The sequence below is a fragment of the Spinacia oleracea genome, chromosome 2 (genome assembly GCF_020520425.1).
Source record: "Spinacia oleracea cultivar Varoflay chromosome 2, BTI_SOV_V1, whole genome shotgun sequence".
Classification (NCBI taxonomy): domain Eukaryota; kingdom Viridiplantae; phylum Streptophyta; class Magnoliopsida; order Caryophyllales; family Amaranthaceae; genus Spinacia; species Spinacia oleracea.
In genome coordinates this window covers 78,248,312-78,320,400 of record NC_079488.1, presented here as the reverse complement: position 1 = coordinate 78,320,400, position 72,089 = coordinate 78,248,312, and the positions used below count along the sequence as shown (strand labels likewise).

Genomic DNA, 72,089 nt, shown 5'->3' with positions numbered 1-72,089 from the left:
TGCATACGCCGCGCATGTTGCCCACTCGGTAGTTGTGCAGGTAGTACACCTATCCCGAACCCAATCGCTCGCTCATTAGGTCCCTCTCGCCTGCATGCCCCCTTGGCTTGCACTTGCGGGTTGTCCTCTTGGGCAAAATTCGTCTGTTGAAGACACTACCTCGATCGGGGCATGTGTTGGATCTACGATAGAAGCGGTACCAAGCCAGGCGCAAATACTACCCATAGAAGCCTATCATAAACTACATGACATATTATTATTTTGCCTCATGATGCAATGTTAGTTATGTGTAGCGAATTATGTGATTGTGTGTTAGAAATAATGCTAGAAAACCAACGACCTTAAAAATTGCCCAAACATTCATAAACCAATTGGCCAAAGAGTTATACCAAAATACGTGTTTCGCAAACCCGAACGATCGCCACAAAAATAAGCGACGCCCGGGATGGCCGTAACGAATCCCACAAACGCTGCACAACGCGTAAATGACGTTATAAGGCAAGCACGCAAAATTAAAGTCACAAAAACAAAAGTAGACGAAAACTGAAAACGAGAACCAGTCAGGGACGCATTTTCAACGCCCCTGGCTGGGCGCCTATATTTCTCACGCCCATCGCTGGGCGCTGAAGTTGTTGCCTGGCCTTTTGGTCAGGCACAGCAGCCTCGGTGCCCACGCATGAAGAAAATACGTAGCAAAAAAAAACTTTTCGTGAAAAAAATTGCTACGAGGGCGTATGAAAAAGCACTCGATTCTAAAAGCGACTTATAAAAAAATAAATAACTCTTTGTGTCGTTGTTAGGCCTCCTACGACGACAATGCTCGGCATCAAAATCGAACATGCTAGTAATTATGAATGTCACATGGGCAAAGTATTCAAAAATAATGTTCAAATGAAGTTTTTAAGAAGAAAAAAATATATAATAATGTTCAAATGAAAAATAAGTAAATCCGAGTCTAGACTAGGCTATGCCAAAGTACAATCAAAATCCTAAGTCTTAGTTGTCTTATCCATAGAATCGGTCCTAATGCTTGGTGTCGTTCTGCAAGTCAAAAGGTTAAACCATATTGAGTCTCCCTTCCTAACATTTAAATCAATAAGCACCCATATGTAATTGTCATTCCTTGCTAAGAGTCTACGGCCTCAATACTCTCTCACCCATAAAAAGAATATGTTATGTATTTGCAAAATGGAAACGGTCACATTCTGAAAATCATTCCCCCACAGTCGCACAACCCCCAAAGTGAACCTAAGGTGTCAATACCATTGGCAAAGAAAAAATTAATGGCCTCAAGGCTTATAATCACATTGGGTCACGACTATCATAGTCCTCTCGAGTCACTCGCTCCTTGAAATACTACTAAGTACGGACTAAAAGATTTTCCATGAATGCAACATGACCAACCATGAAAATACCCAAATCGGCATACCATAAGGCTACCATTGGGGTAAAGCAATACACACTAAGAGAGAAGCCGCACTAATGATTCTAGTCTTGCAAAAATAAAAAATTCGATCTCCCCAACTAACTACCTTGCCAACATTAAGCAAAATGGCGCATGACAAATGAACACCCAAGGGTTAAAATCTAAAGTGTCAACCAACGAAAGCTATGGTCCAATTAGCCTAAGTCTGAGAGTCGCTTGGTCAAGTATTATAGGCTTACGCCACATCGTTATTTTGAGTCTAGGCCACCTCCTTGTATTCATACACGGGTTATAATCAGAAAGATTAATGAAAGTCCGAGTCTAAATCACAACTTCCAATTAAATCCCAGAAACTGGAATCTAAGAAGAAGCAAAAAAGTTATTTTCGATGTAATTCTTTCTTTAAATTTCAATAAGGTAAAAGTAACATTTTGAATCTACGCTATTTGCACATTTTAAACGACTAAATACGCTTGCAAAGTAAAGACAATTAAAAGGTCCACCCTAGGCCTACTAAAATTAAAGGTCCACTATTGGCCTACCAAACGAGGCTCACTCAGTCTCGCCTCGTGACTCAAAAACCACAACCATCCACCCTTTTAGCCCAAATAAAAAATTTGAAGGATTTATGTTGGGGAGAAATCCCAAGCAAAAGAAAAAATAGAAAGAGAAAAGGGAGAGCGAAAAGAGCAAGCCATGAAATACTTAAAAAGAAAGAGAAAAGGGAGAGCGAAAAGAGCCATGAAATACTTAGCCCGTACCTCCCAAAGTGCGAAATCTACCCAAGTAAACGAAGGAAAAGAATTGAGTCAACCAATCCAAATCATAAAATTCTACGATGTCTACCCTTTCCAATCCTTATGCTCTTAGACGCCTTCGCTCTGGGGTCCCCGTTCAGCTCATTTAACCCATCCATGTTCTCATTGCCATAACCCGAGAAACCATTACCTCAACTCTTGTTTTTGAACTTGTTATCAACCGCAAACCACGCACGGCCATTGACACGTGCGTTATGCCCATCATTTCCAAAGTCCAAACCTGCTCTTACACCACCATTAGCATAACGACCATATAACTTGTTTGGATACATCCTGTTGATATACATGTGAGCCGTCCCCATGCTACTCATTGGCCTTGGTTGATGTAAACTCATGACCCTAGCTTGAGGCTGCAAATTGTGAGTCCTAGAGGATGTAATCCTCATGCTTGACCAATACCTATACAAGTTATCCTATCTCATTCAACTCATCCTTCAAACCGTCTTGAGTCACGAATAAAAAAGGAAAACAAATAAAAAGTACAAAAAAGTAATAAATAATAAAAAAAGGGGAACTTTGCAAAGCGCCTCTAAAGTTAGTCTAATAAGAAAAAGAAGCATTTAGCGCACCAAAAAAAAAAGATCCGCCCAGAAGTCATTTTCAGCGCCCAGGGCTGGGCGCCGAAATCTTTAGCGCCCTTGCCTGGGCGCCGAATCTCTCTGCTTGCCAAATTTTGTCCAGAAGTGCTCGTCATTTTATCCGCACATGCACGGAAAAATAACGAACACTTGGAGGGGTACAACACGTATTCAGATATACGTACCACCAAAAAATACATGTACTCAAAAAAAAAAATATATAACAAATTTTTGGCAGCAGATTTAAATAATAATAAACTTCACTTATTCTACCATTTCAAATAATATGTTTCCACCTCAGAACGTACTTGTTTAAAATCGGCATTCTAAGAAACCATTTTCTAGGCTAAGAACTACACAAGACCTGATTCCAAATTAAATCTATTTAAGGCGGATACGTAGGAAATCCATGATTCGGTCCAACCAATTTGTAAAAATATTAAAGCCTATAGAAAAACAAGAATAAGAAATAAAGTCCCTTATTGAAATTTAATTACTTGCAATCCAAGTCGAAAGAAAAATTTAAGTCAAAGGAAGAATCCAAGTCATCAAAATGCCAAAATTAATGAGCACACATCGAAAAATAATAAGGGCACGTACCCTTGCCAGAAGGAGCACTCACACTCCTAGGCACTTAGCCAAGACTCAAAAGATCGCTTTGCCTCAATTGAATGGGGGCTAGCGCAAGCATCCATGACCTCTAAAATACTCGACTTGACCCTCCCTAAAGCGAACTAACTCACTTAAAGACTTTCTTTCACCAATAGACATAGTCATTCGCTTAAAGACCTTCTTTCACCACTAGACACAGTCATAATCGCCAACGAGTAGTAAAGGCAGTAAGCTTGCAATAAAGAGGATTGTTCTACGGCATTGCCCCATCGTTCCTTCGAACTCAGGGTATCCGTTCGTGGTAATTCAAACGCTTGCGAATCCCCTTTGAAAAAAAAACAGACATTGTCAATAGGACTTGGCACTTAACCAAGGCTCACCGTACTCAGACATATGACACGGGCATCTAAAATCGAAATCTGAAAGCATCATTAATGGGAAGACATAATAGCAACTGGGGGCTAAAAAATTGAAATGAAAGAGCTAGGGAAATAACTAAGTATACCTTGACCTTTTGTGCAGACATACACCAAGTAAATCTAAGTCAATTTGAAAACGGTTTATATTCCCGCAGTTCTGGAAAAGATGGCCTTAAAAGCCTAAAGCATATGCCAAACGGGCACAAGTATATCTTGACGCCCGCACCCTGGCTTCCAGCAAATCCTTAGACAGCATTCCAAAAATCGTAACAGTATTTTGATTCATTCATGTAATCCTATACGAACCCTTTTATAAGCCAACCTACTTAGGACACCTCGCATCGTACACAGTAGGACTCGGATTTTAAATAATTTCCAAATAATTTTCAAAGACTTCTTCGAACATAATAAAGAGTCATTGGTTTAATCTAAGTATACGTTTATCCCGATGTTGCAAGTGAGTCAAAAAGATTTCTAAATATGATTATGGGTAAAGAAAGGCACCTAACTTTTGGTCAAGGCACACTTCCACATGTTACTACCTTGACCATGGCGATGTCGCACAATACGACATTTACAAGAGAAGTAGCAGATCACTACTCGAACGCACCTCGCACTAAACGAGTCTGGTTCAAACTATTCATGATCCATGTCACCATGAATGCACAAAAACGTATGCAAGGCATTATAGCACCAAGCCAATCCCGTAGCTACAATTGGGGGCTTGAGAAAAACACTCTAAAAATGCTCGAAATGACGATTTTATCGCAAATTTTTGACGCTAATGCTATACATACATCATAGGGGCACAATTCTAAGCTTTAATCGTGTAAAACGAACCTTAGAATGGCTACAACCCCTCCCAAACTCTAAAGCACTACTTAGAATATATAAAGTCACCCCACTAACAAAGGGTGACTGAAAATCGCGAGTCACCAAAACTCCGATCAAACTACTGCACATAACGCTCGCCCTATAAAGCGCCCGTTACACAGTCTACCTCGTTCCAAAGCAAAAGCGAAAGAAAAAATCAAGGATAAGAACTGTCAAAATATACTCAGAAATCATTTTCAACGCCGAGAGCTGGGCGCCGATATCTTTAACGCCCCAGCCTGGGCGCTGATTCTTTCTGCTAGCCAAAGTTTTGCCCAGATAAAAAAAAAAGAGAAAGAAACACCTATGAATCCTCGCATCGAACGAAGTAATAAGCCGTGCAAACCCACGCAGAAGGTGCTACACTTGTTCGAACACCTGAACGAGGCATGATCAAGTACTCCAATGCAAAAATAATAATGATATCCCAACGCCTGGAGGAATGATCTAAGACACGCTGTTAGGCCACATAAGCCTACGTCGCACCATAAGTTCAACCATCCCACGGTACAAGTCTAAAAAAGGAGAGTAAGGCATATTGCACTAATGTAGGCACGACCAAGAGCATATGTAAAAGAGGCAAAAAACTACTTATCGCCCAAATTCAAAACGCAAGCCACATGACTTCTACATTAAATATTAAAAGTAGCAAAACATTGCCTACCACGGAAGGGATAGCTCGCACCTACACGAGCGGAACCCCAAGGCATCTTTCTCGAAAGAACCTAAAAAATCGTACGCCAAAAGAAAGCATCCCAACATGCATACTTGGGAGCTCCAAGCTACGAAACAACCATAGCAAAATAAAAAAAAATCTCGAAGCAAATGTTTGAACAATCGAAAGGGCATGATGTTTAAGCCCACCTCATGAATGGGCCTGAACCCTATCAAGCGTCTAAGCAAACTATTCAAAATCAGTCATTGCTCAAAAAAAAAATGATTCAAGCAAACTGATTAATGGACCGCACACAACGGCCATTCTATGAACGCTCGTACGCACATACATATCATCATTCTAAGTATCGAACATTCACGAACGCGTTCAAAAGGAAAAATATACAACAACAAGAGCGGTCAAAGTCTTACGCCTCAAGGTATGTTCCTCGGGCCATATAGACTCGCCCAACTATCGCAATAACTGTACGCCTTAAGAACAACAGTTCCTTAAAATAATCGCCCCAAAGCGACAAGCACCGTAGTCCACCAATCGGCTACGGCTTCGCAAAAAATCATCACGTTCTAAAAATAAAGAAAAAACAAAAGAGAAGAGAATACATAGAACTTCCAAGTGAAATAAACGAATGAACAAGAGGCCAACTGTGTCATCAAAAGACCAGCCCAAACAACACTTCCAACGCCCCACCTGGGCGTGAATTATTTCAACGCCCAGGCCTGGGCGCCGGAAATGAAACCAGGCTCAAAAAAGGCCCTAACTTCTATTGGGCCCTGCCGCATCCATTCGACTCGAAAATTGCTGATTTCCTTACTGAAAGTCGCACCTCACGACTTTGTCAAGAGTAGCACACCACTACAAAGATCGCTCGCATTTACGAGTACAATCCCAAACATGATCAAGGACGTCACAAATTGCGTATCCCCAAGGAACCCCTTTGACAAGAAATGACCGTCAAGCACGAATGCTTGGGGGCTCAAAAGAAAATATATATTTCAAAAGAGAGTATGCAAAGTTAAAACAACATTCCTAGACTACGCTGTACGAGGTCCCGTGTTTGGATGTCTCAAAAAAAATAAAACCAGTTTACGACCTCAAGACAAAGGTCGCCGTTGATACTTATACATAGTCCCCTAATCAAGGACCCAGGTAGTGGCAAAATTGAGCCGAAAAGACTAGCTCAAAACCATGAAAAGGTAATGACCACGAGACTATGGTCCATCTAAACACATTGTCAACCCACATTCAGGTTGCAACTAAATCCGAGCATCCCTCGGAAGAATTCGCTCCTATAAGAATGAATAAAAAGAAATTCTCAAAAGAAATCACAAGAAAAAAATGAAATAGGGACTTGCCCACCTCAATCGGGCAAGATCGCGACACGCAAATCCCAAATCGAAAAGACGAATTCAGGTTCGCTCACCTCCATCGAGCGAGGCGTCCACCCTTAGCGGACAGGGCTCGCCCACCTTCAGCGGGCGGGGTCTGCGTCACTAGCCGCGCAGGTCCTCAGTTTTCGAAAAATAAAGTCTTCAAATTCAAAACAGGCTCGCCATCTTCAGCCGGCGGGGTCTACGTCACAAACCACATAGGTCCTTATTTAAAAAAAAATAAACACAAAACAAATTTCAAAATAGATTCGTCCATTTCTATCGGACGGGGTGTCCACCCTTAGCGGACAGGTTCGCCATCTTTAGCCGGCGGGGTATACGTCACAAGCCGTGTAGGTCCTTATTTTCAAATTTCAAAATAGATTCGTCCACTTCTATCGGACGGGGTGTCCACCCTTAGCGGACAGGTTCGCCATCTTTAGCCGGTGGGGTCTACGTCACAAAACCGCGTAGGTCCTTATTTTCAAATATTCAAAAAACAAGATTCGTCCACCTCTATCGGACAGGGCGTCCACCCTTAGCGGACAGGCTCGCCATCTTTAGCCGGCGGGGTCTGCGTCACTAACCGCGCAGGTCCTTAGTCGCTGCAGCGATAACTTTTTCTGGTTTTCCCTTATCCAAAAAATAAAAGGATTGGTTTTCCGTTTTTTCCAAAAAAGAGCGATGTGCTGGATTTTCCTTCGTTTTACGTCCCATAAAAACAAGGGGGTTTTCTCGTTTAGCTAGCCCTGAAAATGAGAATCTTTAAAAACATTTTTACCTCGTGGTTGGGCTTGGCCAGGCCCAATTACACTTTATAACTTTGATTTCGAAAACATCTGTAGCTACTCCCAATGACAAAGCGAGGGAGTTTCTATGCCTCTCTAGATACTTTCAATGACAAAGTGATGGAGTATTCTATACTATCCGTTGACAAATCCCAATGACACGTGAGGGATATGTCGACATTTCAAGTGATGACCCTTAAGTCAAATGTCATCACTCGGGGGCTCGTGAGACTCTCGCAAAACAGGTCACATACACCATGGCTTGTGTGACGCACTCCGTCTAGTACTTTGACCATCGTCTTACTCCAAGACTCAGTCAAAGTGGGGGCTAACTGTAGACACCTACTTTTGTCCCCATTCCCGAAAGGGAAAGGTTCGATGATGAAAGCATAAATCTCCACTTGACAACGCATCTCCTATAAAATAACGAATCTCAATTCCCCTTTTCATTTCACCCGAAACCTGCTATTTATGGAAACTTGCTAAAAATAGTAACTGCCGTAAAGGGTAGCTTCTAAAAGTGGCAAGTCATAAAAGATAGAAACCTGTCAGAATTAGGTGTTGCACTCCAACATAAATCTTAAATGAGATAGAAAACTGCAAGAATCCTATTCCTAATATGATTCGGAAATAAGAGTTACGTATTAATTAAAATCCTAACGAGCCTAGAGTTTGTAACGGGCCCAGACGCATTCCGTCATGAAATTGATACGCACTAAAAGACTCGATTAAGTCTCAAACACTCGGGATTCTAGGAATCCGAATCTGACAAAGAAACGGCCCAAACAGCAATTTCAACGCCTAGCCCTGGGCGATGAAATTGCCTGGATCCTATTTTCAACGCCCAGAGCTGGGCGCCGAAATCTTTGACGCCCGGAGCTGGGCGCTGAAAATACCTGGGTACGTGTTTTTCCCTAATTCTTTGTGGATTAGAACTCTGCAATTCTATCTTTCCACAAACTCTTCCCTATAAATACAGCCCCAAATTCGACGTGAAAACAACACAACACACAATTCATATTCTGAGTATTGACTCCAACCCTTAGCCTAAGCCTCACGCTGCAAAATTGTTCACGCGTTCTGTCGCAATCGATCCATAAATCGAACAGAACGTATCCTGTCCCATAATTGAGATTCGTTAAATAAAAAGGAGAAATAGCAAAGTCAAAGTGGTTAGTTTTCTGAGAACCGTGACGCACCTCTCAAGGGTGCGTCGTAATGTGTCCCTTTTCGATGATTTAATTGCTTTCCTCGCCCTTTTTATGAACTGTTAAATTAATTAAATCTGATTGTTCTACCACGCCTAATAAAAATAATATTTTTGGGAAATTGAATTATCACGCTAGGTCCCTTAATGCAATCTAAATCAGATAATCGCGATCGATCTAGTATTATATGTTGCATATTGTTAAAATCAACTCAGATTAGTTTAATAGTTAACGCATGTCCCTTCAATTATTTATGCTGAGCTAGTAAGGATATCCTGCCTCTGGAGTTATCGACGAGCGAAGTACTCCTCTCGGTAGTTACAGTCCCCCGAACCCTCAATCCCTACCTTGCGGGTGTATGTTGAGAGATCCCCACACCAGGGATCACAAGGGAACCTACGGCCGTCGTGGTAAAACATAATTGCACTCCCTTTATGTCACGATAACCGGGTTTTGTCAGTTTTTCTCATTGTTGTTAAAAACTGAATGACGACTCCTATATTACTAGTCAATTGGGTGTAACTCACAGGAAATCCAATTACACTTGATTGAATAAAAAGAATCGTCACACCCACGAGGGACGAGGTCACGCATTAGCCTCGTGCTTTTTCGACCCCCTCACAGGTACACCTCTTCCTCTTCTTTTTTAGTGTTCTGCTTGTTTTGCTATTGTTTTCTATATTCTGTGAAATATGAAGCATGTATCATTAATAAGTTAAAGGTATGCAGTAGTTACTATGCCACCCATGCACCTAAATTATCCTAAATGAACATAGTTTTACCAGATTTGGAACAATCGTGCCTAAATTGACTCATTTCACCTAGTTTGGAACGATCGTGCCTAACTTGACTTATTTCACCTAACTTGTCCTAAATTGAAATTAGTTGACAAAGTTTGACCAAATTTGGGACGATCGTGTCAAAGTTGACTTATTTAACCTCTTTTGACCTAAAATGATCATAGTTGACCAAGTTTGACCTATTTTGGAACGATCGTGCCTAAATTGACTTATTTGGCATATTTTGTCCTAAATTGAACATTGTTGACCAAATTTGACCAAAATTTGGAAAATCATGACTTATTTGGCATATTTAACCTCTTTTGACCTAAAATGATCATAGTTGACCAAGTTTGACCTATTTTGGAACGATCGTGCCTAAATTGACTTATTTGGCATATTTTGTCCTAAATTGAACAAAGTTGACCAAATTTGACCAAAATTTGGAAAATCGTGACTTATTTGGCATATCTAACCTCTTTTAACCTAAAATGATCATAGTTGACCAAGTTTGACCTATTTTGGAACTATCGTGCCTAAATTGACTTCTTTGGCAAATTTTGTCCTAAATTGAACATAGTTGACCAAATTTGACAAAAATTTGGAAAATCGTGACTTATTTGGCATATTTAACCTCTTTTTACCTAAAATGCTAATAGTTGACCAAGTTTGACCTATTTTGGAACGATCGTGCCTAAATTGACTTATTTGGCATATTTTGTCCTAAATTGAACATAGGTGACCAAATTTGACCAAAATTTGGAAAATCATGACTTATTTGGCATATTTAACCTATGTTGACCTAAAATGATCATAGTTGACCAAGTTTGACCTATTTTGGAACGATCGTGCCTAAATTGACTTATTTCATCTAACTTGACCTAAATTCAACATAGTAGACCAACCACCCCCTAAATTTCAGCATCTGTTTTAAATCATCAACTTTGCTATTCTGTTCTGAAATTGGCTTAGTGAATATGTTTTGGCCCATTTGTTTATGTTCTGAAATTTGGCTTATTGAATCTGTTTTGGCAGGGTTTACTTGATGCATTCAGAACCATCATGCCAAATGCAGAGACTAGATATTGCTGTAGACATATATGGACTAACTTCAAAAGCAAGTTTCCTGGTGTTCTGTACAAGGAACATTTCTTGGAAGGTAGCAAGATCATCCACAAAGGTTTGCCTCTTTTCTTTCTCTGCATTTCTTCCTTTGTTTCTGTCATCTCATGCTAATGTTTACACATTTACATTTTCATTTTCAGCACCATTTCAACACTCATATGGCAGCTATAAAGGAACTAAATGTGGAAGCTTTCAAGTACTTGGAAGCAATCAACACAAGTCACTGGTCTAGGCATGGGTTTAGCACTGCATCTAAGTCTGGTATGCTGCTAAACAATTGCTGTGAGAGTTTTAATAATGTCTTGAGGGAAGCGAGGGGAAAACCTATCTTACAGTTAATGGAATGGATAAGGAGGTATGTAATGCAAAGATTCAATGGAAAAAGGGAGGGATTGAAGAGATTTCAAGGTGTTATCATGCCATCTGTGGTTAAAATGGTTCAGCAAGGATTGAAGCAAGTGCATAGCATGAGAATCAGACAAGCTGACCTACATGAGTTTGAGGTGGACCATGAGCTCGATACTTTTGTTGTGAACTTGGAAACTAAAGTTTGTGGATGCTATAGATGGAGTCTGATGGGAATCCCATACTTGCATGCATTGGCATGTATCCAAACAAGGCGGCTAAACTACGAAGACTTCATCCACCCAGCTTACCATGTTCAGACATATGCTAAGTCGTATGCCCCACCATTTAAAGGTATGCCTGGTCAGAACCAATGGGATCCAACACCATACCCAAGTCCACTGCCTCCTCCTTACAGAAAAATGCCTGGTAGGCCAAGCACACACAAGAGGAAAAAGGCAGCTAGAGAGGATGAGGAAAAGCAACCTGTCAAGAGGGCTAAAAGACAGAACAAATGCAGCAATTGTGGTGCTCTAGGGCATTACAAACCTAAGTTCCCAAAGTCTGGTCCAGCTCACACAGTGGCTGCTCAACCTTCACACCCTGCTGCAGAAGAGATGTTGTCTTCACAGAATGCTCCTCCTCTCACTCAAAGTCAGCAGTTAGATTAGATAAGTTAGTTAACTTATTTCTCTTCATAGTTAAGTCAGCAACAGCTGTTGTGTAGTTAATGAATCCAAAGTGTATGCTAGTATTGTGCTCACAAAAGATTAGTCAACTTTGGTATATTTTGAGTCACCCTTTTGTGAATGTAACTACTGTTGTTCAAGCCAAACTGCAGAAGGAGAAGTAATATATTCATGGAAATATTCATCTTATTTTAGTAAGATCTTTCAATTTTTTTTTCGGTTTATCTTGTGAAATCAAAACCGAACAAGTTTAGCGGAAACGAGAATTTTAACAATGTCTTTGGCTATGTTTTTTTAAGTAAATGAACAAACTTTCCATTCATTAGAAACCATAATGGTTTGATTACAAACAAGCCATCACACCGAAAGGCAATACAACGGAGAATTACTAAAACCTAGCTTCGTACTTTACTAAAACACCAACACCCTATCATCCTATTATCTACCCAAATAACTTCATAAGGGTGAAGCTCACTACAACAGACACAATTGCACATACACCCATCACCCCTATTAGATTATATTGAACCAAATCAGATTTCATCAACCCCCATTCATTCTTGGCACCATGAACCTTCAACATGCCATTGTTCTTCTTCAACATTTCGACCTCTTCAGCAAGCCTAGCCTTCTCTTGCTCAATACATGCCATTCTGTTCCGCATAATGGCAAGGTCAGTTGAAACCCTATGCTTTTCTGCTACTAGGACATTAGTAACATCCCTCTGCCAGTCAAGTATACCTTCATCAACCCAATCAAATTTATCGCAACCCCTTTGCCCGGTTTCGGGATTGTAGAATTTGCAAGCCACGAACTTCCTTCCCGGGTTTTCATGAGTCCACGCGGTCCTCTTTGCTACAGGATAACCACAACCACATCTAACTTGATTAAAATGTGTCATGGTCCTGCAACAAAACAGAATCAATTTACAAAATTGGGGAAAAAAACCCTAAGTTTCCTAAATTAAAATTAGGCAACAATAATGAACAAAACTTACCAAAAATTAGTGGTTGAGTGTCGAAAATCAATTAGTGTTGCAGCAAGAAGAACAAGGATGAAGCAAGAAGAGAGGAAAAAAAATTTGGTGGAGCGAGGATGAAGAATGAAGACGAAGAACAGAGAGAGAAAGGGAGCAAATTTGGGGTTTCATTTTGCCTCCAAATTGGGTTAAATGATAAAAAGGGAGGAAAAAGTGGGTGCCCTTAGTAAATCCGGCCAAGTCAAGGGGGAAAATAGCAAGTCAACGCCTGAAAATGGGAAAAGGTTGTGTTTTGCAATTTTTTTGTAACTTTTAGATCTGTTTTTGCAAAAAAATTTATAAAAGGTTGTTTTTTGCAAAAAAATGGTTATAAAAGGTTGTTTTTGGCAAATTTTCCCCTTAATAATAAAGTTTAGGAAACATTAGATTTTAGGAAACATGCACAAAATATTTATTTTAAGTTTTAGGCAATTTTCACAAAAATAACAAAATCCAAATAAAGCATTTAAGGCAACCGACAGCTTGGTGCACAAGCTGCTTACGTAGCAAGCAAGCTTGGCACGCAAGATGCCATGCGTGCTGGCCTAAGCATCGGCCCAGCCGCGCTGGCCAGCTTGCTTGCTTCCATGCGCGATGGCCAGCAGCGCTGGCCTTTACCTTATGGCGCGCAAGCCTAACTTCTTGGTGTTGTTGCCACGGCCCATCGAGCAATGGGCCACCATCCGTACGATGGATCGTTGCTCGTTTCGTGCTTCCGATCGTTTTCCGATTTCGGAAAATATTTCCGATTCGAACAATATTTAAGTTTCCGAAAATATTTCCGATTCCGACAGTATTTCCGATTTCGACAATATTTCCAATTCCGGTAATATTTATGTTTCCGAAATATTTTTCGATTCTGGAAATATTTCTATTTCCAATAATATTTCTGATAATATTTCCGTTATGAACTATATTTCTGTTTCCAGCAATATCTTCTACTTCGATAATATTTATATTTCCGTGATGAACCATATTTCCGTTTCCGGTAATATCTTCATTTCCAGCAAATATTCTTCCTTTACCATTTGACAATTTGTTTAGCTTCCACTAACACCAACATCCGTCATTTTCGAATATCCATAATTAGAGTATTTACTGTATATAATATTCACCTAAATACTTGATCCGTTCACGTATTATTTGTGTGACCCTACGGGTTCTGTCAAGAGTAAGTTGTGGCATTAATAACATTAATTCCACTTGAACTGAAGCGGTCTCTAGCTAGGCATTCAGATCCCTTGATCTCACTAAATAATTAAATTGCTTAATTAATTATGAACCACATTTATTAGACTTAGTATTAAATGCATTAAATGCAAACTTGGACCAAGGACATTATTTCTTTCAGTCTCTCACTTGTCCTTAGGGACAAGTGTGCATTTCCTAATTCCTTTGTCGCTCGATGTCTGCTTATGAACATAAGGTAAGACTGGTCATCCTTATTACGTTTAGAAGTATTCCTCGATTTCAGAGTTCAACTGGTCAAATGAACAGATAATCATAGCCTATGATTCATCTGAGCACGACCATGCATTTTACAGTTTCTATCTCTCCGAGTGGCCTTATACAACTTTTGGCATCTCATCCCGATTTATAGGAGGACAATACCAATCTTGTGATCTTGAGTTTAGACTTCGTTTTATAGGTGAATACCCGAGCGTTGCCGTTATGGTCTCCTTTTACGGTGCGATGGTTGACAACGTCAAAGTAACCAGTTCTCAAACAAGTAATCTCAAAGCACTCAGGTATTGAGGATTAGTGTCTAATAAGATAATGAAATTTACTTATGACAGATTTACATCTCTTACAGTAAAGTTTCATAGGTCTTGTCCGATACAGGTCTTGTCAAGTAAGTATCTATGCAAATAATTGCGACATTGCCATGTCTTCATAGTTCAAGAAACAGAACTACTAGTCATATTGCATTCTATTCATCTAGAGTTTTCTATGCGTCCATCTTTATAGAAAAATTCCGACCAGGGACCATTTTAAACTTATGACATTTAAGTTCACTTGATAGACGTTTCTTAGTCACGGGACTGGTCCTAACAGTCTATCTTGAATATTGTCAAATTGAAAGGACTTATTATTTAATACTAAACCAAGATTAAATGGAATATGAAAATACATTTCATATATGATAAATTTTCAACCCGAATATTTTACAACCATGGGCCTTTAACCCATCTTTAAAACAATTAATGGAATTTAAAGTTATGCTTGATTTCCAGTGCCACAATGTGAGTGTTGCTTCTCACTTTGTTGCATAGTTATCAATGTTTCTCAATCTTAATATCGAATGTCTTACGAGATAGAATGATAAGATCTTTGAGTATGTTTATTTCGTAATCTAGTCTTTCTTGCTTCAATAGTGGTTCTACACATTTTTCAATGAGGAACCATTGAATCGGCAGACACGTGATTCACATAAGTTCAGTAAAGAACTCTTTAACACAAACAACTTTATTTATTGCTTCTTAGGCAATAAGTATTTTACTTCAACTGTGTAGGTTGCTAGTGATGCTATGTTTGGATTTTGCTTATCCAAATAGTTCACAGATATGTGGAAGACTTTCCAGCTGTATCTTAGAACATAGAAATTAATGTTTAATTTCCCACGCATCAACTCATGGCCTTCAATCCATGTTGCCATTTCAAACCACGATGCATATAGGTTGTTCTTGCTAATGGTTAACTCCAAAGGATCTTGCTTGATCTTTTTCCAGTGTTTATGCGTGTAGCATCAAAATTCAGTCTATCTTCATTTCCTTGAATCAAGAACTATTCCGACTACCTTTCTAAGTACCATATGATTTTCTTGATCTAAATCTAGTTGATCTTTACCTAGATCAATAGAGATTGGTATATGTTCGTTATGCCTAGAGCCATACGATACTTTTTTGGCGATCCTCATAATATATCATACATCATAAATTCTTTTGCAGAATAATTCCCAATTGAACTTGAATGATTAATTCCCAATTGTATAATAGCTTGGAATGGGGTTGAAGAGTGCATACTCAATGCCATTGAGTTTTACCACCTCAACAAGCTTCCTTTCCCATTCAAGAAAATTCGTTAGGTTCAACTTGGTCATAAGTTACGAACCGATGATGATGTTTTGATTAAATGCCATAGTTCAGAAACTACAATTGAAAAGAATAATCAAGTAAATAACCATTCATGCATGCTCTTGATAAAATTAAATTCATGCAATCATGCATAATTCAAAGTTATTAACCATTTTATTCAAGTTTATGTGTTCCGTTAGGTGCGAATAAAATGAATCCAAGATCCTCAAAACCATTAAAGAACTAAGCAAGCTTTGGATTGTCTTAATTCTAAAATATTTTAGGTAAGCAAATCCGTTGCTAATAGTCTAAGAACTACTCTTGGTTAATAGGTACGTCTAACACTACAAGAATTTGTATCTTTAACGACGACCTAATTACGACGGGTCAAAAATCCTGTCGCAAAAGCCTTTTGCGACGGGGCTAACAATCAAACAAATACGGGAACCACCGTCGCAAATGTCTTTTACGACGGGTTAGCGACGGGATTTTCCATTAACGACGGCCCCCTTTTATATATGACGGGTTCGCGACAGGAAATCCCGTCATTAATCAACGATTATTGGCCTTTAACGACGGAATTTTTCGTCGTAAATGGTACAATTTTTTGTAGTGTAAGTACTTATTAGGAAAACCTATCCCATTTTCCACGACATAAAAGGACTCCTTACATATGTGGTTGAGTTCAACCAAAATCAACTTGTACTCACAACTAATGTGTACCTTACCCCAATAAAATCAAGAAGTGACACCTCGCTATTTAACCAATGTATCGTGATCGAGCCTTGTGTATGGAGAAAACCTCATATAGGAGAGATATCGGCTATCGAGGTGCCCATGTAAACTCACCCGAAAAATAGACCACTCACTGAATGTGGTGGGAGCTCTTCCTCCCATAACTAAGAAACAATAATACTCCATCCGTTTCTTTTTGTTTGTTACGTATTCCTTTTAAGGTGTTTCACAATGTTTGTTACGTGGGAGAATCTTTCCTTTTATAAACTTATTATACTATTATTTTTTGTGCCATCTTTTAATTTTAATTGGTCCAATTTTTTCAACTCATTAAATTCCTTTACAATTTCCCGAGTATGTTAAGTTAGCAATCTTTGTGCTTTTCCATTATTGGTTCATTTTATAAATAAAACAATCTTATTGGTTGTTGTAATGATTAGTGAATTGAGGTTTTACTTGGGTTTATTTTTTTAATAAAAAGAAAAAGAATATTTATTATACGTTAATTAACCTGCAAAAGTTCAAACGTAACAAACAAAAAGAAACGGAGAGAGTAGTAACCGGCTAGAAAAAAAAAAACAAAATGGTTCATACTAATTTCGGACTAACAAAATTCTCTATGTTACCGTTGACAAAAGTCAAAATTATAGGATCTGAGTACCGTAGGTAACAAAATTAAAATCACAAAGTTCAATGAAAGTAAAACAATAATGCAATACAAAAAGAGACGTACGTAGATGCTGGAACAGAGGAACTATGCACATATCTAATCTTGTTTGGTGTCCACTCTTTGGATGCATCTAATCATGGGCAGCTTCAATTAATCTATTCATGTCTTTGTGCCCTTACACTATCAATTCTATCTTCACTAACTTTTCGGAGAAAAACCGATCTATAATAGTATATTGTGTGGCGGCCTAAAAGAGGAAAGTTATCCGCACCTATTCTGTTCTTTTAATTTTCTTATTAATGTTATTAGTTTTCTTTATTGTAGTTATAATTTTTCTTATTTTCAAGCCTATTAACTCAAATGGTAGAGCAATGTACAATATTGTACATGGTGTGGGTTCAATCCCACCATAATTAACCTACTACATATATTACATTTGTGTATTGGTGTATTCTTGTTGTATTGGTCGTAGTTATAACTTGTAACAAGCATATCATTCTTGATCAGAGTCACTTCTTTGTTTATTGTTAAGGTCAAATTTTTCATTGGTTAGGGTCACATTTATCCTTGAATAAGTTAACTTTAGTCATCGAATAAGAGCACTTGTATCTTTGGTCGGGATCACTTTTATCTTTGGCATGGGTCACTTTTTACCTTGAATGAGTTCTATTTTTCACTTTTTACGCGTTAAGTTGAATGTACAGTAAAATAACATATATATATATATATATATAGACCGGGGGCATACAAAAAATTTTGTTCTATCTTTGACATTTTTTAATATTAATTTTCTGGGGTTCTAAAAATTATTTTTGGCATATGTATAAAGAACTTTGTTCTGATTTTCCTTCTATGCTTGTGAAAATAGATCATGTACTCAGCGCACACATATACTCCGTATAGTTCCCGCCTCCTCTTGATTATTTTTAGTGACATATTAGGTTTACCTCTCAAGAGAGGAGGGTCTCTTAATTATTTTTAGTGACATATTAGGTTTATCTCTCAAGAGAGGAGGGTCTCTTAATGTAATTATTCTTATTTAACATATATACTCCGTATTCTATAAGAGAACTCCTAAGGTGGCGTCAATATTCAGAAGTTTCCGTGTTATATTCATTAAATAAATAAAAGGGCGTACTTTAAAAATACTAAATTAGTAAAGATTATTTTATAACTAATTGGTGTATAAGGAGTAGTAAATACTTTCTCTGTTCGTATTTACATGACACAATTATTTAGTCATGTTTGTCAATGCACGATTTCAAATATTAATATCTTCAATTATGGATAAGAAACAAGTTGATATTTAAAAAATATTTATTTAGACGAAGCTAACAATACACCACACGACTATGTTTTTTCTGAAGTATAAATCACAAAAAGAAGTCAAAAGAGATAGTGTGAATGTGATCGCATTCTTTTATATAAAATGTGAATATTTTTCTTTTATAAAGGAGGAAGATCGGATTTATACGTACTTATTTGTGAATATATCTTAATCAAGTGTCTCATGCGTAGTTAATACGGAGTATATAACTTATTATTTCTTATATAATTGAAGGATATATCGTGTGCATATAAGATCAACTAGTAAAATAGGAGAGTTTTTATTCGGCGTCCTATTCCGCTAAAAATACCCTCATTTTAATGGTAAAAGTACATTACTACCCCTATACAAATTAACCCCTCTCCCTCTCCCCCTTCCCCTCTCACCTCAACCCTTCCACCCTTACCTCCGCCAATCACCACCACCACCACTGCACACACCGCACCACACCTCAACCACCACCACCACTGCTGAGCCCCCTGCTCCTGCGCCTCCGCTGCGCCCCCTTCGGTGGAGTTTGATTGATTATACGAAGAAGTGTGAGGGTGGTGGTGTGAGGGGGGTCGAAAAAGCGCGAGGCTAATGCGTGACCTTGTCCCTCGTGGGTGTGACGATTCTTTTTATTCAATCAAGTGTAATTGAATTTCCTGTGAGTATACACCCAATTGACTAGTAATATAGGAGTCGCCATTCAGTTTTTAACGACAATGATAAAAACTGACAAAACCCGGTTATCGTGACATAAAGGGAGTGCAATTATGTTTGACCACGACGGCCGTAGGTTCCCTTGTGATCCCTGGTGTGGGGATCTCTCAATATACACCCGCAAGGTAGAGATTGAGGGTTCGGGGGACTGTAACTACCGAGAGGAGTACTTCGCTCGTCGATAACTCCAGAGGCAGGATATCCTTACTATCTCAGCATAAATAATTGAAGGGACATGCGTTAACTATTAAACTAATTTGAATTGATTTTAGCAATATGCAACATATAATACTAATTCGATCGTGGTTATCTGATTTAAATAGCATTAAGGGACCTAGCATGATAATCCGATTTCCCAAAAATATTATATTTGTTAGGCGTGATAGAACAATCAGATTAGGTTAGTTTAACAGTTCATAAAAAGGGCGAGGAAAGCAGTTAAATCATCGAAAAGGGACACATTACGACGCACCCTTGAGAGGTGCGTCACGGTTCTCAGAAAACTAACCACTTTTACTTTGCTATTTCTCCTTTTTATTTAACGAATCTCAATTATGGGACAGGATACGTTCTGTTCAATTTATGGATCGATTGCGACAGAACGCGTGAACAGTTTCGCAGCGAGAGGCTTAGGCTAAGGGGTTTAGAGTCAATACTCAGAATATATTATGTGTTGTTGTGTTGTTTCACGTCGAAACTAGGGGCCTATTTATAGGGAAGAGTTCGTGGAAAGATAGAATTGCAGAGTTCTAATCCACAAAGAATTAGGAAAAAAACACGTCCCAGGTAATTTCGGCGCCCAGCTCTGGGCGTCAAAATTTCGGCGCCCAGGGCTGGGCGTTGAAAATAGAGATCCATGCAATTTCAGCGCCCAGGGCTGGGCGTCAAAGATTTCGGCGCCCAGCTCTGGACGTTGAAAGTGATGTCTGGGCCGAATTCTTTGTTAGATTCGGATTCCTGAAATCCGTAGAGTTTGAGATTAATTCGAGTCTTTTAGCGCGTATCAATTTTTATGACGGAATGCGTCTGGGCCCGTTACGAACTCTAGGTTCGTTAGGATTTCAATTAATACGTAACTCTTATTTCCGAATCCTATTAGGAATAGGATTCTCGCGGTTTTCTATCTCATTTAGGATTTATGTTGGAATGCAACACCTAATTCTGACAGGTTTCTATCCTTTATGATTTGCCACTTTTAGAAGCTACCTTTTACGGCAGTTTACTATTTTTAGCAGGTTTCCATAAATAGCAGGTTTCGGGTGAAATGAAATGGGGAATCGAGATTCGTTTATTTTATAGGAGATGCGTTGTCAAGTGGAGTTTTTATGCTTTCATCATCGAACCTTTCCCTTGCGGGAACGGGGACAAAAGTAGGTGTCTACAGATGGTGCAACAATGTTTTTCCTGCTCATGTGCCCCGCCGCGGAGCTGCAGCTCCACCCACCCAAACAACGTCGCCGCCGCTGCCGCGGCTACAAGTGGTAAGGATTTGATTTATTTTATCCCCTGTGCCGCCCAGAAATGGTGTGTTGACCCACAGAGTTTTGATGATGACAGGCAAACTTAACTAATAAATTTTTAAGTTTCTATGCTAAGAAAACCAGGAGTTCCAGAGCAGGAACAAGAGAAGGCCAAAGCATGTAGACTTGGACAATCAGAGAAACTGATCAAGCAGGCATAAATAAGTTCCTGATGGGAACATGGTTCGAGAAGTTCCAGAGGTGGAACAACCAACATGCGGAGCAGCATGGAACATGAAGACGGGAAATAAGAGTTTATTTTCTAGGATTCATGTAAGTATGTAGTAGCGTGAAAGGTAATGGAACAAGGTGTCAAAAGGAACTCGTGGAACTTAGAGTCAAAAGCATCTAAGAGTCAATGAATATGTTGCATATTATTATCGTAATCTGTAGGGATTTATTTAGAGTTTTGTTTCTTAATAAATCTCTACTTGGTTAAGAGTTTTAGATAATATGCACTAGTTATTTTAGGATAAGATTTAGTTTTAAATAAAAGATAAGTTTTAAATTAAATCAACTTTAATTAGGATTGTGATTTTAATTTCATCTTTTATTTATTTTTATCTTACCTGCTTTTGGAAAATAAAGAGTCAAAATTTAAAATACGTATAATGAGTTTGTGAGTGTTGGAACTTGTAATGCAAGTTCCTGCACGAACGAAATCTCATTTATTTATTTCACGTTTATGAAAAGGTTTTCAGTAAAATATTTTTGCATAAGAAAATAAATAAAAAGTGAGTTTTGGAAAAATATCTCCTGGATTATGTTTTGATAAAACGTTGCTTTTTCTCCAAGTGTTTATTTTCTTTTTGTTTCCTATTTTTACTCTAACTGTTTTACTGTAAACGTGGTATAAGTTGTGCCCAAGACTTTGACTGCTTTCTCCCCAAGTTTCTCCCCAACTAACTAATCATGGGTAAGTGCCTAGAAGTTAGGAAACGTACTGTTAGTGGAGGAATAAGTGGGATTATGGTTAAGTCTTGTGCACGCTATAAATAGAGGCTTATATCTTCATTCCAAAGTGTCTGACTTGTGTCATTCCATAAGGGTTGGCTGTGGAATAATGTTATAGAAGAATATGTTTTTCATTCCACATTTTTGAGTCAGTTCCTACGAGTTCCAAGTTTCTACGAGTGACATGTTCCCCATTGGTTTTTCACGTGCTACATTCTAGAGGAATACTAATCAATTATCAATCATCAATATTTTGAGAGTTGGTCAAGGGTTGAGTGAACTCTTGTAATGGGGAATTGGTCAAGGGTTTGAGTGAATTCTTGTATCAAGTTTTGGGCTGGAACTTGAGTGAGTTCCTGATGTGTATGGGGCAGGAACGTGAGTGAGTTCCTGATATGTATTTGGGTAGGCTTTGAGTGAAGTCTATGAGAGAGAAGTAGAGAGGCTTTGAGTGAAGTCTAAGAGTCAAGAGAGACTTCTAGGGAAGTCAGTGAGAGCGTAGTTGTTTGAGGGAACAACTATTGGGAACTTGAGTTCGTAGAGGAACTCAAGTAATGGCCAAGTTTCTTATAGGATTGTAACTGAGTTGTTGCCCTATAGTGAAAAGAGTTTGAGTTGAAATCCCTAGTGGGTCGAGGTTTTCTTTCCAGTTGGGCCCTGGAAAGTTTCCTCGTAAAATCTCTCTTGCATTGTTTCTCTACTTGCTTATGTTCTTTATAATTCCGCAAAAATTGGCTAGTAAGTTCCATATTACAATTCACCCCCCAAATAACATGGTGGTAGGGCCATGGTTGTGCCGCCCTGGAAAAGTGTGTAGCGACCATGGTTCAACACCGCTTTTCCAGGGCGGCACAACCATGGCCCCTGCCGCCATTCATGAGCGGCATTCTGTTCTTTAAAAAAAATCTATTTGAATTGTTATTAACCGCCTATTACTTGGTGAATTAAAAAAAACAAATTATTTTAGAAATTAATTGTATTTCGTAATACATCTAAATATGTTTTGATTTTTCTAAATTTATGAATATATATTTGAAATTGTTTTTTTTGTTAATTGAAATTATTTTGTAGTGTTATTTAATAAAATGTTAGTTTTATATGAACGGTGGCGGTGGTGGAGATGGTGAGGGAGCTGCCGGATTTTGTTGCCGGATTTTATTTTCACAGATCGGAAAAAGAGGGAAGGTGAAAGATTGTGGTATGTGAAGAGGTGGAGTAGATTTTATAATGTAAAATACACGAGCGTTTTTAGCGAACGAGAACGTCAAATAGCGATACATTAAAATATGTACGATCTATATTGCTTAGTAACGTATATACGGAGTACATGAAATAACATACAATAATAAATTATTAAAGTATATACTTCATCTGAAGTGCTGCAACTACCCATTCATCACCTCCTTTATATCTTCTTCCAAATGTTATGAAAAAGTGGATTCTTAATTAATCAATTAATTTTATCCAAGAACAAAAAGAAAAAGTGAAGTCACAAAAAAAAAAACATGAAAATAATGATACAAAAATGATGATTTTCTCATGTGAGGATCTTAGGTTTTATAGAATCTATATCATCACTATAAGCTTAATGTCTAGTTGGTTGGAAACATTACGAGACTATGAAAAGATTGATAGTTAATCTAGAAGCAACATCAATCCAAAACTTGTTTGGTTCATGTATGTGAATTTCAATCAAGGTTCAATGCAATCAAGTTCTTGCCTACCTCTTTATTTTGGTTTTAAACCTTTATGCTTTACTCCTATTAATTAAAAATAAATCATGATTTATCTACCTAAACCAAATTATATTCTATTGAAGAAACCCATGCCACTGCAAAATCAAGGATCTCTAGTATATGTTGTATTTTCTCTGTTTTAAAACTTTAAACGTAATTGATAATTAAGATACTAAATACAATATTATATCGTTGGACAAATTGGATTAGTTTCAATACAAATACTAGTTGTGAAGACCGATCGTTGTCCGGATTATTCGATAATATTTTATGCATTAGAAAATTTAGAAATATAACCAAACTCTTTAAGTCTATGTTTTTTCTTCCTCAAAATAAAAAATCAAATCATATATATATATATATATATATATATATATATATATATATATATATATATATATATATATATATATATATAACCAGGTTCTGGTGAGAACCTCTCATAAGATGAGAACCTCCTTATAATGAGAACCTCTCCCATTCGTCGGATTGAATCGAAATCAACGGACGTGATCTAATCCAAACCGCCGGTTATTCCTAGCATTCTAATTTTTCAAAAACAAACATCGACACTTTCTCTCTCTTCTACAAAAACTTCTCTAGTCTCTCTCTTCAACACCAAAAGAGAATCTGGATTCGTCACAATTTGCTGTAAATTCGAAGGGCGCTTGTTTAATTTGGTGATTGAACTTCAAATTTCATTTGCGGCACTTAATTCGTCTCTCGAGTCTACGAAATGGAGCTCAAAATCAGGTATTATATGATATGCTGAAATTCAAAATTTCCTAAGTAATCTCAGCTAAATATTTGATGTTTTTTTGTTAGTGATGATTAATTTGAAAAATTTGAAGCAATTGCTTGAAATTCGCAACCTATAATATTCTGAATTTAGTGATTGTTAGCCAGTTTTGTCGAATTTTTGGTGTTCTAATTTCTACGGAATTTAAGAATGATGCGAGTGAATTTCAAGTTCAGTTTTATGCCTAATTGATAAGAAACTAATGTCTAACTTATTGTTTGATGTAAAATTGTTTGATGTGGAAAATTACTTCTACAATGATGCTTCAAAAGTAGACTTACAATTAACTCATGAATGAATAATATTGTTCCTGTTCTTCTGGTTGTTTTGATTTTGGAACAAACACTAAAAAGTGTTGCGTTGATTTAAATGGCAGCTCTCTATGAATTTCAGATCTTTAAAACTGCTCGATCAAAAGTAAACTAAATCTTTATAAAAGTAAACTAAACCTATCTAAAGGTAAACATAAATCTCTAGAAAATCAGATGATTTGATGTTTTGTTGCTGCTTCTGTAGCCTGTTGTTACTGAGACTTTCTCCTGCTTGCCCTCTTAATTGAGGGTTATACTGTTGTTGGTTACAAAATGAATATAACCAAATTGACTAAAAGTAAACTTAATATCTGTAATAGTAAACACAATCCCTCTAAAAGTAAACAAAAGAAATCTTATTGTAATATACTATGATGCATATCTTTTGAAAAGTGACAATTATATCAGGAATGTTGGTGTCTATCATTTTGCAATTACATGAATATGCATCGCTGGTTTTAGATGACCTTATGGAGATCGAGCAAGTTCTAATGGTTATTTCGGGTGGTGATTTTGTTACCATATATTACTGCCTGCGGCAAGTATAGGTTTACATAGGTAAGTTGCTAGAAATAGTCTCTCATGAAGTATTCTTTTATTTCATTTTAAAAAGTAGATCGAAACTTAGTAATAGTAAATCAATTATGCTCAGAAGTAAACTCGTGAGGCTGCTTTCCTGGTTCTGAATTCTTATGACGCTATTACGAGAAATGCAATGGATGATTAATAGATGGTGTTCTATTTTATTCTGTGATGATTTGCTGCTGCAGATCCACTTCTGTTCGGCCTTTGTTTCTGCCAGTCTTGTTTTGGGAGACTGTATGCTGAGGTAGGTGATGGCTTATACTTAAGATGTATGTAGGCAAAGACGAGATTGTGTTGAATTTTAGTCGTGTCATGTTCAATTAGTTTATACCCTAACTTGTTCTGTTTACTTTTGGAGAGATTAATTTTACTTTACAAGAGATTTAGTTTACTTTTAGGGTTTGGTTTGCAGCCTGGTTCTTTTTTTGTGCTTTGATCGCTAGTTTGAGTCGTAGTCTGAGATGTTAGTATGGGTGATCTGCTACCAGTGTTGATCTGTGTTTAGGAAGTTGTTTGTTTTGTATGGCTGCTGTCTAGTCCTCTAACATACTGAGTACTTTTTATTTAGTTTAAATGTATCCTACTTAAACATTAAGCTACAATGAGGTGTGAGTATGCTCTTTTGTGGACACTACATGTCGATGAGTGGATCATAGCTTTACATATTTTTTTTTTGTTCAAATTAAAAGTAGATAAAGAATTCGTAAAAGTAAATATAACTAATTAAAAAGTAAAGTGATTCGAATAATTTTATATACTGTTTGGTACCCGATAACAGGAAGCCTATAAATTACTTCAATTCACTCAACGTAGTCTTCCCAAGAATGATAGCCCCGGCCTGCCTTAGCCTTTTAACAAAACCAACATCCCTAGAAACAACTGAACCCAGCAGTGCATATGATCCTGCAGTTGTACTAATATTAATTTTTTGTATCAATATTATCCTTTACTAATATCGGTATCCCATCTAGCCCAGGAGCTGCTTTAACTGAGTGACACTTCTTCTCTTTTTCCCTCTGCCTATCGCCTTCTTCTGCCTGCTCTTGAACATCCGGGTTGACCTCTAGGACTGCTCTAAGAAAGGGGTTGAGTTTTCCGATTTGGCTCAAACATCCTGCAGTTTGAAACTTTTCCTTTCTGTAGGGTTGTGTGCTTATCAACTGCAGGTCTGCAGCTTTATGCTCCTAGGAACTAGAAAGAAATACGGGTAGTTGATATCATGATTTAAATTTACTTTTAAATTAGTTCCATTTATTTTTCTGTATTATTTATCTACTTTTGAAAATGCAATGCACCTTGAGATTTACTTTTAAATTAGTTCCATTTACTTTTCTTAGTTATTTATCTACTTTTAAAAATGTGATGCAACTTTCCAAATATAGTGTTGGGTTAAGGGTGGGGGGGTGTTTAGAGTTGGGTTAAGGTGGGTGAAGTAGAGGAGAGAGTACAAATTATAGTGTAGAGTTTTATTTTTTAGGAATTTGGGGTCAGGGCAGCAACTGATGAGAATGGTAATGGGAATGCTATCCCAACTGTTAAGTCAACTAGGGCTTCCAGAAACATCCTTTTCTCCTACAGCCTTGTCAAAGGAGATGCTCACATAGTCATGCTCTTTTTATGTGAAATCTGACAACTTTTGTGATACTATCCTAAAGCCTACCTCTATGAAAATAGTGTTTGTTGTTATCTATTGGTTGTAGGAATCGTGGGAAGAGTTAGAAGTGTGATTTCAGGACTTGTGATGTCGTATGGCCAAGCAGACCATAAGTCATAAGGTGATTGATAATGACTCACAAACATTGCTGATACTCTATATACAAACACACAAAGAAAAGAATGTCGTAGGCTGAAATTAGAGCAGTCAGTCATGAGTTTGAGCTTATTTAAGATGGTGTATTGACCCAATCAAACCAAACAGATAAAGCAACTAAATTGTGCAAGAGTAAACCAAATCTCTTTAAAACTAAACTAAATTGCTTTAAAAGTAAATTAAATAATAATGGAACTTTTATTATAATTATTTTCTCAAAATATTAAGTCGAAACCTATTAGCTCAAATGGTAGAGAAATGTGCCATTGCACATGGATGTAGGTTCAAAATCCTACATAGGTTGGTGATTAATACGCGTACAAGAACTCAAATTTTGACAATTGACGCAAAAGTAAATCAAAAAAAGTCATAAGTAAATAAGAAAATCTTAAAAGTAAATATGCAAAATCTCAAAAAGAAACTTTGGATATTAAAGGTTAAAGTAAAGGTTTGCAAACTAAAAGTAAATAAAACATACAAAAAGTAAATATGAACCTACGTGGGATTCAAACCCACATTTTTTGTTGCACAATGCTCTACCAATTGAGCTAGTATGCTAGTTTTTTTAAACATGGCAAATAAAAGTAAAGAAAAAAACTACAAAGTGAATTAAAATAATTCAAAAGTAAAGGCCTCGATTTTTTCCGAAAATATGTGGGGATACAACCAAGCACTCCCTCACACCCATGTGTCACTGAACTTATGGCCATGATGTTTACTCAACTGAATTTATTAGCCGTCGACTTATCTGTATGTCTTAGGTCTACTTTCTAAGGGTGAAAATAAAAAAACAAAGCCCATGGTTTTTGAATGGGGATGGGGAAGGGATTGTATGGAGGATAGTGTCTTTTGACATGGACTTGCGAAGTGGTGTTGTGGAAGAAGGATGTGGCATTACTAGGAGGCAAGCAAGCACAAATGAACTGGTTTAAACATTTTAGATTTCTGGTGTTCCAAGACTGATACACTAGTTGAGTTAGAGCACTTGTGTCTTGGTAGCCCATAAGTTCCAAAAAAGTTGAAACCTTAATTTGACAAAACATTTACAATTGGTACCTGATTTCTGGTTTGCTTGATAACGTTATGAGTCATTACTTATGGGCAAAAGCTGTTCTTTTGACGACAACAACAGTTGCAACAACTGGTCTCACCATTCAGGTCCCTTTGGCAGCTTTGGTTGACACACTGATAGGCAATGCTCCCAAGCAATTGGATTACATCGGAGCTGCAACTGTCGTGGTTGGCTTTGCTGGCAACAATATCCCTGCCGATGTTTGTACTCAGTCCAAGGAAGTTACCATGGAGCTAGAAAACAGAACACAACCCCAAAATCATGTCCTGTCAGAGAGTACTGCTCAAGAATTCTAGCTTTTACTCATACTCAATATACATGTCGCTTGATATTTACCCGTATTGAACCCGGAACACCATCACAGGAGAAGGTTCTCTAACACCATCTCAGAAAGTTTACACAAGCAATCATCCCCCGTTGCTTGTCCAACATTGACATAATTTTCCTTTTGTTAACTCAAAAGTAAATAATGAACTTGTAAAAGTAAATAGAATTGATTCAAAAGTAAAGAATAATCAAACATGAGAATTAATACCATAAACGAATACAAAGAGGTGCTTATGTAGGATTCGAATCTACATAATTGTGCAATTGCACAAAGTTCTACCAATTAAGCTAATAGGCGTTACTTGCATATTTTGTAGTAAGTTACTTCTAGCACCCACCCCAAGTAACCAGGCTTGCACCAGCCCCAACACAATAAGCCAACTGAACTGAACAGAAACAGGAGCAACAACTAAAACTAATAAGACTCACATCCAGCATCTTAGAACTCTCATAAGCCAACTAAACTGAACAGAAACATACACAACAACACACCCAGACTGATCAAACCTGCTACACTAGATATCAATTCACAGCATCTAGTATGAATCACAGCAGCTGCCAAATCTCACAGAAGCCAAAAAAAATAAAAGAGCAAAAGAACCGTACTAATATGCAAGTATGCATCATGAGGAAGTGTAGTTTAAGTCATGATTACCACAGGCAAGCGCTCATCAGTAAAATAATCTCCGGAGATCTGTAATAAGGGACTGCAGTGGGAAGAGATCTAACTGAAAGTTCGTTGAAGTTGGCCACTACAAGATCAGCCTGAACTAAGTCATACCTACAAACACTAACATTAGCTACTAGAACACCATTTAATTTTTAATTACAAAATATCCAAATAACTTCAAATGAATTTCAATCTCGTTCATTAATAACTAACAAAAGGTACTATTAATTGCAGACCAAACATATATTTCCTTCTCCATCTAATCTACATTTTCATTCCTGATACCTCCCCCAGCCAAATTAAGAATCAAGAGAACTCCTCCTTACAGGAATCCATCAAGAAACCAAGAACCAAAGCAGTAAAGAGCCAACCATTGACAATAGCGTTACACCAAGACATTGAACTACCTACACTATCAACTGGAAGAATAATGGATCAGCATGTCCTAATCATCATTTTCAATTCAAATTTTGTTTACTAAAATTTGAAGATCCTTAAATTAAGTAATCAAATCGCTGATTAAGACACCGAAACAAAGAGTTCCCGAAACCCTAACTTCAACAATTAAATTCGCAAATAATTGAATAAATCGAACAAATAACAATCCCTAACTTAGGAATCAATATTGCAAAAACTTAAACAAAATCGGAAAATGGAATACGTACCTAACGAATTGAAAGAGGAAAATAACAAAGGTGAAGGAATTAGAGGAATCGGAGATGCTGACGAAATCGATCTTAGAGAGGATTTGAAGGGGGGGGGGGGGAGAGAAAACTGATGAAAGAGAGAGAAAGATTATGAAAAAACGTTCTTGGGAAGGGGAGGTCATTCAACGCGTTAGGTTAAACAATTTACCATTACTTTTTTATTTAGTCGGATGAGATGATGGCCGTTAGATTGATTTGAGTATATATATATATATATATATACTATTCTCTCTCTCTTATCTCTCCTGTTTATTCACAACACGGTATCAGCACCAAACCCTAGCCGACTGAGAAGAAAGGAAACCTAAGGAAAATACCGCCCTTAAATTCAAGGTAAGTGCATACTCCGTATTATGTTTGGGTTTTATGTTTAAGATTGTGTCGCAATTATTTACCAATTTTATTTTTAATATTGGGTCATGAGATATATGAATTGTGTTGCAATTATGTGCCGCAAGTATTTTCCAATTTTTTTTTTAATATTGGATCATGAGATATATGAATTGTGTCGCAAGTATGTGCCGCAAGTATGTGCCTAACTATTGTCATTGCCGCAATTGAATCATGATTTTTGTTTGGGATTGTGTGTACTTTGTATTTTAATCGTGCCAAATATTGTTTGAGATTGTGCGTACTTTGTATAAATGTTCTACCTTTGTTGGACTTAATTTCATAGCCTCCGCCTTTAGTTCTTTGGTAATGGATTTGATTTATTTTGTTTACTTCTACAACAATACATACATGCCATGCAATAGCTTATATAAACTGATATTAAGAATATTACGTTTCCGTATTACCACTTGATATATATATATATATATATATATATATATATATATATATATATATATATATATTAACCAAGTCCTAATTTACAATATTCAATTGTAGTGTGCACTATGTCGAGGCCCTTGATATTACTGGAAAGAACTATTTGTCTTGGGTGTTAGATGGCGAAATTCACCTAGATGCAAAAGACCTTGGTGATACAATCAAAGAAGGAAATAAAGCAACAACTCAAAACAAAGCTAAGGCTATGATATTTCATATATATATATATATATATATATATATATATATATATATATATATATATATATATATATATATTAACCAAGTCCTAATTTACAATATTCAATTGTAGTGTGCACTATGTCGAGGCCCTTGATATTACTGGAAAGAACTATTTGTCTTGGGTGTTAGATGGCGAAATTCACCTAGATGCAAAAGACCTTGGTGATACAATCAAAGAAGGAAATAAAGCAACAAGTCAAAACAAAGCTAAGGCTATGATATTTCTTCGCCATCACCTCCATGAGGGTCTTAAGATTGAGTACTTGACTGTAAAAGATCCACAAATCCTTTGGAGTAATCTAAAGGAGAGGTATGACCACCAGAAAACTCTGATATTGCCTAAAGCTCGTTATGATTGGTTACATTTAAGACTACAAGACTTTAAGTCTGTAAGTGAATATAACTCATCTAAGTTCAGAATTACTTCACAATTGAAATTATGTGGAGAGAAAGTCACTGATGCAGAAATGTTAGAGAAAACATACTCTATCTTTCACGCAAGTAACATTGTGCTGCAGACACAATACCGTGGAAAGGGATTTAAGAAATATTCTGAACTTATATCTTGTCTCCTTGTGGCTGAGAAAAACAACGAGCTATTAATGAAAAATCATGAATCCCGTCCAACTGGCTCTACTCCATTCCCTGAAGCGAATGTGACATCCCATAATGGGAAAGAAAAATATCATGCCAACAATACTGGTCGAGGACGTGGACGTGGACGTGGACGTGGACGTGGATATGGATATAGTCGAGGTCAAGGCCGAGGTGGTTCTTTCAAAAACTCGTATCCCCATCAGAATTGGGACAATAAAGATGGTAATTAACAAACAAGAGAAATATAAAAATGAGAATGTGACCAATGTATGTTATTGATGTGGAGGAAAATGTCATTGGTCTAGTACATGTCGTACACCAAAACACCTGGTTAAGCTCTATCAACAATCATTGAAGAAAAAGGGAAAGAAAGTAGAAACAAATCTTGTGTACGAAGATGGCGAAGGTGATTTTGATTGTGGCAATACAACTCACCTGGAAATTGCTGATTTCCTCACCACCCCTGAAGGGAATAATTAATCCTTAGAGTCGTTTATGGTCTTTTAAAGAATAAAACTTTGTTTTCTTGGATTCAAGTTATTTTGTTTTGGATTTTGTTTGTTAGAACTATGATTTTATATGACATTGTTAAATTTCGGTTATTAAGTTATTCTTATTGATATTTCATTTATTTGAAGAACATGAATACCCCTCAAGTTCAGTTAGCAATGAATGGTGAACATTTATGCCTAGCAGACAGTGCAACTACTCATACCATACCCAAAAGCAAGAGATATTTCTCTTATTTGACAATGAAAGAAACTAGTGTGAGTACTATATCAGGTAGTACAAATATAATTGAAGGCTCCGGAAGAGAAAATATATTATTTCCCATGGGAACGAAATTTGAAATCATTGATGCATTATATTCTCCCAAGTCTCAAAGAAATTTATTGAGCTTTAAAGATATTCGACATAATGGATATCACGTTAAGACAATAAGTGAAGGAAATGTTGAATACCTTCACATCACGAGTATTATCCAAGGCACTGAGCATATTTTGGAGAAATTACATGCATTCTCCACTGGTTTATACTACACTAAAATCAATACAATTTAAACATATGCTACAGTAAACCAAAGTTTACTAATAATTTCACTGTTTGGCATGACCGGTTGGGTCAGCCCGGTTCAATAATGATGCGAAAAAAATTGAAAATTCACGTGGACATTCATTGAAGAACCAGAAAATTCTTCCTTATGATTTCTCATGTGATGCTTGCTCACAAGGCAAGTTGATAATACGGCCTTCGCTAGCCAAAATAAATTTTGAATCAATCAATTTTTTGGAACGTATACAAGGACATGTTTGTGGGCCAATTCACCCACCATGTGGAACATTTAGATATTTTATGGTTTTAATTGACGCATCTAGTAGATGGTCACATGTATCCTTGTTATCAACTCGCAACCTGGAGTTTGCGAGACTACTTCCTCAATTGATTAGATTACGAGCATATTTTCCAGATTTCCCTATGAAGGCAATTCGTCTTGATAATGCTGGTGAATTCACTTCTCAAGCCTTTGATGATTATTGCATGTCCATTGGGCTAAGTGTTGAACATCCTGTAGCACATTTTCATACACAAAATGGTCTGGATGAATCATTAATCAAGCGTCTCCAGTTGATTGCTAGACCATTACTTATGAAGTCCAAACTCCCAATCTCTACTTTGGGACATGCTATATTACATGCAGCAGCATTAATTCGCATCAAGCCAACGAGTAATCAAAATTTCTCCCCATCACAATTGGTTTTTGGTCAGGAACCAAATATTTCCCATCTGAAAATCTCTGGATGTGTTGTATATGTCCCAATTTCTCCACCACAGTGTTCTAAGATGGGCTCCCAAAGGATGTTAGGAGTATATGTTGGATTTGAATCCCCATCAATAATTAAATATCTAGAGCCATCTACAGGGGATCTATTTAACGCTCGATTTGCAGATTGTCATTTTAATGAGTCAGTCTTCCCAACATTAGGGGGAGAAAATGCACAGCTGGAGAAGGAAATAAGTTGGAATGAATTAGCATTGTCTCATATTGATCCTCGTACTAAACAATGTGAATTAGAATTACAAAAGATAATTCATTTACAAAGCTTAGAAAATCAATTGCCAGATGCATTTACTGACCCAAATAGAGTGACCAAGTCACATATACCAGCTGTAAATGCTCCAATTAAAATTGATGTCCCAGCAGGACAATATCAAACTTCTAGTTAGTCTACAACACGCCTGAAGCGTGGTAGACCTATTGGTTCCAAAGATAAAAATCCTCGTAAAAGAAAAGGAGCGGCGACTGATAATGGCCAGAACGAGGAAACAAAGAATTTTGAAGAATGAAGAAATTTAGGTACCTGATAATGACGAGATCTCAACTAATTATGTCATGTTTGGAATAAAATGGAACCGAAATAAAATCGACGTCGATGAAATTTTTGCATGCAATGTAGCAGTTGATGTTATGGATAAAAATGAGGATCAAGAACCAAAGTCTATTGAAGAGTGTACACAAAGTGATAATTGGTCAAAATGGAAGGAAGCAATTGAGGCAGAATTAAAATCTCTTGCAAAGAGAGAAGTATTTGGACCAGTAGTCTGTACACCTAAAGGTGTAAAACCAGTGGGACATAAATGGGTCTTTGTGCGAAAGAAGAATGAAGATGGAGAAATTGTGCGATACAAAGCACGTTTAGTTGCACAAGGATTCTCACAAAGACATGGAATCGATTATGAAGAAACATACTCTCCTGTGGTGGACACAACTACTTTCAGATCCCTTATCAGTCTGGCAATTAGAGAAGGACTTGATTTACATTTAATAGATGTAGTCACATCCTACTTATATGGCCCACTGGACAATGACATTTATATGAAAGTCCCAGAAGGATATAAACTTCCAGAAGCAGCAAATTCTAGTTCTCGAGAACAATACTGCATAAAATTAAACAGATCTCTTTATGGATTGAAACAATCAGGGCGTATGTGCTATAATCGCCTAAGTGAGTACTTGTTAAAGGAAGGATATAAGAATGACCCCATCAGTCCATGCATTTTGATAAAGAGATTTGGAGCAGGATTCGTAATAATTGCAGTGTATGTTGATGATTTAAACATTGTTGGGACTCCTGAAGATATATCACATACGGTGGAATATTGGAAGAAAGGATTTGAGATGAAAGATCTTGGAAAGACAAAATTTTGCTTAGGGCTACAAATTGAGCACCTAAAGAATGGAATCCTTGTGCATCAAACAACATACACAGAAAACGTACTGAAAAGATTTTCTTTGGATCAAGCACATCCGCTGAGTAGCCCAATGGTTGTAAGATCACTAGATGTGGATAAAGACCCATTTCGCCCTCGAGAAAACGATGAAGAAATCCTTGGTCCTGAAGTACCATACTTAAGTGCAATAGGGGCATTGATGTACCTTGCTAGTCATACGAGACCCGACATATCATTTACAGTAAATTTGTTAGCAAGGTTTAGCTCATATCCAACTCGAAGGAATTGGAATGGGATAAAACATGTACTTCGTTACCTCCAAGGAACGAAAGATATGGGATTATTCTTTTCTAACCAGACCAAAGAAGACTTAATTGGTTTTGCAGATGCAGTTTATTTGTCTGATCCCCATAATGCTCGATCACAAACAGGATATGTTTTCACATGTGGTGGTACTGCCATTTCTTAGCGTTCCATGAAGCAAACTATTGCAGTTACTTCTTCTAACCATGCAAAAATTTTAGCTATCCACGAAGCTAGTTGTGAATGTGTATGGTTAAGGTCAGTAATTCAACATATACGAGAAGATTGTGGCATATCCACAGGGAAAGAAGCTCCAACAGTTATGTATGAAGATAATGCAGCATGCATTGCACAGCTCAAGGATGGATACATCAAAGGTTCTGCAGATTCGTTCAAGTGAAAATTTGGCAGACCTATTTACCAAGACGCTTCCAACTGCTACTTTCAAGAAATTAGTTTACCAGATTGGATTGCGTCGTCTCAAAGATCTCAAGTTATGTAATCATGAGGGGGAGTAGATGCGTGCTGCACTCTTTTTCCCTTAACCATGGTTTTTTCCCACTGGGTTTTCCTGGTAAGGTTTTTAATGAGGCAGCATCGTTCGCGCATTAGAAAATATTTTATTTTAAGAGAGAAATTTTATTTTTGTATAATGGACATCCAAGGGGGAGTGTTATGAAATATAATATGGATGCCCATTATACCCCTGTCAATATTTCCGGAATATTCTATATATACCCGGTACTATATGGAATAATACACACAACACTATTCTCTCTCTCTCTTACCTCTCTTGTTTATTCACAACATTCTAATTATTTTTCGTAGGGCACCTTTATTTTAATTATATTAATTTTGTATTAGAATAATTCTAAGGATTAATAATTCGGAATTGATTAATCTTTTAGGACGCGTTTTACATGAACTTGATTTTTTAATAAATCATGTAAATACTTGCATATTTACTTGGGCCATTCGTTTTAGGACACGAATGGATGAATGCATAGATATTATTTTTATGTATTGCAGGTATTTAAGGTGACTAGTATGGCCAATATAGGATGGTTAAATACGGTCTGCGTGCCGTTTTATCTTTGAATGTAAAGTTTTAAATATGGTATGTGCACCATTGAAGTTTTTGATGTAATAATTAGGTTATTATTATTTTAAGTTCTTCTAGATTATTTAAAATTTTAAGTTAGCTTTTGAATGGAGTTTATGACGATGCCAAGCTAACAAGGTGAAGGGAAGATTGGATGTTTCAAGACCAAGTTTTTGGGCCATACTAGTTCACCAAATTATTTATTCTTTTATATATTGGTATATGTATATTATGCATGAATGCGTTGTTTGTATGTTTGATTAAGAATTAGTTCACTAAATGATCAAACCAACATAGAAACAACTAGGTCCAAAGTAATATTGAGTTTATAATTGCCTTCCAAATCAAGCATTTACAAAAACCTTAGGACCTAAGATAGTAGGTTTCGGCCAAAGCTAGGTGTTATTTTAGTATACTTAGATGGTAAGGCATCCCAAAGGAGCACGTTGAATGTGGTTGCAACTCAAGAAATATTGGTATATGTTGTGGCAATGGGATAAATTATGGTCTTAGTTTATTAACCAAGAGTAATGTGGAATTACTAGCATAGGTTTTCTTACATAAAATCTTAAAAGACTTAAGATAAGCCAAAGCATGCTTAAGGTTTTAAGACTTTTGGGGTCTTGGATTCGTTTCATTCATTATGGACCATGTTTTATTGCATGAATGAAATGTTTAATAGCTTTAATGATTTCATGAATTCTTTTATTTCAAGTTATTAAAGTATGATAAGTGTTTTCTTTGCTAGCTCATTTTGTATAATTGTAGATCTTCAACCTTATTGCGTTCGGATAATAGAACTGCAATATTTCCTCGATCGATTGGTAACTAGTTTTGAGAGCAATTCTCAAAGAAAAGGAGACTGAGAGCATATCTTGGATGCTATTTTTCTTATAGTGATCTTCATGGTTGTTTTCAAGTTAAAACTTGAATGGTTGACCAATTGGACCTTATATATTCAAAATATTGGGTAGTTTTGGAATAATTAAGTATTGAGTTAAAGGCTCATGTATCACCAATGGTTGACAACCAATTTTCTTTTGATGCAATATCGAACTAGACTCATTGGATGTGGTCATTTAAAGTGAATAAAAGAAAGGGAATTTGTAATAATGACAAAGTAAGAAGATCAAGCAAAGAGTAAACTCTTTAGGACTATAAGAAAAAGGTGCTAGAAAGGATAGGAAATGGGAATAAAAGAAATGAATTCAAGATTCAATTTCTACCTAAAAGTTTGAGTTAAAGAGAAACGACTTAGCAAATAAACTCCTATGGTATTAGATTACCCCTTGAGGTTCTAACTCTTGTTAAGAACTCAAATTTCGAGAGCTAAGTTTGGATATTGACCTACAAGTGGGAAATGAAGCAAAGTTGTGTTACATTAGCTGTAGGGTCATCTGTTTGTTTTAAAGTCCTTCTAAAGGCTGCTTGACGGTATTATGTTCCATTAATCATCATAAACAATTTTCTGTTTGGACAACACAAAGACTCACATTCAAAGTAAACAAAAACATTCGTTGAGTGTTTATTTGAATGAAATGGTCATTTAAGGGTTGGGTCATATGATTGATTAATAAACAAACAAATCTCTTGACACTCAAACTTTAGAAGGTTCAAATCACATATTTTGATTTTTGTTCCACGTATCTTTGGCAATGTCATACGACCATATCAACAAGACAACATTCTAAGATTTCATGGCATGGATTTTTGAAAGTTGACTAATTTAAGACACATGGGTCTTACTTGTTGAACATGACACAGAAATGGACTATTGTTAGAAGGTTCTAGACAATTATGTTCATAGTCCAAAGATGGATTTTATGACTTACCTATTTCACAAGAATTTGAGAAAATATGGCTATATTTACTCAAGGTGAAATGTGTGAAATGTTTCAATGCGATTCACAAAAGGGTATAAAATCAACTTGGAAAGAATTTTGGAACATCTAGACTGGTTCGAGATGATGTTTGCATGGGCCAAGAAAGATTATCTAGATTGTTTATATGGCATTATAACAGTCGAAGCTCCATAAGAATAAGGTATGTCCAAATGGAGGAATCGAAATCAATTCGATTAATGATAATCATGACTACTTTCCTATATATTTTCTAATTACACTCTCAAGTGACTATCACACTAAACAAAGTTGTCAAAGCTAAGGATAAGATGTCATAAGGATTGAACTTCGGTTCAGTACATCTTTTTCAGTATATATATCTAGGATTGTCAAACCTAGTGGGAGTTAGTGTTTACATCAAACAAACTCAAGAATAGATATATGTTTCTTTATGAGCGACTTGTAGAAACAAAAGGTATTGATTCTACCACAAATATGGGAACACATGGTTGTTGCTCTGGATAGTATCTTTTAGGAAACCATCATATTTCCAAAAAGACAACTGGGAGAAATATGACCTCGAAGTGACCTCAAAAGAATTTCGAGTCAAGCAACAAACAAATATAGGATACGTACTAAGGAGTCTTTGGAAAAGCTCCGTACTTAGAAGTATTTGGAAGAGCTTCAGGAAGACTTTGGAAGTGCTTCAAGAGAATCCTAATACTCAAAGGACTTGAGTAATGTCTTTATAGACAGTAAAGTTTGATGTTCAATACCTAGGTAAATTGTATAAGGAATAGAATTCAACTAAGATAGATACATAGATATCTTGAGGATGAAAACCATGAAGACTTTGGAAGTGCTTCAAGGACACACGAGTTACAGGTTATATACGACGAATTAGAAATTCCCAAGTATGGTTTGAGGCCATCAGAAACATAAGTATGGTTCGAGGCCATATAAAATGGTTTGAGGCCATTTTATCCGAAATATCTTCATCTTAAAGAATCAAGTCTTTGATTTGGGTGATTTGCATAAAGGGTTCACTCCCATTGGTTGCAAACATGTTTTCAAAACATACAAAGATTATATTATATACACATGCAAAAGAAAACCTAGATTGGTGGTTAAAGATTATAAACAACTTCACGGAGTTGATAATGTTGAAATCTTTTCACCAAGTCGAAATGCCTGAACTATTTTGGATAAATCTAGCAATCATTGCATATGGAAATATGTCAATTGGAAAACAAAACACCTTCCTCAATTGGACTTGTAGAAAGGAATTGTGTATGTCACACAATGTAAAAGTTTTGGATTCTAGATAAAAGAGAAAGCTTAAGAAATCTATTCGTAGATTAAAGCATGCAAGTGGGAATTGGACCATATTTTTCAACAAGGCCATTGAGAAATCATAGCTTTACGAAATTATGGATCATCTTGTAGATGAGGAGTTTAGTGGGAGCTAAGTCAAGTTTATTGGTTCTATATATATGAGATACATATCTATCTATTGAAAATGACATTCAAATTCTAAATGGTTAGATTGAAAGTATTTGTCAATATTAGAACCATGGCAAAACTTAGAACATATTGGGTTAAAGATCAATTGGATAAGATCTAAAGCGTTGTTTGGATTTTGTAAAAGTAATTACTAAATCAAACACAATTGAGAGACTCAAAAGAGACTCTCAACCCATATGAGTAAATCTAAGTAATGAATGTTATAACTAAAGTGTAAAGCTAGGCTGTTATTACTAAAGTTAAACATGAAGGACCTTGAAGAGGAACCTTCACTTTATATCACATGGCAATGCCAAGATCTTAGCAAAATTTGGTATCTCGTGAAACTGAATAAGTTAAAGTTACATGGATAGATTTTAAAATACGAATGGTTTTTGCATTACAATCAATCATGTATAGTGTGATATATGGATCGCCAAGATAACTCGTAAATGTTGGATTATGATGAGTTTATACCAATCTCTATTGATCTAGATCATTATAATAATATTAAGAACATCCAATATATTTGGACATGTAGGATGAGCACTTGATAAGAGGAAATGAAGATGAACTAAAGTTTTGATGCTACATGCATTTGCCCTAAGCAAAAGTTGGATCTTGTTGTTAGGCAAACCACAAACATACACGGGCAATTAGGTGTCGTGATTAAAAGGTGGTAACATAGGTTCAAAACCCTATGTGATGCATGGAAAACTGAATCAATGATAAGTTTCCAAGTTCTCAATCGAAAGATGTATCTCCCACATCTCTGTGAACTAGTTGGAGTATTCCAAAAAGGAAGCATCGTTAGCAATTCTACATAATTAAAATGAGTTCATTATTGCCTAAGAAGAAATGAAAGGGAATTGTTTCTAGTGGGATTTCTTCAATGAACTCAGGTTGATCACAGGTCTGCTATCTAGATGATTGTCTATTTAAAATATGAGAATCATTCTAACAACAATGAAATACTAGATCATTCTATAAACATATTCAAAGATCTTTTCATCCTACACCGAAAGGCTTTCGATAGAAAGGATGCTAAGAATAGCAAAGTATGATAAACTAAACCTTTGCCTCGAATGAGATACAACACTCATATGCAGAAATGGAATCAAGTTTGAGCTCCATGAATGTTTCAAGTATTGGGTGAAAGGCCTATATCTGTAAAACATTAAATGCTTGATTTTGGGTTAGAGGCCCACAAATTGGTAAGCATTTGGTTTAAACATTTATCATTTATGAAATTATATTTCATATTTCATTTCATCTTGGTTTAGTATTAAATGATGAAGTCCACAAGTGATTCAAAACATTCAAATCGGATGTCAAGATGAATTATTTGACAAAGAAACACACATAAGTGAACTTGAATATTAAATTCACAAAAGGATCCTTAATCCAGGTCATTGAAAGGTTGGACGACCAATGACTAATGAAAATTAGATTGCAAGTTGATTTATAGTTCAGTTTCTTGAACTAGATGGACTGGATGTCAGAAACCATTTGCATAGATACTTATTGGATCTTGTATCGGATTGACCATGAGAACACTTTAAGATATTAAAGTCATGTCATTAGTAGTTCTCATTAATGGTTATTGGAACCTATTCCTCAAAAACTGAGTAGTTATGGCTGCTTGTTAGAGAATTAGTTCGCTTTGATGCTTGCTAAACGTCGCACCGTAAAAAGAGACTATAAAAGTAGTTATTGGGCGTACTATGAATCAAAGTAGGTTGTTCATAAGTTACAAGAAGGGATTGTCCTCCTATCTTTGATAGGATATGGTGTTGTTGTTAGGTTATGATACATATGACAAAACATAAATCATGCGGAAAACCTTAATGCCAGGAAACATATTATTTACACATAATCATTTAGCATAATTTAGGTGCATACACTTTGTAGCGTGCCCTCCCTAGAGGCGCCCGAACCGAACAAGAACAAGTCTTTAGGACTCCAAGTGTCGTCCCTCCGTAGATAGTCCACAGCACGTCCGGATCCGCCTTAAGATTGACCAACTAGAATCTCCCTTAAGGTACTATAATTTTCGGCTAATTATGGGCAAGAATGTGACAGATTTTTCTGCTCAAAAATCACTGTTTTATTGTATGAATACTTGTTGAAAAACTCGTGTATAAATTTATGGCCCTAGGCATATATTTATAGAACCTTGGAAAGGATTTTGAATCCTGTTAGAATACTAATTAATTAATTAGAATCTTATTAGAACTCTAAATAATTAATTTAATCTTTTAGGATTAGGATTTAATCTATGCACGAATTCCGATATCTTTAGGATTCGTATAGCACAGACACACGTAGCGCACGAGCACTGCACGCCCATGCGCAAGCCTTGCGGCCCACGCTGAGCGCACAGCGCTGAGGCCCACTGCTCGCAGCCCATCGCTGAGCGCGCGCGCCAAGCCTTGGCTGGGCCTGGCCTTGCGCTGGGCCTGGTCGAGGCCTTGGCGTGTTGTTGGATGCGTGTGGTTTGCTGGGCGACGGCCTGGCTTCGTGCTGGGCCTTCGTCTGGCAAGCCTCGTCCAATGCTAATTCGTACGATACGCTTTCCGATTAAATTCCCGATTCCGGAATTCATTTCCGACACGAACAATATTTAACATTTTCGATTCCGGAATTAATTTCCGTTTCGAACAAATATTTAATATTTCCGTTTTCGGAATTATTTTCCGATTCCGATAATATTTCCGATTCTGACAATATTTCCGTTTCCGACAATATTTCCGATTCCGGTAATATTTCCATTTCCGATAATATTTTCCGATACGTACCATGTTTTCGTTTCCGGCAACATCTACGACTTGGATAATATTTATATTTCCGATACGATCCATATTTCCGTTTCCGGCAATATCATCGTTTCCGGAGTATTCATTTACTTGCCTTTGACGATCTCAGCTCCCACTGAAACCAAGATCCGTCGATTCCGAATATCCATAGATGGAGTATTTAATGCCATTAAATACTTGATCCGTTTACGTACTATTTGTGTGACCCTACGGGTTCAGTCAAGAGTAAGCTGTGGATTAATATCATTAATTCCACTTGAACTGAAGCGGCCTCTAGCTAGGCATTCAGCTCACTTGATCTCACTGAATTATTAACTTGTTCATTAATACTGAACTGCATACTTGGACCAAGGGCATTATTTCCTTCAGTCTCCCACTTGTCCTTAGGGACAAGTGTGCATTTCCTAATTCCTTTGTCGCTCGATGCTTGCTCTTGAACATAAGGTAAGAGTTTTCATCCTTATTATGTCCAGGGATGTTTCTCGGTTTCAGAGTTCAACTGATCAAATAAATAGATAATCGTAGCCTATGATTCATCTGAGCACGGCCATGCATTTTACAGTTTCTAGCTCTCCGAGCGGCCTTGTACAACTTTCAGCATCTCATCCCGATTTATGGGAGGACAATCCCAATCTTGCGATCTTGAGATTAGACTTCATTTAATAGGTGATTACCTGAGCGTTGCCTTTATAGCCTCCTTTTACGGTGCGACGGTTGACAATGTCAAAGTAAGCAGTTCTCAAACAAGTAATCTCAAATCACTCAGGTATTGAGGATTAGTGTCTAATAATTTTAATGTAATTTACTTATGACAGATTCTCATCCCTTACTGTAAAGTTTCATAGGTCTGTCCGATACCAGTCTTCCCAAAGTAAGTATCTATGCAAATGATTACGACATTGCCATGTCCACATAGTTCAAGAAACAGAACTACTAGTCATCTTGCATTCTAGTCGTCTAACATTTTCTATGCGTCCATCTTTATAGAAAACTCCGACCAGGGACCATTTTCAACTTTTGACATTCAAGTTCACTTGATAGACATTTCTTAGTCACAGGACTGGTCCTGACAGTCTATCTTGAATATATCGTCAAATTGAAGGGACTCATCGTTTAATACTAAACCAAGATTAAATGGAATATGAAAATACATTTCATATATGATAAATGTTCAACCCCGATGTTTTACAACCATGGGCCTTGAACCCATCTTTAAACCATTTAGTGGAATTCAAAACTATGCTTTATTTCCAGTACCACAATGTGAGTGTTGTTTATCACTTGTTGCATAGGTTTAGTTATCATGCTTTGCCAGTCTTAATATCCTTTTCATCGAATGTTCCTCGAGATATGATGATAAGATCTTTTGAGTTTGTTTATTATGTGATCTAGTCTTTCTTACTTCGATAGTGGTTCTACGCATTTTGCAATGAAGAACCATCAAGTCAGCAGACATGTGATCCACCCGAGTTCAGTGAAGAACGGTCTCCAATCCATGTTGCCTTTTCAAAACACGATGCTCTTTAGCTCGTCCTTGTCAATGGTTAACTCCAAAGGAATCTTGCTTGATCCTTTGCCAGTGTTTATGCGTGTAGCATCAATATTTAGCATATCTTTATTTCCTTGAATCAAGAACTATTCTTATGTACCTTTTCAAGTACCATAAGTTTTCCTTGATCTCAATCTAGTTGATCTTTACTTAGATCAATAGAGATTGGTATATGTTCGTCATGCCTAAAGTCATACGATACGTTTTGGCGATCCTCATATTATATCATACATGATAAATTCTTTTGCTGAATAATTCCCAATTGAATTCTATTCATGTAACTTTAGCTTATTCTAGTTTCAGTAGATACTAAATCCAGCTAAATATTTTGACATATAATATAGGTTAAGAATCTTATTAGATTCTTTGATGTTGAACTTAGTAAATGCTTATACATAGTTCAAACATTCTTTACTTAGATTTATTCATATGGGTCGAATGTCTCGAATGGAGTCTTTCGTGTTTGATTTAGTAAATGCCATTACTTAATCCAAAACAATGTTATAAGATCTTTATAAATAGATCTTAATACCCAATATGTACTAAGTTTCGCCATGGTCCATCATTGAAGAATAATTTCAAATCTAAGTCATTAGTATTTGAATGTTATTTCATAATAGAGAGATATGTGTGTGATACACATAGGACCAATTAAGTTTTACGTACTCCCACTAAACTTCTTATATTTCTATAAGAGTCATGTACATTTTATGAAACTAAAATACTTATTAGTTTCACTAAAATATATTTCTAATTCCCAATTGCTTGCTTAAATCTGCACTTAGATGTCATAAGCTAACTTTCGTTTTCAAGTATTTATTTGGATCCACAAATCCTATGACATTCCACGTACATAGTTTATTCCATCATTTGATTGAGGAATACGTTTTGTCATCCAATTGCCATATGTACCAATATGCAATCATTGCTTGATTTATAGACTTGAACATTACGATTATGCATGAGGTTTCAACACAATCCACGCCATAAATTTTCTTGTAACCTTTAGCAACTAATCTAGCTTTGTGTATGAACACAATACCATGTTTTGATGGTTTTCATCCTTAAAACCAATTTGCAACCAATAGGTGTAAACCGTTCTTGCAAATCAACAAAATTTCAATTTTGTCATCTAAACATTGGTTATGTTTTATGGCCTTTAACCATCTAAAACATTTGAGTCTATATATGGCCTCTAACCATTTTAGGGAATCTAGGTTTCGTCATAGCTTTCTTACAAGTCACAAACTCATTAATCTACATGATAATAGTTTGACTGCAAGTTGTAGGTTTCTTCACTATCTAATAGAAAAATCGCATAGCTTCAGTGACATGAACTATATGCCTACATGAGTATAGAACATCAAATAATAGAATATCAATATCCACTTGAAAGTCCTTTGAATATTCCGTTCTCCTTGAAGCACTTCTAAAGTCTTCTAAGAGATGTCTATTCTTAAAAGCCACTTCTAAAATCCTTAAAGAATAAGTTCGGATTTTCTGAAGCACTTCGAAAAGCCTCTGGAATGTCCGTTTATGTTTGTTGTTTGCCTCGAATACTTTCGAGGTCTATTTTCTCCCACTTGTCATTTCGGAAACGAATCTCCAAAAGGACATTATTTCGAGCAAACAAACATTATGTTCTCAAAAATTCGTGGTAGAAACAATACCCTTGTGTCTCATTTGAATAAATCACAATGAAAGATATATCTAGACATGGGCCTTAGTTTGTCGAATAACAAACACTAAGCTCCCACTGAGTTTAGGAACTCTTTAGATATATAATTATTGAAAAGATATTCTGAAATTACTTTTCAATAGCTTTGACGAATTTGGTTTAGTTTGGTGGTAGTTGAGCATTTTGTTTTGGAATTTAAGGAAAAGTCTTTATGATTCATCATTGATCGAATCAAGTACTAATTGACTTCGATCATTCCAACTTAGATATGCCATATCTTATGGAGCTAGATCGTGAAATTACAACACACAATCATAGATGATCATATTTTGTCTTAAAGTAATCATTAACATGATCTAATCTAGATCTTTATGATTTCTTGCCAAGTGGTGATTTTATACTTCTGAATCTTTGAATTAGCCAAACATATTCAAATTTATATCACTTTGAGTAAATAAACCCATATTAACTCAAATCCAGGTGAAATAATAAAGTCATAAAATCTTTCTTTAGCTTTGAACTCTATTGTCTAGGCGTTCTAACAATAGTTCATATCTTTTTTTACTTTCAACAAGTAAGACTAGCTTGTCTTGAATGATCTAGAAATCAATCAACTTTCAAAATTCCATCGAAATAGAGATTTTGAATGTTAACTTGTTGATATGGTCTAAGTAACAATGCCAAAGATTAGTGGAACTCAAATCAAGAGATTGATTTGAACCTAGTAGAGTTCTTATTGTTAAAGAGTTGTTTGTTTTAATCAAGCATATTGACTCAACCCGTAAATGACCATTTCATTCAAATAAACAAACAAACATTGTTTTTGTTTGCTTGAATGTGAGTCTTTCTGTGTCACTACAAAAAAGAGGTACATATTGAGACGGAATTATTGTGACGGTCTAACAAAGAGTCGCAAGGAAATTGGGGCGCGAATATTAATTTGTAAATTGCGACGCTTTAGAGAGCCGCAAAATATTTCGACGTTCTAAAGCGTCGCTATTTACAAAAAAAAGACACGTGTGTTGCACGTGTTTGTGAGGCAGCAATGCAACTGAATTTTTGGGCAAAAAATCCCGCCTAACTCTCTGTTTTTTTCGCAGAATCCCGCCTAACTCTCAACCCACCTCCCACGTTTCTCTCAACCTCCTCCCACCGACATACCTTGCTGAAACTAACCACCCTCGTCAGATTTCCGATGAATTCGTATCTCTCCTCCTCACCTTCAGCACCGGCCATTAACGAATTCCATGAATTCCGTCTTCAACCTTTACGTTAGCAAAGTCAAATCTCCCAGTATAAGCTATCTCACTCCTCATCCTATAAATTCATGAAAAAGCCCAATTATTGAATTCACAATTCGCTCAACAAATTCAAGATAAATTCGTTGCTCTCTCTGGTTTTTAATTGGAGAAATTCAAGCATACTCTGGTTTCTTAATTGCTGCTTCATCCTCGGTGTTGCCGGATATATTCGCCAGGTATTTTTGGTCTGCTTCACGCCTTCACTATTTGATTTTTATCATATAACAATGTTTAGGTTTGATTCACTATTTTAATTTCCGTCATATATTGTTAATTCACGTTTTTTCATGTCAATTTCTAATGTCAATCATATGCCTTTAAGTTTTCCATGTTATATTGCATCCTTAATTCAAGAAAAAAACTAGAATGGGTCTTCTTAGTTTCTGTGATTTTCTATATACCGCTTACAGAGTGTTTGCTATTTCATTTATTTTAGTTTTCAATTGCAGATAGTTGGTAATTTGGACGATAGTTGGAAAGTGGTGAACGTCTGACTTCTTCTTCCGTGTTGTTACTACTGTAGGTATTGTCTATCTATTTCTAATTTTCATAGTTTTAAATTTGCAACTTTTAGTTGGCCTAGAATCTTTGAAATTTGGATACATGGCAATGCTTTGTATAAAGACACACAGACATTTAGTGAGATTTAGGTGATAATCTCTGACCAAGATATCTGGTACTTAGTATGAAAAATTTGTTGTCAATCTTTAAGACACCTAGCTGTACTTGGTTAGTTTAGGTTGTCTTTAGTGAGAAACTTGGTGCATCAAATGAGCATGTTGGATGAGTTTGCAAAATTATTTGTCGCTATAGAACTTATACTAATTATTTGAACCCTTTCACTTAGCATTTTCTACTGTTATCTATAACTTCTTTTGAGGCTACACTGTTTTCTGTGACTGATTATGTGAAATGTGTGACCGATGGACTGACTGTAAGTAGAAAAGAACTGAACAAACTTTGCACAAAACAGAACTGAGCTTTACAAAGCAGAACTTAGTATTAGGCGACTGATAAGCTCATTGTCTGTCTGTCATCGTTATGTTAAGCTACTGCATGCTTTCTATATGTCATAACTGTAGTATTAGGTAGTGGCAGTGTATCGCAGTGTTAAATATCTTATCTTATCAGCACTTTGCTTGTCTTTATTATAAATTTCTTTGCCTTTCCCTGCTTTAGTTGGCACCAAATATAGGTTTGACTACCAGTTGTATGGAGTAAGGAATAAACCTATGCAGTAAGCACCCTAATCTGAATATATGCAGTTCAAAACACAGAGAAGTGAGAGTAGCTTTGAACTATAGCTTAACTGAGTTAAGGGATAGAACATCCGGTTTTGATTTTTGAACTGTCATAGCTGGGATGATAAACTCAGATAACCATTTCTGAGTTTCTATCATCCGGTTTTGAACTGTCATAGCTAACCAAATATTATCTTATCAGCACTAGCTTATTGTTTATCTGGGTTTATCATGCCAAGTTGAGAGTAGCTTTGAACTATAGCTTATCATCCGGTATTATTTATCTGAGTTTGCAAAATTATTTGTCACTCTAGAAAGATCAAGCGCCAACTGGTGGACAACCTTAAAAGCTAGCTTCTTCCTTCGATTATCAATGAGGTATTTCTTTAGGGCACCTCTAGGAAGATATTTCACAACAACACATCAGATATTACTAGGGATGCTAATTAGGCCACTTTCTGTTTGTATTTGTAGTCCTGAGGCCCCCATCTTTGCCCCGATAAACTACAGCATGCATAAATGGTTTTTATGACTACGAGCTTTGATAATAACATATCAGTTAGTTTCAACATGTATCGAGTTAAAAGTAACAGTAGCAAATTTTTGAGATGGATGGTTTGGCTACACTTTAGGTTCTATTGTTAGAAAGAACGACATTGTATTCTTCTGTTGAATTATTTTGAACTTGCGAGTAAGGGTTTATGGAATTATACTAAAGAGTCGTTACCTAGCTTTTTTTAGTGCTTCTCTATAGAGTTGTTTAGAGTATTTTTTATTACATACCTGAACTTTTTATCTCTATTGATTTTAGAAAATAGATCATGCATTACATGACAATAGATCATGCATTACATGACAATAGATCAGTCCTAGGCTATTTACGACATAGAAAATAGATCAGTCCTGCTCTGATCAATCCTGATCAGATCAGTCCTGATCGGATCATTCCTGATCAAATCAGTCCTGATCAATCCTTACTGATCCATCCTGATCAGTTCTGATAAGTTCACTTCTGATCAGTTCACTTCTTCTCCTGATTTGTGTTGGTGTTGTTTAGGTTTAATTACTTTATCCCACACATAAATAATGTAATTGGAATTGGAAAACATCCCAATTTATGTTGGTTTGCTAATATAACTATCGAACCTTAACTATATACATCATGTGTTGCGCATAACCGGGAAAAAATGGGAAACATTAACAGAAAACATTTTAGAGGCTATGCAATTGCACCGGATAGGAGTGTTTCACTAAATCAGTTCAAGCTCAATCATGAGATTATCGTTCTATTTGAATAACTCTATTCTTAACAAATTAATAGAATCAAATCCAAAATTGTGATTACTATTCTTATTTCATTATTCAAACAAACACTAGCTAAGAGCTTAAGAAGTGGAGTAATACATACTGATTGCTACGGTGTACAAGTTATAAATAATTGATCGTGGAATTGATGAGTCATAATAGAAGAGTAATCTATAATGACTAATATTTAGATTAGACATAACAAGGTAGGATTAATATTATTATAAAACTTTTGGGAGTCTTTTTAATTATGTGTTGTGTTCTGTCAACTTCCTTGAATATGAGATAATATGGCTGCTTAATACGGAGTATGGTGATCACTTTTGAGTAATAAATGGAATAGCTAGCTTTCTATGGACGGTGACACTTGCACTCTCAGACGACATAGAAAATAGATCAGTCCTGATCAGATCAGTCCTGATCAGATCAGTCCAGATCAGTCCTGATCAGATCAGTTCTGAACAGTCCTTACTGATCAATCCTGATCAGTCCTGATCAGTTCACTTCTGATCAGTTCACTTCTGATCAGTTCACTTCTGATCAGTTCATTTCTGATCAGTTCACTTCTGATCAGTTCACTTCTGATCAGTTCACTTCTGATCAGTTCACTTCTGATCAGTTCACTTCTGATCAGTTCACTTCTGATCAGTTCACTTCTTCTCCTGTCCCTCTACGTTCACCACTATCTCCTTTCTCTCTCCTCTGGTATTTTTGTCGCCCCACAATAACGACTTTCGTAAACTCAATTGCTTGATCCCCTTATCGCGGAGTAGATTGCAGATAATATTTGCTTTTACTTTCCATGTAGAAAAAACACCCTTCTTTGACCTGCGCTTAGCACATTGCTTCCCTACATTTGTTCATTTTCATGGAGCATTCATGGTCATGAATTGATATGTTTGTAGTGTTTTCTGTTTAAGTTGATAACTTCATCTACTATATTTTTTAGATTTTAAATTCCTGATAATGTTGTTGTCCTTATATTTTGACCATAATTTATCAACATTATCAGGTTTCGCCGACCACACCGGTTCAAGGTTTCCTGTGATTCTTTAGCGTTGTTCGTAGGTTCGTGCATCAGTTCGTGCGTTGCTACACCGGTTCAAGGTTTCCTGCAAGTCTTTAGCGTTGTTCGTAGGTTCTGCATCGGTTCGTACGTTGCATATGCTCTTTGATACTAGAGGTATGTATACTATAAAGTCCCTTTTAGGTTTTTTATTGGACAATTGTTATTTCCCTAATTTTGTATGGACAAGGGTGGGCTACAACTCTGCAAGTTAGGTTTGTTAAGTGTTAGAATATAATTTCCGTGGCTTTACATTTCCTCGATGTCCAATATATATACAATGAGCATATACCGACGTTTATTGTGCTATCATAACTTACGTCAATCATGCAAAAGTTGGATCTTTCTATTGTATTCCTGTTGATTTAATTTCAAATGTTTTGATATAATAGCTTCAAATTTGTAAGTACGTATTTTTGTTAGCTTTGGCATTTTGTGTTGGTATTGTTTGTCTAATTACATTATCCCCACTACATAATTTTGCTTAGCTTAATTACATTTAATCCAAGAAATTTTACCATAAATTCTGATTATGTGATGCCACGTTACTTAAGGTACTCTTACTCTTTTTAAAAAATGGATTTATATTGTTGTCTTCGTGTGAAGTTGAAAATATCACCTTGTGCGCTAAAATCACATGCTTTATTTTCCTTGCAAATTCATGTGAAGTTGAAAGTATGATCTTGTACGCAAAAAGAAAATATAATATGGAAGTGATATAGGGTAATAACTTTTAGAAGATGAAGATAGATCACAAATATTAGTCACTAAGGAAGAATGATTAAACAAAAAACCATAAGTTATGGTATGAATTAAGAAGAGTTGTGTACGGAGGTGTTATGTGACTTAAATTAATCTCGTGTGATATATCAAGGTTCTAAGAATGATTATAATATTTTAATAAGTACATATAAAAATTTCCTATTCTGCGACCGACGTATATTACTAATTACTCAACTAATTTCGTATAGATATGGATAAAAGTTGGATCGATCTACCCACTGGTCATCATGAATATATCGACGGTTGTATGGAATTTATTGAGTTTGCCAAGCAAGATCTAGTCGAAGGAAAAATTAGATGTCCATGTAAGAACTGTAAGGTAGAGAAATGGTTCTCCGTAAATGAAGTGGAGAGGCATATTTTGTTTAAGGGATTTTATAAGCCATATAAGGATTGGATTTTTCATGGTAAAGGGGATACGTTTCAGCGTATGTTTGAGAGTGATGGAGGGATTATTAGTGAAGGATCCCTTGATAACCAAAGTGGGTTTGTAGGTCGAGATAATATGGGAGGGCTATTAAGATCAGCATTTAGTGTTAATATGCCTCCCAATTGCCCAAATTTAGAAGCACGAGAGGATGATGAATGGATTGAGGAGCCCTTGGCCTATGACACAGATGTAGAATATGATTATTCTACAATAGAAGAAGATGTGACATATAAGAAGTTGCTTGAAGCTTCTGAGGAGAAATTGTACGAGGGGTGTATCAATTTTTCAAAGTTATCTTTTCTGTTACACTTGTTTCACTTGAAGTGTATGAATCACTGGTCCATAGAATCTTTCAATATGTTGTTGAAGCTAATTCTAGATGCATTTCCTCAAATACTTGATTTTCCCTCATCTTATTATTACAGTAAGAAAATGATAAAAGACTTGGGCCTTGGGTATGAAAAGATTGATGCTTGTCCGAATAATTGCATGTTGTATTGGGGTGAATTTTTAAAGAAAGACAAGTGTCATGTTTGTGGTACATCGAGGTGGAAGAAAACTAAGGATAGGGGCAACGTTGTAAGTGATCAAGGTACGGATACTTGTAAGAAAGGTGTGCCAGCTAAGGTAATGCGATATTTCCCTCTTATACCGAGACTAAAAAGAATCTACATGTCATCATCAACAGCAGAAGATATGAGATGGCATGATACAGAGCGATTGGGTGAAGATGATAAGAAGATTTTAAGGCATCCTTCAGATGGCTTAGCATGGAAGGAATTTGATGAGCGTCACAGTGATTTTGCATTAGACCCTCGTAGTGTTCGATTAGGTCTTGCGAGTGATGGTTTTAATCCTTACCGTTTAATGAACACCACTTATAGTACGTGGCCAGTGATGTTGATTCCTTATAATCTTCCACCATGGTTATGTATGAAACCGTCTTCTTTCATTCTGTCCACGCTTATTCCTGGAAAATCAGGTCCCGGAAATGATATTGACGTGTATCTGCAGCCATTAGTGCATGAATTGAAATTGCTGTGGACAGGGGTTGAAGCTTTTGATGCTTTTGCCGGAGAGAAATTTAATTTGCGTGCGGCTTTGCTTTGGACTATTAATGACTTTCCCGGCTATGCAATGCTCTCTGGTTTGAGCACAAAAGGTTACAATGCATGTCCTATATGCTTAGATTCCACGCCTTCTGATAGATTTGGGAGCAAGATTTGCTATTGTAGCTATAGAAAATGGTTACCTGCAGATCACCCATATCGATGTCAAGGTGACAAGTTTTGTGAGAAGTTTGGAACTAATGAGTGGGGTAAAGCCCCATCTCGTCCTAGCGGCACTGATATATTGAGGCAGCAAGAAAAGGTGAAGCATGTTTACGGAAAGTCGAAGGCACCACCGAAAAAGAGGCAAAGAGGACACGATGATGACGATGATGTCCAAGATGAAAGTGACTTTGGTACCAAGAGAAGCATATTCTTTGATTTGGTGTATTGGGAACATAATCTTCTAAGGCATAATTTAGATGTGATGCACATTGAGAAAAACGTGTCTGAGAATATTTTGGGAACTCTTCTTAGCATGGATAAGAGTAGAGATAGTAGGAATGATCGAGAAGCCCTTGAAGCATGGAGAATAAAGTCTCACCTTTGGCTGAGTACTAATCCTAACGGAGGTGAATGCATGCCTCCGGCTTCCTATTCTATGTCTACGGAGGAGAAGGAGAGGTTCCTAAATGTTTTGCAGAAAATTAAAGTTCCTGATGGATATGGATCCAACCTTTCTATTTGTGTGAATATGAAGCAAAGGAAGTTGATTAACCTCAAAAGTCATGACAACCATGTTCTAATGCAGGATATCCTTCCCGTTGCCTTAAGGGCCTCTAAAGCTACAAAAGTAATTGACTTGTTGGCTAGATTGTCTTCCTTTTTCAAGAAGTTGTGCTCTACAACTATTGATCCAGATGATTTAGATGGTATTCAAAATGAAATTATTTTAACTCTTTGTGAGTTGGAAAAGGAGTTTCTGCCTTCATTTTTCACAATCATGGTCCATTTGTTGATTCACTTAGTGGAGGAGGTTAAACTTGGTGGACCAGTGCAATACAGATGGATGTATCCCATTGAAAGGTTAATATCTTACACGTCTAAATTATATTCTTTTTATTTAATATTTCACATTTATCATATATTAAGTACAAATGTTTTATTTGAAAGGTACTTGTCCCATTTGAAATCACATGTAACCAATAAAGCCCAACCTGAAGGATCTATTGCAGAAGGCTTCCTTTTAGAGGAGACAATTAGGTTTTGTTCGAGATATCTTCAAGGTGTTAAGACCATTTTCAACATACCTAAAAGGATGGATGATGACATTCCAAATCCCAATGATTACTTGTTTAATTCTGGTGGTCGAGTTATTGGGAAGGAGGTCAGCATTCGCCTTGATGACAAAAGCTTAAAACAAGCTCATCGCTACATTTTGCTTCACTCTGATGAGATAAAAGGGGATCTGGAGTAAGTATTATGTTGGTTTTCTTTTGAATTATCAATTGTTATAATAGATGATTTTTAATTTTGTTCTTCTTCCATGAAGTGAATTTTTAACCGAGAAACGTCAAATGAACTTACAAAATCCTGTCACGGAGAGTGATGAAAGTAACTGGATCATCAATGAGTTTGGAGGGTGGCTGCAAAATAAGGTTACTTAAGTTCTTTTAATGTGAATACATACTTCTTTTAAAAAAAATGTATTTGATTTAATGATGTATCATCGTAGGTACATTACATAGATGCAACCACCGAAGATGGGAAACTAAGAAAAGCTTTGGCGGGTGGTTTGCATTCTTATGGTAGAAAATTAAAAGGATACATAATCAATGGATACAAATTCCTTTCCACGGATCGCGATTCTCGTCTTTTGACACAAAATTCTGGAATTATGGTCGAAGCGGATGGAGATGCCTACTATGGAAAAGTGAAACATATCTATGAATTAGATTATTACGGAGATTACAAAGTTGTATTGTTTCGTTGTGATTGGGTAGACATTCATAGGGGTGTAAAAGCATATCCAAATGGCGGAGTATGTGTCAATTTCTCTAAATTGATGCATTCTGGACGATTGTTGCAAGATGATCCATTTGTATTCTCATCTCAAGCAAAACAAGTTTTTTACATAGAAGATGAGATACAAAAGGGATGGTTGCATGTTGTTAAGAACAAGCCTAGAGATGTGTTTGATTTAGGGGATTCTTTACCAGTAGAGGAAGAGGGTGGGACCAATTGATCATGCTTATTTTTTATTGTTTTGCTTTGGATTTGTATTTGTTCATGACATTGTGAGTCATATTGTTTAATCTGGTTGAATAATGAGTTATATACTTAATCTATACTCACTTATTTTATTGTCTACTAATGTCCAAGTACCCTACTACTAGTTTCTTTGATGGTGATACAGATATTTTTATACCGTTATTCCGTGAAAAGGGGGCAATTTATCTTTATTTTTTGTGATTTCCCCCTTTTGTATTTGATTTGGTTCATTGTTGTTGCAGTGTTGTTGTTGCTTTTCTTCCCTTTTTTGTTGCGCCTGTGGTACACAAGAAAATGTGTGTCAGGGGTGGGTTGGTCCATTATAACTAAACAATAAGGTTTATTGGGAAAAGATTGATTCTTGTTTGTATGCATCTGTCTTGGTTCTGAAAGTTTTACCCCCCTTTGACAAAGCGTATCTGTCAGAGTTGCCAAAATATTATGCCTGGCTATCTAAGGAGAACCACACAGACAAACCGGTTTTGAATCTGTAAGATTAGTGAAATGCTGTGAGTTAATCATGAAATGACTCCAATGTAAAATATTGCTAAAAACAATTCACTAGATTTCATTGTTTATAACAGTAAACATCACTCCAGTAGTTTCCAATATTACACAAGTATCAACACGTTACCTCTTTACTTCTTCATTTATGTTTCTGTCTGTTTCGAGTTCTGCAATTTAGGCTTGATTCTCCCTTAGATGTTTGTGTTCTGCATTCATGTTAACAATTAACAATGTGCATCCACCTCTTCAAAGCTGCCATTTACTACTATACTAAGCTGCTGGATCACCCATTGGATCCTCTTTCTATGTCTTTTGACTTTGAGAATCATATGTGACCACCGACTTTATATAATTATAGCTAGCTTTTTTCAAGCTTCTCTAAGCTCATTTGTATTGTAATATTGATCCTTTTATCGCCTGTTTTCTCTCCTATGGAATGTATAACTCTCTTGATAATCATTTTCTTAAAACTACAGGCTCAGGATATTACTGATTTAGGCTCTCTGAATCAAGCAGCAAAGATCTTTATTCTAGGTATGGTTCCCCTCCTTTCTTTTCAAAACAGAATGGGGAATAACTAATAAGGTAGCCAAATCATTTTGTTAATACATGTCAGACATGCAACTGTTGCTTGATGTTGTTTTGCTGGTTCACAGCTTCCTGATTTGTTTGATGACTTGTTTTAGATTGTTCTTTAGCTTTTTCCTGGTGCCACGATAATATAAAAATTGAGAGTTTTCACTGTAGTCTGAATCTCAGAAAAGGAGGGTGTAGCAGGTTCATCTTGCCCTTTCCCTCATAACTGTAGAGCAAAAGTGTAGTAAATGAGTGTAGGCCAACTAAAATATTGCTTATAACTTCAGTCTAAACTACACCAAAAAAAAAGGAAGTGTGCCAGCTATGAGATCATCTCTTTGATCCATCAGAACTGAAAAAATTGTTTTTTGGCAACTGACAATAAGCTAGCTAGCAGATTTCTCAACCAAAACAGTTAAAATCAGAAATTGAGAAAGTACCTTGAGCTTCTTTTCTATATAGCGTGCATAGTCAGTCCACAAATCACTAGATATAGGAAACTCAGTGATAGCACGTTCATATAGAATCTGAACACGCGCAGGGTCACCTGCAGATTCTTCAAATTTCAAGTATCTCTGCAGAAACAAAATACATGTTAAAACCAATAAAGGGATAATTTGAGTTCAAGGGAGATAAACAAAATTCTTGCTACCCTCATTATCTTGATAGCTTCCTGTTCGTGCACCCAAAGATGTGAGATCAATCCCTCCAAATGCCATCCATCACCCTCCTCATTCCACCAAGCTGCTACACACTCATTCGCATCCACATTCGTAGGGGCCATAGTGCTAATTCGACCTCCAGGGAGATTTGGTAGCCACCTGGAGGTTGGTTGTTTCCATAGTGCTAATATCTTCACTTTCTGATAATATCTTCAGTGCATTTCCGTTAGTTGTTTCCTTTCTGGTTTGCCTTCTCTATCTTGTTTCGTGCTTATGCTTGTAATGTGACAGGTTATAATGAAACTTAATAAAGGGATGAACGGAGCAAAAGGCCTTCCAATATAAAGTTTTCAAGTTCCTTGAAGGTTTCAGACTTTTGAGTCTATGACTTGTATATTCTAGACTCTAGATCACTTAGTGAGCTAACGACCAATTAGAGCCAGGATGAATTTCTTTTTCTCAATCAGATTTGCACTTTGCTTCTATATTTACGGAGTTTTCTGCTCATTGTAATTCTTGTTTATGTGAAAATGTTAAACTGATTTAACGTGTATGATTGTCACTTTGAGTGAATACCTATTATCCTATTTAGTGATTCATTCTTGTAGCAATTGAGTTGGTTTAATGACCTTTTTATTCATGGCTGATTGTGTTTCTTACTTTCTGAACAGGAACTAAAATATGAGTTACAGGACTAAAAGAACATTGGTAGCTATTGACGAAGGGTCGAGCATTGCTGCATCCAAGTCCCCAAAATCTTCTGATCCATCCACCCAAAACTGGGGACCGTTCAGTCCTCCAACACTTGAAGTGTCACAGACATTTGGGACGGTATCACAACCCATTAAGCAACCAGTAGCTGCTAAAAAAACCATGGTTGCACCACAATCATCCTTGCCTCGGCCTACTTCCATGGTTTCAAAGCCACAACTGAAGGCATTATCAAAACCATCCTTTACCCAGACAAAACCATCCTCTAACCCATTACAACAACCAATTCCGCCCACTCTTACAGGAACAACACAAAGTAGATGGTATAAAGGACCTACGTTTCCCAATCTGACTGAAATTGCAACACAAAAAGCGTCAACACCGAATCCACACCAGCCTACTATGCAGCCTGTGTTGCAGCCTTTCAAAGCTACCTTGCAGCCTTCTTTGCAGCCTTTCAAAGCTTCCCAACAGCCTCAAACAGCTACCAATCAGCCTCAAAAAACTACCCATCAGCTTCACAAAGCTACACAACAGCCTCAAAAAGCTACACAACAGCCGGTATCTTCTTTTACAAGTGTCAAACCACATTTAGAGAAAAGAGCATTTGTTGCACCTTTGGGAGCAACAAAACATGTGATGTCACAATCTCCTACACCACCAGACACCATGGCAATGAAAAAGAGAACCGGGAAGCAAGAAGGTCAGTTGCCTCCAACATACATGCATGTGAGTGAGAATGCATTTCAACCTCTGCGATCTCCTCCATCCAATCAGGTTGAGAGTGAAGTTATGCCAAACTACAACTGGGACGAATTTGAAGAATCGGCTTCTGAGAGTGAAAATGAATTTGATCAAGGAGAAGGAAGTGATACTGCTGTGAAGAAAGCAACACTTCGACATCGAATCATTATTCCAAATTGGCCAGAATCGAGGGAGTTTGATGAGAAGGTGGAGGCTATAGCTATAGGTAAACATGTCTCTACATCAAATATGCAAACTGTAAATTATCGATCTTGGTGATTTTTTAGTCTGATTTAGCTCCTGTGACAGATGCTGATGGAATACGACATCTGGTAAAGGGACCAGTTCTGCCTCGAGACGTTTGGCATGATGCAAAGGGGTTCAGATACATTGTCAAGCTCAATGAATTCAACCAACCTATTCGAAAAGGTGGGAAGATCCTTGTGAGCTTCCTTGGAGATATTGCAAAAAATGATTCACTTTGTCCAGTGGGAGTCCCAAGTTGGCGTGCTGTGAACAATCAGTTAAAAACTAATGTTGTTACAATGATTCGGGTATGTGGATTTATTGTTCTTAACACTTATGTTAATTGTAGTTTTATTTTAGCTTGGTTAACTGTGTAATTAGCTTTAAATTTATTCTGTTTCCATCTGTGTTCATCAATCAGTTGCCCGTTTTTCAGGTTTTTATTTGGTCATGGGGGTTCCGACCCCGGGTTAAGTTTCTGCAGAATCACTAAGTTCACCTAGCTAGTTCTGATCAGATCAGTGCTGATCAGATCAGACAGATCAGTCTGATCTGATCTGATCAGAACTAGCTAGGCAAATTATTTTGTTAACATTGTAACTTAATTTTTCCTTTTTTTTTTTGAAGAAACATTTTGTGTTACCTGATGGACCTCTAGTTAACAAGGCACTAGTGATGCGTATTGACAAACCATGGAACAATCATCGATACAAATTGAAGAGGGATTTTTTCGATCCAGTGAATAAATCTCGAGAAGAGAACTATGCCAACGTGCCTGATGGAGTGTCCACTAGGAGTTGGACGGAATTGGTAGATTATTGGCTTTTACCAGAGGCCATGGTTTGTGACCCCAAAATATCCTAAATTTAGTAAGTTTTATTTGTTTCACCTATATATGCTAACATTGGTTTCATGAAACTAGGAAAAATCTGAAATGGGAAAAAATGCTCGAGCTTTACAAGGCAATAAGCACAACAGTGGTGCTACAAGCTTTGCTAATCGAAGAGTTGATATGGTATGCTTTTCAACCTAGCTATTTGGTTTGTAGCATTTCAATTGCTATAGGTGCTAAGTCTAAAATTCATAAACAAATAAGAGTGATATAAAAGTCTAAAATTCATAAACAAATAAGAGTAATATTTACTCGTATATGCATATCTAATCTCACACATAAGGACATTCTTTAGTTTTCTAATGTTAAAGTAGAGAAATGTAGAAAAGTTGGCTATGCGGGCAAATGGAATTGAAAGCAGCAGCTGGGAAAATCTTCCTACTTTCCGTTTCTGTTATAAACCATGTTGCAGAAGTATACATTATGTGACTCTTCAAACGTTTTGGAGATAGTTGTCCTAGATTCTCATGAACTTAGAGCTTTTAGGATCAGGAAACGGGGTTACCTGACACTATTACTGTCAAATAGAGTCAACTTTTTAACAGGAACTAAGAAGTATGATTCTGGAGGGTGGTCTGGGGATGGGAGCGGGTGTGCGTGGCTACTCCAAGTTTAAAGTAGAAAAAATCAGAAAGCAGAGGCAATGAAGTCCATCTGCAGTGCATGAAGCTGCAAAAACTATTCAATTTAAACAACAAAGGCAGTATTTCATTCTATTACATTATCCCCATAAACTTAAGGCGATAAAAAATTGTTCACAAAGTTCTAACTAAAAGTCAATAACAAAGAATAAAAATTATGCATAATTAAGCATAACTAATCATTATTCGATCTGCATTTTTACAACAAAAACCCTGCAATGATAATCAATTAATTGTGAACGAAACATGTTTAGCTGTTAGTCTGTAGGTGTAGCCTGTAAATTACATTGTTGGTCTTAGTGAGAACAGATCAAGTAAGTAGCTGTTAACAGATAAATTGTTATGGAGATCTATGTTTGAGATAGGCCAGCAATTAATGGTTCTTGCATTTGCTCTGAACACACTAAAATGCAAATTCACAATGAAATGACAAAGAGTTGATTCTGCTACGTATCCAATAACATATTCTGGTATTACACAAATGGAAGAAAAGTCATATACAGAGTAGTCATATATTCTGGGATTAGTTATCTTTATCTACTTTCTTGAAATCCAGGAAGCAACAATGGAGTTAGGGCAACTGTAGGCAGAAACTTTATCGGAGATGGGGCCTTGTGAGCTGCATATGCAAGTGAAAATGTCCCAACTTTCTCACTTGTTTCAGTTGATGATATTCCCAGCTATTGAAGTAAGGCTGAGACATCAAAACCAGCATTAATAAGAGCATAGCATAATGTAAATAAAATTAGAGATGATGTGAAGTGCGGCCTTGTGAGCTGCAAATGTTGCAAATCAACACCATTATTATTTCTAATTTGAGATTAATCAAGCACAACAGCCTAAACATGACTAATTCAAGAGTAAATCAATTACACAAATTTAAACCTATCCAATCAACAAACAACCAACAACATTCCTTTCTCTATTAACATTTCAACCAAAATAACAAAGCTTCACCTCACCACCACCAGTCCACCATATAATTTATTCCCGAAATAATGTCTTTGATCCTTTAAAATGAGTTTTTGATAATTGGTCAAGCCATTCAGCACTAAAACTCACTAATTTAGCTAAATTCTAGCTGACATCAAAAGTTAACAACCAACTAACTAATATGGTTCTTTCCTAAACATCTCACTCGAAACCAATTAAGTATTCATTCAGCAAACCATATATGTTCCAGGAAATTCTAATCCCCTTCATGATGACATACATTGTTCTAGAACTTTTGATAATTGATCAAGCCATTCAGCACTAAAACTCACTAATTTAGCTAAATTCTAGCTGACATAAAAAGTTAACAACCAACTAATCCGGTTCTTTCCCAAACATCTGACTCGAAACCAATAAAGTATTCATTCAGGAAACCATATATGTTCCAGGAAATTCTAATCCCCTTCATGATGACAATACATTGTTCTAGAACTGAAAACCAACAGGAAATCCAAGCTCGCTAAAGGATATACAGAAGCCAAAATCAATAAACACAACAATAACAGAATAAAACGTATGTAAACGGCTGCAAGAACAACATACCATACAGAGAACATCCATGACACTCTTGGCCACCACTTTCAGGCAACAGCTTGACCCTAAACTTCTGAACTCCACTCTTAGCATCGGTATTCGACTCTGCCTTCGGCGCTGCCCTCACAACCTTCAAAGAGTTAGGCTTTTCCTTCTCCTTCTCCTTCTTATGAGGGGAAATCGGAACCCTATGGTGCCCGTGGGACAGCGTCGAAGTCGTCCAATTGGTCTGGGTTTTCATTTTATTTACTCACTTAGTAGTCAAATTATCTGTCAATGTTTACATTATCAGATTATAAGAATCGATAGATTATCTGTTAGTCCTCTGTCAAAAGCATAGAGGCCAGCTGGGATCATGGGATTCATCAATGTCCATATTGATTTTAATTATTGGATCATGTAAGATAAACTAAAAACAATGCAAAGAAAATGTACCTGCAAACAAGTTTGCAAAAACTTATTTACCTAATATCTTAATAACTAGAACTAATATTTGCCACTTGTTACAGAAACAAAACAAACTGAATACAGGTATAAAGCAACTATTGGCTGATATTTCTTCTGTTTATTATCTTCCCTGCATCTACACGGAAACGTACTCCTGAATTCCCCTTAGCCTGACACAATTAGCAGAGAGCTTGCTGATGTCACTGCCTCTGTTGCCGACTCTGTCACCCCTTGCAAAGTGGCAATGCACCCAGCAACCCTACTACGGGGATAACAACTCAAAGTGTTAAACAAATATAGTGATAGTCGGTTTAAGAACTTCAAAATTTCAGTTTTCAATTTATTTTTTTCCTGAAATTGCAGAAAGAGAAGAAAGGAGTGTTTAGCGAATTGGCATTTTTCAAATCAGTTTACGCCAAAGAAGATGGAAGCTTTAAAGAGGGCACACTTCCTCATCAATTTGTGGTATCATTGCATTGAGCTAATTCTATAAATCAATCTTGTCTCTTGAAGTCTATTTATTTTTTTCTTTGCTTGTACATAGTATTCTTGGTTAATAGATTTTGAGTGATCTTTTCATATTATATAACAGGAGGATGCCAACAAAAAGGTCCAAGAAAATCTTGCGAGTTCCTCTTCTTCAAAGCCCGTAATTGAAATTGAGAATGCAGTCTTTAATGAGCTCATGTATAAAGGTGAAGTACCTAAACGTCCTCTGAATTATGGATTTGGAGTGAAGCAAAGCGACATCTTTGGAGTGGAAGGTTTGCTGAGGAAAGAAGGGTCAAGCTATGTTAACAACAATGCTATGGAAGTGGAGAACATGAAAGGTGAAATATCAGTTGTCAAGAAGCAAAATGAGGACCTTGCGCAACAAAATCAAGTTCTAAACACCAAGTTTGAAGAAACAACACAATCATTTAAAATGATTGCTTCTTTTTTGGGACAAGTTTTGAAGGAAGTACGCAAAGGGAATGTTTCATCGAACCTTTTAGATGGTGCGGAATCAGCAATAAATATGGTTAGTTATTTCTGGAAATTATTCTGATTGAGCATCATGTATCATTACCTGAAATGTGGCATATCTAATTTACATATTAAAATGCTTTTTGTAGATTACTGATGATTCTGGTGGCAATGGTGACAACCAGGCCGAGAAATGAGACTTTGACACTATTGCCAAATGCAAGGTAATTTCATATGGAATTAATTAACTGCATTTCATGCTTTATAGATAAACTTATAGCTGAAACAAGCTTTATAGTTGTCGATTATTTATGGATGATGGTGAGATTAGAAGGTAGATGTTTAGATTTAGTATTATCATAATAAGGTATTATGTTGATATTAGCTGAAACACGAGTTTGGTGTTAGGTCTGGGTTGTTAACAAACTATGGTTTCTGTTAGTTAATTTATGATGCTCCTTCTGTAACGCGTAAAGAAAACACAGTGTTAAATGTCAATCCAAGACAGCAGCGACTCCGACTTACTCTCCTAATAAAACCTCATTCAAACTCTGACCATGAGTGAGAGATAAGTCTGAAATCAACTACTATAAAAAGTTTTAGTTGCCATAGAAATTGCTCATAGTATAAGCTTGTTTTCTGTTTGATTGACTTCTATAGTCTGTTTCGTTTTTGGTCTGTTCACTCATAGTACTATCTTAGAAAAATCGTATCAATCTGTTTTTCCTTATCCGTTTCTGGTTGTAACTGTTGCTTCGCCCTCTCAAAGTTGTCCACCATTGGAAGAAGACTCTCAATTACTTCTCCCTGTGCATCGCTTCGAACTGATAGTCTCTCTTTACCTGATCTCCTTCTAAAGTTATCAAAGTCAGCTTGCAGGCGGATAAATCTATCCTTTCCAGAAGTTATCTCTTCTGTCAAAGTTGATAATTTCTCAACCAACTCGTTCTTTTCTGTTTCTAGTCGGTAAACAGCGATCTCTATTCTGTAATGGTCTGATAATCCCCAATTAAACAGCCTCCTTATAATATTTAGTGAGAGTTTCCACACTTTCCCACATATTCTTGGTACTTGTCTCTTCTTCTGTTTCCCCAACTTCCTCCTCTAGCATTTCCTCATCCATCTAAAATCACCAGTAAAAAGAAAATCATAAGAAATGAATACCAATAACCAATAAATGAATACCAAGTACAAATTCTTTAGCTATTGTACTTGTAAGCATCACTTGCTTTGCTTCTCATCACGCCTGAATATTATATCAAAGGAAAAAAGAAAGTTCTTGGGGTCTTAATCTAAATCTATAACTGACAAGAGGAACTAAACTCGAAAGATTAAGAATCTACAGCTTTGATAACATGAGAAAACTGAATCTGCTGCTACTGCTACTGTTGTTGAGGTCCTGATGTTGAGGTCCTGCTACTGCTACTGAATCTGAAAACTGAAAGTTCTTGAGGTCCTGCTGTTGTAGCTGCTGCTACTGCTCAGTCTTGGTGTTGCGTAGTTTTGCAGGTTTGCAGTCAGTCAGGCATACTGTTCTGCTCAGGCTGGCTTGCTGTTGTGCAGTTCTTTTGTGCAAACCTTGTGTTGTTCAGTCTGGTTCTGTTGTGTAGCTTGTTGGGCTGGTGTCTTGTTTTTTTTTTTTTGGTTTTCAAATGGGCAAGCGTGATAATTAAAGAAAGTCACAGTTTAAGCAGCAAGTTAATGAACATCAGAGGCTAAGGATAAGAAAGCCATTATGACTAAGGTAAGACTATATACCTTTTTCCTTCCTAACTTGTCACCTAACCACCCAAAGATGAGTTGCCCAGCAAAGGTACCACACAAGGCCACATTCATGGGTATAAACCCTGGGCTAGTTGGATTTGGCTCAGTGTAATAGAGACGGCCTAAGATTTTGGTCACCACAGATATGGAGAAAGCTCATAGACATTAGTAAAGAAGCCCATACCAAGAATCATGAAAACTTTCAAGTGGTACCATTGTGTCTTTGCTACGTCAAGTACACTTAGCACTTTTAACTTTTGTCTCTTCGCCATTGATTAGGAAGTAGGAACTAACCTTTAATTCATACAGGGAAAAAACAAGGCAAAAATCAAATGTTAATGTTTAAAGTGTTATTATACAAGCATTGCAAATTTGTAAAAAATGACCTTTTATAACTCAAATTTTGCGAGTTTGGCTGGTGTCGTTGTAGAATGTTTTAGTGTTTTTTGTTTTTGCTTGGGTGCGGGCTGTGCTCCCTTAGCTTTTGTTTCCCTTGTTGTTTTCTGTTGGTTGTTGTTTGGGTTTCTACCTTTGGTAATTAAGTTAACTAATTTACCAATAATATATATATATATATATATATATATATATATATATATATATATATATATATATATATATATATATATATATATATATATATATATATATATATATATATATATATGATTTGATTACTGTTAATTTTCCCTTGATTTTATGGAATGTTGATATTATTTTGAGAAGACGACTAGTAGTTAGGATCAAGCTGGTTAGGATTACTGTTAATTTTCCCTTGATTTTATGGAATGTTCATCATACTATATTTGACATTAAATTTTCTTTGCAGATTATTGATGATTCAAGTGGTAATAGTAAATGTAGATCAAGAGATGAACAAGTTATCTTGAAGCTAAGCTAGCATAACGATATGTTTACTTGTTCGTAGTCAGGAAGTTGTTTTTATTTAGTTTTGGACTATCTTGTAGAAAAAATGATAATGCTAGTTAGAAAGTTATTTGTTTTAAAATATCGCTTTTATTTCAGTTTGACTAGACTCTGCGAATTAATTTAATGTATAGATGATTTTTATCACTTTTCCTAAATTAACTACTTAAGTATATATGAATCATAGCAAGTTAATATGTTGCTTTAAGATATATAGTGTACGTACGTAGTAAGTTAATGTATTTGATTATGATTAATTATCTATGGTCGATATATATTTTTATAGATAATTCATGATTTTAGATTTATATATATATATATATATATATATATATATATATATATATATATATATATATATATATATATATATATATATATATATATATATATATATATATATATATATATATATATATATATATATATATATATATGAAAAAAATATGATGCAAATTGTGACGCTCCAAAGCGTCTAAATTATTATGTATATATGAAAAATAATATGATGCAAATTGTGACGCTCCAAAGGGTCTAAATTATTTTGGAGGGAATGGGGGGACCTCGCACGAAAGTGAACATATAGTGACTCTAATAAGAGTCTATATATTTCGGGTGTCTAAAGCGTCTCTATGTGGTTTATAGTGGCGGAAAAATGTGTCTATACACGTGCAAATAGTGACGCTTTATACAGTCTAAATATTGCGACTCTCTAAAGAGTCACTATATCCCAAATAGCGACGGAGAAATATGTCGATATTTTGCAAATTGTGACGCTCTAAAGCGTCGGTAAATAGCGGCAATGAAAATAGCGACCCTCTCCCAAAGCGTCGCTATGTGAAATAGCGACACTGTAGAGCGTCACAATTTGTCCCAAAAAGCGTCACAATGTGCCGCGTTTTTTTGTAGTGTGTTTGAAGCAGAAATTTAGGTATGCTGATTATGGAACAAAATAGCCATTAAGTTCCAGCCTTTGAAAGGACTTAAATCAAACTAGATGACCCTACAACTAATGTAGCATTGTCAGCTCATTTCCCACTTGTAGGCCATTAGTGTAGCCTAGCTTCCATTATTTGAGTTATTACCGAAGTAAGAACCTCAAGCGGTATATGATACCAAGGAAGTTTGATTTCTAGGTCACTTTTCCTCAAACATAAACTTGCGTTGAGCCTGGTCGAGGCCTTGGCGTGTTGTTGGATGCGTGTGGCTTGCTGGGCGACAGCCTGGCTTCGTGTTGGGCCTTCGTCTGGCAAGCCTCGTCCGATGCTAATTCGTACGATACGCTTTCCGATTAAATTCTCGATTCCGGAATTCATTTCCGACACGAACAATATTTAACATTTCCGATTCCGGAATTAATTTTTCGTTTCGAACAAATATTTAATATTTCCGTTTCCGGAATTATTTTTCGATTCTGATAATATTTCCGATTCTGACAATATTTCCGTTTCCGGCAATATTTCCGATTCCGGTAATATTTCCATTTCCGATAATATTTTCCAATACGTAACATGTTTCCGTTTCCGACAACATCTACGACTTGGATAATATTTATATTTCCGATACGATCCATATTTCCGTTTCCGGCAATATCATCGTTTCCGGAGTATTCATTTACTTGCCTTTGACGATCTCAGCTCCCACTGAAACCAAGATCCGTCGATTCCGAATATCCATAGAAGGAGTATTTAATGCCATTAAATACTTGATCCGTTTACGTACTATTTGTGTGACCCTACGGGTTCAGTCAAGAGTAAGTTGTGGATTAATATCATTAATTCCACTTGAACTGAAGCGGCCTCTAGCTAGGCATTCAGCTCACTTGATCTCACTGAATTATTAACTTGTTCATTAATACTGAACCGCATTTATTAGACTTAACATTAAATGCATACTTGGACCAAGGGCATTATTTCCTTCAGTTGTTGTTTTACAAGGCCTCTCGAAGAGTTAGATACTGTGAAAATGCATGGCCGTGCTCAAAATGGTTAAGGCTTAACCTTCTGTAAAATTTTAACAGTTGAACTCAGTAATTCGAGAAACACTTCTGGACCTAATAAGGATGGCTTGGATCTTACCTTATGTTCAGTAAGTAACACTAAGAGACAAAGGAATAGGAATGCACACTTGTCTGCATGACAAGTGGGAGATTGAAGGAAATATGTCCTTCACCCAAGGTGCATTAGTCCAATACCAAGGTTCAGACTAATTACGAATAACTAATTCAATGAGATCAAGTGATCGAAATAGCTGGCTGGAGCAATGCTTCCGGTCATTGAGTACTAATCCTAATTAGGCTCATAACTTACTCTTAACTGAACCTATAAGGTCACACCATTGACATGTAACAAATCATCGGTTTAAATGAATATTAAATTCATTTAATAGCTTTTCGGGAAATTAGTTCAGAAAACATAATTATACAATTTAACATTGGATCATGAAATCGTATATCGTATTGCGTATATTCGTAAGCTACGCGAGACGAATAATCGTATCGTACGACATTGGATCGTCAAGTACGAAACGATAAATAAATTATCGAAGGATAATCTAATCGCAACACGAAAGCCGGAGCGCACAAGCGCAAGGCCCGTGGGCGCAGCGGCATGACAATGCAGCGCTGGCCCAAAGGCCTTGGCTGTGTGGCCCACGCGGATCAAAGGAGAAGGGAGAAGCAGCGGCACACGGCCCACGGCCCAACTGTGCGCGCCTGCTGCTTGCTTCGCATGTGGGCTTGGCCGGCCAACTTGGTTGGCTTGTCCACCAAGTTGGTTGGCTTGCTTATTATTACTACTAGGTTATTTTAATAACCTATGTACATGTTTTCAAACACATAATTCAGATTATACACACAACCCTAGGAGAAAAGAGAAACCTTAATTCTCTCTTTGCCTCCATGAGTGTGTTTTCCCAAAAGGAAAAATATCTTGAGTGACTTCTAAGCCATCGATCTCAAGACGGATATGAACGTGTCGGTGAACCAAGTAGAGGAACGACATATGGATTTCTTGTTCATGTTCAGAATTAATTGAACTAGGGAAAACACGCTACAAACGTAAGTATTGCTTGATCTATACTTTAAACATGCTTCCTGGCTTTGGGGTTATTCCGCTATCATGTTATGTATTTAACTATAAACCCCTACATCTGAATCCATGCTCGTTTAGTTTCGTGTAGAAATTTTACGTACTATGTAAAATAAACTAACCAGACACATGGTTTAGGTCAACAACATCGCCAAAATCAATAAAAATGCTTAAAAACGTCGAAAACAACAAATAAAGCTACAAATCGAGAAATCGGAATTGCATATTCCGCAACCCTGGAAAAGCGCCAGAAAAATATCAATGCTTCCCTCGGCTGCGCCACAATTTTCCAGCACGCTAGACACGAGTGCAAGAAAATTGCAGCACCTTTCTGCAAGGAAACAATTAAGCATAACGGCCAGGCGCCAGAAATTAGCAGCACTGGCCTTTTAAGCGCAACAAATTTCAAGCGTTTCTTTAAGGAGTGTTATTATTTTGCATCGCCCGTCCTGCTTATTCCTTGAAATTAAGTCGGTGATTTGGAAGTTTGAAAATTAATGTCGAATATTCGTGCGACTGATTCAAAAGACTAAAATACGCATTAGCCTTAGGCATTACGTAAGTCTGACTGAGAATGCCCACTGTAAAACGCACATATTAAAAAATCCGCCGAAGGTATTTTCACGGGATTAAGTATAATCAAGTATAGTCGTGAAAAACTAACCCGAACCAGCATTTACGAATCAACCCTAAAGGCTAGTACACACGAATTACATCCTTTCATACCGGAACGCTGAATGTTTGAGCGCACAGACGCTCAAACAAAGGGCTTAGATTAGTATAATTAAAGCTATGGAAAAGTTCGACTGACTAAAATCCAACTGAATGAGGAAACCACAAAAGGACTTGCAAGCGCTGGAAATAATCAACGCACAACAAGCCTACGCCATAAACTTCCAACGCTGCTCATCCCAGCGCTAGGAATTTCTTGCGCCTACTGGTCCAATTCCCGCTTATAACTTCTAAATACTTTTGACTTCAAATAAAAATGATTTGTAAAGAAATTATTGGTTCACCAATAACACTTATGACTGGTATAACACCATTCAAGCTGAAATAATTTTGACGTTCACCTAAGCTAAGTTTTCGAAAACCACTTTTACAAAACGAAATCGAGTCATTCGGAGTCTATATCGAAATTCTTCCAAAAATTAAAAAAATCCATCATCCTAAAATAGTTTTCTTATAAAGTATGGTTATCCTCATCACTTGGTACTAAATAAAAGATCGAAAATCAATGCATCTTGAATCTCTCACTCTAATTACCATCATGATTGCAGAAATAACAAAGCTCCACCTCTCTTCGCCACCTTCTCTTCCAAGGTTCCATCAATTCAATGACTACCACCAAGGAACGACTCCCAACAAATGATCAATTCCTGACAATGGCCTCAAACTACAGCTCCTCAGGCTAATCACCCCGGAAAGTGCAACCAAGCTCGGGATGGGAACCCCTCCTGGTTGTGACACACTGAACAATGAATTCCTAGACCAGCATGCCCTCGGGCTACTGTTCAGAATGGAAAGAAAACCCTCCGAGGGAGAAGCTGCGATAATGACTCTAGCGCTACAGGACAAAGAATTTGATCCCACCAAATTGATTGCTCCCACCTCAAGCCCGGCAGGACAATCTAGTCACGGCTGGCGCAAAACCTTTAAATGGATTAACACCCGGGGAATAAATTTCAAAGTATCTGCAGGAGAAGGTGTTGGATACAATGTAAAGAATGATTTTTAATTCTACCATTTTTGTGAAAATGGGTTTTGCTCCACATTGGTAGAAATGAAAAGTGGGGATTTCAAGTGTACTATTTAATGAAAAGTGTTTTCTCCCACATTGAAAGGAAAAGGGATGTTTCCCTTATTTTAAATATAGGGAGGTGTTGTTTATACTTTTAAGTACTTCCCCTAGTGGTTTGGGCTAGAAGGGGTATCCCCACACGCGCGCCGCCTCCGTCGTTCGACTGGTTCGGGTCGTGTTAGTGACACGTGTGTGGTGTAGTGGGGACTCCTTTTTTGGGCCAAGTCGTGAACTAGCGGTCCAGTTCTTATGAGACCGTTCAGTTACGTAGCTCACTCCACTGTATTCATTAAAGTCTTAACTGTCGAAAACGCTCTCTTGATTTACGTCTCCGCTTTAATTGCAAAATTGATTCTAATTTTCAGTTACAAACGTTTTGACTATGAAATTGACTTCGGATTTAGGTTACAAATGTGCCTTCCATTGTAATTATCTTTCTGGAGCTCATTTGGATACATCGAAAATATTTATACTCTTCTTCTCCTTTCCTGAACCTATTATTCTCACCATATTATGAGTTCCTATGTTCGTCTTATTTGAGTGCACTGATGAGCGGCATTTATGTCGCTCTTCGTCCCCAGCAGTACCTAAAACAGGAAAAAAAACGTTGAGCCGAAGACTCAGTAACGAACTATTCTAGCAACATAAATTCATTTCAATTCATTTTATTTAATAACACAGGGAGAATATAATAAGGTAAAACATTTAATAAAATATCATATTTAATTCATTCATAAACTTTTTAATTAACATGCTAGTTGTTGGCAAGTACGAACTAGTGGAGGATTTCTCCACGAGGGCCTGGGCCCATACGAGCCTGGTCTCATAATCGAACTGGTAACAGTGGGCCTCGGCCCGAGCCTGAACTCATAAACCATGGGAGCTTGGGCTCGTAATCCATGGGTGGACAGGCCGGTGTCCATAGGTACATGCATGACCGAGAAATACAAACATGATAGTTTAAATACTGCCAGACAAACTAGGTCTTTCACTTTCATTTATCATGTTATATGTAATTTTACTAAGCCTTGGCTTTTGTATTTCAGTTGAAATAACATAACTCTTTTAAATCATAAACATCATATAGATCCTGGGATCAACAAAATATCATATCTTTCATGGTATCACATAAACATCATTTTTATGAGAAAACTCAAACAAAACATATTATAAAGAATAATTCAACCAAATCATAAATCATTTCTCGCAATTCATAAAATATGTCAAAACATTTAGTTCATAAATTCAATCATATTGTCATAATTTCATAACCACATTTATAAGGGAGTTGCGGGTACTAGAAATAGTCGTTACCTCAATTCCATGGTTGCTAAGGCTTTTCCTTGGTTCGTTCTTCCTGGGCTCCGAGTCCAATTTCTTTCAAAAATACTAAATCCTTGAATTAGTTATTAAACGATAAATAATCGAAAATAAATATTTTATAAATAATAAATTTTATAAGTAATGAATTTATAAAAAATGAATTTTAATAAAAATATAATTTCGAAATTTAATGAAAATATTATTAATCGAAATTTCAATCGAAATATATATTTATATTTCATAAACCGGTTTTCATGAAAATATTATTTAAATTCCGTTTTTTTAATTTAAGCTAGTAATTTATTTTAGTAAAAAATAATTAAACCTGAAAAATAATAACAATTTATTAGTAAATAATTAGATTATTAAAATTTAAAACATAAATATTCATAAGTAGGAAAAA

At 36.5% G+C, this 72,089-nt stretch overlaps 3 protein-coding genes and 2 long non-coding RNA genes across 7 annotated transcripts; 3 read left to right on the top strand and 2 right to left on the bottom strand.

The window, feature by feature from the left end:
- Positions 1-24,994: 24,994 nt before the first annotated feature.
- Positions 24,995-29,810, bottom strand: LOC110797619 (uncharacterized). Its single transcript, XR_008927179.1, has 3 exons — positions 29,682-29,810; positions 28,004-29,127; positions 24,995-26,328 (listed from the first exon to the last, which is right to left on the bottom strand). It is a non-coding gene; the product is annotated as an uncharacterized lncRNA (long non-coding RNA).
- Positions 29,811-31,012: 1,202 nt separating this feature from the next.
- LOC130467561 (uncharacterized) lies at positions 31,013-31,874 on the top strand. The gene is made up of 2 exons (XM_056836103.1): positions 31,013-31,616; positions 31,681-31,874. The coding sequence occupies exons 1-2, from the start codon at positions 31,013-31,015 to the stop codon at positions 31,872-31,874; spliced, it is 798 nt and encodes a 265-aa protein (XP_056692081.1).
- A 14,548-nt stretch (positions 31,875-46,422) lies between these two features.
- LOC130467942 (uncharacterized) lies at positions 46,423-65,514 on the top strand. Of its 3 annotated transcripts, none has more exons than XM_056837095.1 (12): positions 46,423-46,894; positions 47,168-47,237; positions 50,277-50,447; positions 55,847-55,904; positions 57,280-58,289; positions 58,373-58,617; positions 58,937-59,149; positions 59,232-59,324; positions 62,180-62,281; positions 62,409-62,837; positions 62,932-63,006; positions 65,376-65,514. In XM_056837095.1, the coding sequence occupies exons 5-11, from the start codon at positions 57,290-57,292 to the stop codon at positions 62,977-62,979; spliced, it is 2,130 nt and encodes a 709-aa protein (XP_056693073.1). In that variant the 5' UTR covers positions 46,423-46,894; positions 47,168-47,237; positions 50,277-50,447; positions 55,847-55,904; positions 57,280-57,289; the 3' UTR covers positions 62,980-63,006; positions 65,376-65,514. The 3 variants fall into 3 exon arrangements, with proteins under 3 accessions (XP_056693073.1, XP_056693071.1, XP_056693072.1); XM_056837093.1 differs by having other exon boundaries at positions 47,168-47,241; XM_056837094.1 differs by having other exon boundaries at positions 47,155-47,241.
- On the top strand, positions 51,304-55,175 carry LOC130467560 (uncharacterized). Its single transcript, XM_056836102.1, has 3 exons — positions 51,304-54,065; positions 54,145-54,250; positions 54,328-55,175. The coding sequence occupies exons 1-3, from the start codon at positions 51,304-51,306 to the stop codon at positions 54,835-54,837; spliced, it is 3,378 nt and encodes a 1,125-aa protein (XP_056692080.1). The 3' UTR covers positions 54,838-55,175.
- Positions 60,265-64,378, bottom strand: LOC130467943 (uncharacterized). Its single transcript, XR_008928061.1, has 2 exons — positions 61,379-64,378; positions 60,265-60,536 (listed from the first exon to the last, which is right to left on the bottom strand). It is a non-coding gene; the product is annotated as an uncharacterized lncRNA (long non-coding RNA).
- Positions 65,515-72,089: the final 6,575 nt, after the last annotated feature.

What these genes read in the sequence shown, in the direction of transcription:
- LOC130467561 (XM_056836103.1), top strand. Translation starts at nt 31,013, where the DNA reads ATGATATTTCTTCGCCATCACCTCCATGAGGGTCTTAAGATTGAGTAC. An exon ending in GAATTGGGACAATAAAGATG is followed by an intron (nt 31,617 to 31,680) that starts GTAATTAACAAA and finishes ATTGATGTGGAG; the next exon opens with GAAAATGTCATTGGTCTAGT.
- LOC130467560 (XM_056836102.1), top strand. Translation starts at nt 51,304, where the DNA reads ATGGATAAAAGTTGGATCGATCTACCCACTGGTCATCATGAATATATC. An exon ending in GAGATAAAAGGGGATCTGGA is followed by an intron (nt 54,066 to 54,144) that starts GTAAGTATTATG and finishes TCTTCCATGAAG; the next exon opens with TGAATTTTTAACCGAGAAAC. An exon ending in GAGGGTGGCTGCAAAATAAG is followed by an intron (nt 54,251 to 54,327) that starts GTTACTTAAGTT and finishes GTATCATCGTAG; the next exon opens with GTACATTACATAGATGCAAC.
- LOC130467942 (XM_056837095.1), top strand. Translation starts at nt 57,290, where the DNA reads ATGAGTTACAGGACTAAAAGAACATTGGTAGCTATTGACGAAGGGTCG. An exon ending in GGTGGAGGCTATAGCTATAG is followed by an intron (nt 58,290 to 58,372) that starts GTAAACATGTCT and finishes CTCCTGTGACAG; the next exon opens with ATGCTGATGGAATACGACAT. An exon ending in CTAATCGAAGAGTTGATATG is followed by an intron (nt 59,325 to 62,179) that starts GTATGCTTTTCA and finishes CTGAAATTGCAG; the next exon opens with AAAGAGAAGAAAGGAGTGTT.